This window comes from Bidens hawaiensis, unplaced genomic scaffold (assembly GCF_021521415.1).
Source record: "Bidens hawaiensis isolate Kalapana, Puna unplaced genomic scaffold, B.hawaiensis_p1.1 tig00026892_1, whole genome shotgun sequence".
Taxonomy (NCBI): domain Eukaryota; kingdom Viridiplantae; phylum Streptophyta; class Magnoliopsida; order Asterales; family Asteraceae; genus Bidens; species Bidens hawaiensis.
In genome coordinates, this window is record NW_027494339.1 from 77,342 (window position 1) to 149,430 (window position 72,089).

General features: G+C 38.0%; 3 protein-coding genes across 3 annotated transcripts; 1 reads left to right on the plus strand and 2 right to left on the minus strand.

Moving 5' to 3' along the window:
- Positions 1-13,430: 13,430 nt before the first annotated feature.
- LOC143574301 (uncharacterized) lies at positions 13,431-15,068 on the minus strand. Its single transcript, XM_077058955.1, has 3 exons — positions 14,872-15,068; positions 14,384-14,521; positions 13,431-14,305 (listed from the first exon to the last, which is right to left on the minus strand). The coding sequence occupies exons 1-3, from the start codon at positions 14,930-14,932 to the stop codon at positions 13,431-13,433; spliced, it is 1,074 nt and encodes a 357-aa protein (XP_076915070.1). The 5' UTR covers positions 14,933-15,068.
- A 3,097-nt stretch (positions 15,069-18,165) lies between these two features.
- LOC143574298 (remorin-like) lies at positions 18,166-19,061 on the plus strand. Its single transcript, XM_077058951.1, has 4 exons — positions 18,166-18,274; positions 18,349-18,378; positions 18,464-18,633; positions 18,726-19,061. Exons 1-4 carry the CDS (start codon positions 18,166-18,168, stop codon positions 18,927-18,929), a joined length of 513 nt encoding a protein of 170 aa, XP_076915066.1. The 3' UTR covers positions 18,930-19,061.
- Positions 19,062-19,121: 60 nt separating this feature from the next.
- Positions 19,122-21,672, minus strand: LOC143574299 (transcription factor MYB17-like). The gene is made up of 4 exons (XM_077058952.1): positions 21,594-21,672; positions 21,039-21,371; positions 19,816-19,945; positions 19,122-19,714 (listed from the first exon to the last, which is right to left on the minus strand). Exons 2-4 carry the CDS (start codon positions 21,199-21,201, stop codon positions 19,132-19,134), a joined length of 876 nt encoding a protein of 291 aa, XP_076915067.1. The 5' UTR covers positions 21,202-21,371; positions 21,594-21,672; the 3' UTR covers positions 19,122-19,131.
- Positions 21,673-72,089: the final 50,417 nt, after the last annotated feature.

Below are 72,089 nucleotides of genomic sequence, written 5' to 3' on the forward strand. Positions count from 1 at the left end.
CGAAAAAACTTTGGGTAAAAGGCGGAAAGGGGTATTTATAGCCGATAAGAAAGGGAGTTTCCGGAAAGCAGACCTAAACCTTGGAGTAAATATCGCATCTAATGCTGGATTCGTAGGGTCGGAAGACGGTTTCTGGAGGAAATAATGTATGAAAACTGTCAACCTCGGGATCCGTGAGCTTACAAATTTCAGAAGATGGGTTGGAAAGCAGACCTTGGGGTTCCATTTAGACTAGTTCAGAACCACCGGATGACTGTTCAGAAGGTTTAGAAGGGGCCGGAGAAGAAGAAGAAGCGGCGGACATGATTAAAGAAAATAAGATACAAAGGTTAGAAGAATACCTGATGCGTCGGATGAAGGTGTATATAATCCAAGATATAGGGCGGCATATATAGACGGTTATAATTAACCTTGGGGGCTAAATGGTAAATTTTTTGGCAAAACCGTCCCATCATTCAGTTTTCACAGTGATTTTGAATTTCAAAATGACAGTTGTGCTCCACTATCACCCTCCATTTTGGGGGCAATGTTAGGCCACGATTATTATACTGAGGATCCTTTATCCTTGACTGTCTTATGGATAGTTTATCCTTGAAATATACATCAGGATATAAAGGATCGACGATCCTCGGTATTGTTTGTTTACTAATGATTGTGTTTAGTATGGTGATGTGTTAGACAGGAATATCTACTTTAAGACGAACTTGCATCAATTATCCTCACGGGACATCCTGTAGCTGGAACGTGGATCTAGGATCCTAATTCAACATAGCTGATTATGGACGAACTCTCTAGAAGATTGACATTTAAATAACAACAACGGTATCTAGACCTGGTCTACCGTTTTATTCGCTAGTGAGTGGCTATCAGCACGTGGTCAAAGGGCACGTTGATGAAGAATGGAAGTTTATCGAATTTATAGGATGAAGTTGTTAAGTTTGTTAATTACTTTTTCCTTATATATTTGAGTATGATCGAGTAGGAATAGACACATGTACTTACACACACTAGAGCAGAACTAAACACTCTCTCTACACTAGCTTTCTTTGTAATCTCGATCATATACTCCAAAAACGTTTGTAATCACCTTTTGTTCATTAATAAACTCGACGGTGATAGTTTTCACCGTCCGGGGGTTTTTTTGCTGGAGACCAAGATAACCATATACTCTTCGACCAAAGGTTACCTTGTTGATCATTGACTAAAGTACTTCGACCAAAGATTATCCTATTAATCCTTGACCAGAGCTATTTTACCAATGATTTCCTTGATAAGTTTTGACCGAAGTAAGACTATTTTGGTTAAGGGCTTTTTCCCTCGTGATCAAATCATTGTGTTCACCAACATTACGTTTATACACTTGTCATCATCAAGTTAACACCTTACCTCACTTAACATATTTGGATACATTATCCTTAGCAAATTTTTGTCCAAAACAGGGATGTTCATTTTATAGCAGTACGTCGTGTTGTATGATGTTGACCGAGCTTCCACCATCGACTAGGATCATGCGCATATAATGGTTAGCAAATAACAAAGTTACAATCAAACCATCATGGTGAGGATCCTGGATGCTTGTCTTATCTTCTTCATCTAAGAAGATTCTTTTCAAAGTAGTGGATATGACCGATCGTTCCCCATTCTCTAACTTGGTTTCTTTGGCGTGTCTTTTTGCCGAGGAGAAAAAATTACCTCATATATCTGAGTCTACAGATATGAAGTTTATTACTTGTGAGTCTGGTGGGGCCGGAGTTGCTTTTTGTGGGACCTCTTCAGGATCCTGGATCCTATACTTCTTTCTTCCCAAGAGCTCCTTGTAATGACCCTTGCTTAGGAGGTATCCAATTTCCCTCTTTAAACAAATACAATCATCAGTCTGATGGCCGAAGTCCTCATGGAATGCACACCGTTTGGATTTGTCTTTAAACGATGTTGTTTTCTCGTTTCTCTGAGGCCACCTTGCCTTCTCACCTAGATCCTTCATGGCAAAAATTAACCATGAGTATCCACCGAGAAGCAATATTTGAAATGCTTGGGTAATATTCATTACCATCATCTCCTTCTTCGACAGCTCGGACATTTTGATTGTTGAATTTGGAGTAGGGCTTCGAGTTGCTGTTCTCGAACGAGGATCCTTGTTTCTTGCCGGGAGATTTTTGCTTCGTTTGAACCCCTAACCGTTCCTGTATCCTATTGTCATCCTCTAGCCGTATGAATCTGAGTGCCCTATTTCTAACTTCATCTAAAGTCCTGCATGGAGTCATCACAAGATCATCATAAAAGGGAGAGCCCCTTTGAAGTCCCATCTTGAATGCTACAACATCCATAGCCATATCAAGGTTAGGGATTTCTAGGGCTTCCCTGCCAAACCTTGTAACGAAATCCCTAAGGGATTCATCATAAGGCTGGACAACTCTATACAAATCACTAGTTAACTTTTCAAATTTCCTACCACAAGAGAACTAGCTGTTGAACAAGTTACCTAAATACGAAAAAGAAGTAATTGGGTAAAGAGGAAGACTTAGCAACCATTTAAGTGCAGATATGTTAGTGTGGATCTGAAACCCTTTCATAGACTAGCCTCCTTGAGTTTTTCAGGAATTGGATTAATCTACATCATCTCCCTGTATTGAGCCACATGCTCTTCGGGATCAGTTGTTCCAACATACACCTTAATGTTGGGGGTCTGAAATCGTGTTGGGATTTCAGCATCACAAATAGGTGGAGCAAATCTGGACAAATTGTAGCTCCCTTCTGGTATCCCAGGGATTGGTTGGACCATCCCTGGTACGTTGGATATCATATCCTTAAGCTTCTACAGTTCCTTAGCCATAGCTTGGTTGATAACTGCACCCTGCATAGAACCAAGATTAGCATATAAGGATATAGGATAATAGGTGTTACCTCTTTGTTGCGTGAACTTTGGCATCCCAGAAAAATAGCTGAGGTAGGAAGCATCTGCTACTGTATGGGGATGATATCACCTTCATGGACCTTGGAGGATCGTTGATTCTGAACTTCTAAGGATCCATGATTCTGGAAAAAGGATCCTTGAGGCAGGGAGTTGTAGGATCCTTGGTGATACAACCCAGAGGATCCTGGTTGAAGGCTTGATGATCCTTGCTGAAAGATCGGGGATCCTTGAGCCTGCTGACTCATTGACCCTGGATTAAGGATGGATGATCCTTGCTGAAAGACCGAGGATCCTTGAACCTGTTGACCCATGGACCCTGGATTAAGGATGGATGATCCTTGCTGAAAGATCGAGGATCCTTGAACCTGCTGACCCATGGACCCTGGATTAAGGGTGGCTGATCCTTTCTGAAAGACCGAGGATCCTTGATCCTGTTGACCCATCGACCCTGACTGAAGGATAGATGATCCTTGACTAAGTTGAGCCAAGGATCCTGGAGTGGTAAAATCCAGCATCCTAGGAATTAGTGGAGTTTGATCCTTCGTTGGCCTCTTAGTCCTCTTGAGGTCTTCTATCTCCCGAAGGATCCTCTGGTTAGTCTTGTTTTGCTATTCCATGTATGTTTTAACCTGCGAAAACATAGCAGAAACATCATTGTTAGAATTAACCACCGAAGTGGCAGCAGTGGTTTTCGAGCTCTGAAAGACTGGTAGTTGCGTCCTGTTTCCGGTAGTAGTAGCCCTTGGTGCTCCTGAATTGGAGGAGGCATTGGTAGTGAGGATCTCGGTGGGAGTGAAACTGAGGAAGGCATGGTTGATGAAGCAGAAGATTGTTGAGAAGCCATTGATGGTGATATCAGTATGAAAAGTTAAATATCGATAAGGTATTTTCTGGATTTTAGCACCAATTGACCCACGGTGGGCGCCAAATTGTTTTGGTCAAAAATCGGGTAAGGATAATGTAACCAACTTAGTTAGGTGAGGTCTAGTGCTAATTTTATGATAACAATAATGAATCGATTGTAAACACAAACACGAGGATTTGTTACGAGGAAAAACCCTTGATCTTGTGCCCTCACACATAATATCCATAAAAACATCAGCAAAAAAAACAAAGAAACATGAGCTCATGCCTTTTCTTTGCATCCTTCATCGCCCATTCCAGCACCTTCTTCCACCACCTCTGCTCCTTGCTTGTTCCAGCTCTGCTCCCTTCAGCCACCTCAGCTTCTTCATCATCTCCACCACTAAGAGACACCAAAGCTTGCCTCGACTTCTCCACATCCCAAGTTGACTTGTCAAAGGCAGAATCACCAGCTTCCATATCCATCTTGATCCTAGCCCACAGCACTGACTTGGCCGCCCACATCTTGGCCTCTACAATAGCATGCCTCATTTCCTCTCGATGCTGGGATTCTGTTGTGGATAGTAGATCCTCCAAGCGTTTCTTCTCCTTAGCAAGCTTGGCTTGTGCTTTGTCCTTCTCAGCAGCCGCGGTTCCCATTCTAGTAAGACTCTCCTCTAGTTGGCTCACGATTTTCTCATGATAACCTCTGGAGAGATTACGACTTGTACAAGACAATTGCACAAGGTTGTAAGGATACTTGATTCATAAATAAGGAATATCAGGATCAAGGATACTTACGGAAATGAGAATATCAAAAGGACTTTCTGATTCTGAAGATCTTTTCCTCTTGGATGCTCTTGATTTGGCATGGGTGGTCGCGGTTCTTGGTTCGGGAGTGGTAGTTGCCTTTAGAGCTTCTTTCTTGACGACTTGAGGAGTTATGAGACTATCGATATCCTCCAATGAGAACCTACTATCAGACTTGTTGGACTTCTGAGCGCCTATAAAGCACAAGGAACATATAAGTTTTCTATTAATTCACTTTATTATACAACTAAAATCTTACTTGACAGTTGACATATTGCCGGTGGATTCCGAAGAGACTTCACAAAAAGCTTCTATGTATTTGGCCTGGAAGGTGCGAACTTCAGAAATTTCTTTGCTTTTTCTCTTGTTCCAGGTAGGTTGGCCAACGAAGCAAAGTTATCCTCTGCAAGAAGAAAGAACATAATTAAATGATTAAAAGAATGATCGATTATCCTAAACAGCTTTTTCAAGAATCCAACATCCTACCCTTTTTAACCCATTTCAACGGTAAATCAACCTCAACAGGAATGGAGCTTCAATTAACAAAAAAGAATTGATTCCTCCAAAAGGAACCATTTTGGGTAACTTTGGAAATCGGAGATGGTTGTTGGGGTTTAGATTTTAGAATGAATCAGTTTAACCCGTGAGTGGTTAAGGTGTAAATGTGTGATAGCTCCTGGGCACTGAACTCAATGTTCTCCTCCTCTATTATCCTCTCAATGGTGCGCAAGGTGTAAAGGTTTTTGTGTCGACGATCCGACCAAGATCAAGGGCTCTTCCTTGCAACAAATCCTTGTGTTCTTGTTTGCAACTGTTTCATAATCGTTATTATCAACCTAGCACTAAACCTCACATTACAAATTTGGTTACATTATCCTTGTTTGATTTTTGACCAAAACACTTTCCGGGTCTAATTATCACATGTTTACAAATAGATAAAAAAAAAAAACCTCTAAATTCCTCCAAATATGTCAGACTTGTAGGATCTCTTTGCCAATACCATCTTCCACATATTACCCCACCAATCATGTATAGAAGACTTTTCAATTGAAAACAGATTCGGAAACCGGTTACACAACGGGTAGTCATCCACCCAAATATCCAGCCAAAACTAAGTGCTTTCCCCATTTTTAATATATGTTCTGAAAAGCTTGTTCAACACAACGCCATCCGAGTTTAAATCCGTAGAGATTTTACCAATTTTTTTCCATGGGCCAGCACATGACAATTTAGTTGGGATATAAGACAAAGGTCTAGCAGAATGATGAAAAGACCATATTACGTTCCACCATAGTTTTCCTTTCTCATTCTTAAACTGCCACCACCACTTAGTTAACAATGAAACATTTATATCCCTCAAAAAACCCACCCTGAGTCCACCATATTCCACCGGAGCCGACACATTCTCCCAAGCTACCCAAATTTAGTTTTTCTTTCCCCTCCGAACCTCCCCAAAAACATATCCTTCGTAGGCTATCTAACTTTTCAATTACCCCGGCCGGAGCCTTAAAAAGTGAGAAATAATACATGGGTAGAGAATTAAGGACTGATTTCAGAATCGTTATACGTCCTTTTTCTAAAGAATACCACCACCTGATCCCTCGAGTTAATTAGGTTCATGTTTTCTCCAATTTGTAAACCCAGGTGTTGAAAAAGAACCAACCCCACCTTGCATCTCAACAAGGCAGCCTTTCCCTCGTTTTCTGTGTCACTCACCTTGGCGCCAAAAACATCCACATTTTGACAAATTAATTTTTAAACCCGACACCAAATAAAAACATCTCAGGATCCTTTGAAGGCTCAACGCACTCTGACGGCTCCACTCACCAATAAAAACCATGTCATCCGCGTATAACAGATGTGACAACACCGGCCCCGCTGACTCACACCTTAAACCCCAGAAAAACCCTTTTTCTACCGCTGCTTTTACCATCCCTGTTAATCCTTCCATAGCAATAGTGAACAAAAATGGAGATATCGAATCTTCTTGTCTGAGGCCTCGAAAACACTGAAATTCCCGGGTAGGTGACCCGTTCACCAATACTGAAGCCCGGAAAACCCTTAGAATAGCCGAGATCCATCTTCGCCATCTCAAAGGAAACGCCATTTGTTCTAAAATCGAGTCTAAATAATTCCAATTTAGCGAGTCTTATGCCTTTTCCAAATCCACCTTAAAAAACATTCCCCTCTTTTTGTTCCTGTTTAGCCAAGAAAATACCTCGTTCATAATCAAAGGACCATCCAACATACTACGGTTGACAAGAAAAGCCGACTGCTCTTCAGAGATTAGCCCCCTAAGACCATCTTCAACCTCCTGACCAACACTTTAAATATAGCCTTATTAATACTTCCAATCAAACTAATCGGGCGGAAATCCCCTAAAGCCACCGGATATTTTACTTCAGGAATTAATGCATTTAAAATTAATAAAAATTAATTTGTTAAAATGTAGAGTTTTTGACACCAATGTGAATAAAGACATCGAATAATATTAATAACTTGATTATTAATAAAGTAAAACTTATTTTCTTATTTAAATAATATAATATTAACAATTTGGTTATTAATAATGTAAAACTATGAAAAATAAAACTTTCTAATTTGAATAATATAATATTAACAACTTGGTTATTAATAAAGTAAAACTCTGAGAAATTAAACTCTCTAATAAAATGAAACAAGAATTTAACTCGATTGTAATATAATATTAATAACTTAATTGTAATAATAATATTAATAACTTGATTATCAATAAAGTAAAACTATGAGATATAAATTCCTAATAAAATGAGATAGGAATTGAACTAAATATTGAAAGTCAAAGTTTCTTATATATAATATAACAATTACAAAGATTGTTTGCATTTCCAGTTTGTACCCTCTGCTGCCTTTGTTGTAAGTAAGAAATCCATATTAATCGGTTTTAATATTATTTTTTGGGTATTAGTGGGTTATTAGTGGATTACACCTTATACTTAGGGTTTTTTCATGTACTTACACGTTGTGTTTCTAGGGTTGTAGGTTAGCTTGGTGTCTCCCTTCTGTCTCTGCACGATGTCTTTATATTTTATATCTCTTCATATTTCCAATACATATTTCACATTGGATAATCATATTCCTTGCATAGGTATGCTTAGTTTTTTAGTTTTTTTATGTTCTTTATTTCTTTGTTAGGGATTTAATAATCGGTTATCAACAGATTTTTTGTTTTGATTTTGAATAATCAATGAACATTGTAAATTGATAAGTCTAGAGTTTATATAATCCAGTTAACCTATGCTCTTGATTTGTCCCTTTTAATTGCAATATGCAACCCTGTTTAGGCCTCAATTATGACTTTTACACAGTCAATGATACATTATTAAGTTCAAAACTCTTAGGGTTCGACTTAAATTTTGAGAAAGAACCGTATTATAAACTCACTATCACTCAAATATTATGAGCCCAGAAAAATAGATAAACCAAGTGTGCATGTTTTCATCCATTTTTCCCTGTTGTTTTTATTAATTTTTTTACTCTACAGGTGACATAAGATGGCATCTAGAAGTCTTTCCCTCATTAGGAACGAGGAAGGTGCAGAACCTGTAGACATTCGTCTTATAAGAAAATGGCAATCATACACTTTTAAGGATGAGTTTTGCTACTTATTTATGGATAAAGAGGTACGACAAGTAAACATTTTCCTCGTAAAAAAATACTAACACCATATAGATTCTATAGTGTATTGATCACAATTATCACAAAAGATATATTGGTGTTGTTATTGTTCTATGTTGTGTATATAAAGTTAAAAGGACAACATTTGGTTTATTTTATATTTCTAAAGAGGAGTTTTCAGACTGTTTATAATAAATTTCGTAACAGATACAAAATATTACAACCGCTTTGTATATCCCTGTTAATAGTTTGAGAACTTCTCTTAAAATAGGTGAAACCCGAATGGAACCGGTTAGAATTTTTTTGAACATGTACGACCATTTTTTTGTTTTTCGTTTTCCTTTTGAACCGGTTCCGACCGATTGGGTAAGGGACAACTTAAACACTGACACACCCTTAATCTTTATAGTTTCACTAATCATACTTCAATTTCTAATAAAATCTATAAATAAACATAATATACAGGGGTGTTTATAATAAATTTCGTAACAGATACAAAATATTACAACCGCTTTGTATATCCCTGTTAATAGTTTGAGAACTTCTCTTAAAATAGGTGAAACCCGAATGGAACCGGTTAGAATTTTTTTGAACATGTACGACCATTTTTTTGTTTTTCGTTTTCCTTTTGATCCGGTTCCGACCGATTGGGTAAGGGACAACTTAAACACTGACACACCCTTAATCTTTATAGTTTCACTAATCATACTTCAATTTCTAATAAAATCTATAAATAAACATAATATACAGGGGTACGCGATTGAGACGTGTGGAAACAACCGAGATAATTTCACTTTGAATACAATATGAAAATGCAAGGTTTCTACAGGGTGTCTAACTACGTGTCGCAAAAGCTGAGACGCACAAACAACGTTGTTCCTCAACAGGTGACTATAAAACTTGTCCGAGGAACCTCTTTCACTCCAATTGACCCATCGGACTTCCCATTACACTACTTCAACTTCGCACCGTACCACGTTCTCCGAAGCCGTCTAGATTCCCACTTTCTGTTAACAGGTATAAAAAAATTTAGCTTATTTATATTACCAAACACATTATATGTGCAAAAAAAATTAGCTTATTTATATTACCAGACACATTATATGTGCACTAACGAACATGTACATTACATATTTCATAGGGCGTTTTGACTCGATAACCGCCAACAGACCAACATCATCAGGAGGCAGATTGTTGAAATTTTTATTGGAAGATGCAGAGTAGACACTAGCACATACACCACAAGAGATACATTATTGATTGTACACAACTACAACGGTTAAACTAACCATCTTAACATATAATAATACAGTTTGAATGAAAAATTCATTGAAGTGGATCTCTAGGAAGAAATACTTGATATGGTTGGCATGGAAAGGCTCGCCAATGCCTACTTTTCCATGCATAGTATCTGTTACTTCAATGAGGGTAAAAAATATGACAATTTACAGCTTGACTAAACTGCTCCTACGCACGTCTACATCAACACATGTGACCCTGAAACCAATGACTTTATTGAACGGTAAGAATCAATCATACCCACATACACACTACTTTAAAAACCTACATAGCACACATAGTATAATTACAAACTATATTTTACACAGGTTTACAATGAGGTGCGCCAGCATACCAAACAACCAAAGAGGTCGTTTCACAATCTCACAGTTACTGCAGATGAATCCGACACAAAATATTGTAAGCTTTTGAATTTAGTGTTTTACAATATATTCAATTTGCGATGTTGACACTAAATCGTTAACACCAATAGGAACGAAGATTTTCTTGCATCGCCACCATCACAGATCTCATCTATGGATGAACATGGTTTTATCGAGGGTGCATCCAGTGTAATCGAAAACTACATCCGTGAGGCCTCGGATGGATGTGTGGTAACCATCTAAATGAATAACAACAAAAATTCATGTAAGACTATCAACTGTAACAACTTTTTTAAACACATGTATAAACATTCCATTGAAATACTAACAAAATAATCTAAATATAGGTACTGTGTCACTGTAACTATCGAAGACGATACAGGGACTACAACAGCTAACTGTTTGACGAGACAGTTTACTCATTGGCACAAATCGATGCAATGTCCATGGTGGTCGTGAAAGCCTTTGAAGATACCAATACACTACCAGATCCACTGCATATAATAATTGGCCAGAGAAAGAAGTTCCAACTCCAATTCAACAATCGCACCCAGAAAGTACCAACAAGATTTACATGTAGCAAAGTCCTAGAAGAAACTAACATACCGTATAAAATTCCACAAGAAATTCCACCAAGTCCCGAGCAACAACTAATTTCACAAGGTATCCATACTAAATATAGTGTACATGCTTTTAAGTTTTTAGGTAATGATATTCATCACAATTTAAAAGTTTAACAACCCACATGTTACTTTCAACAATGGAGTTCTAAAGCTATTAAACAATACCAAAATAAAAAAAACATTTAAAACAAATTTTGCGCATTCTGTTAATTGAACCACGGTCACTAGATGCACTTTGTTCATACATTGCAAGCTCATTTAAAATACACAACTAAAATATCCGATGATAATACCCAAAACATTTGGGACAGTTAATACCCGTCCCGTTAAGGTATGTGATGGGTCTAGGATTACTCTTGAAAGTTTTTATGGGTTTGGGATAGATATGGGATTTGTAATATGCCCGATTACCCGACCCATATACCTGATAATATAGACCCTCTTACTGGATTATATACCCAAATAACCAAACATAATTTTCTTTACTTATATAAGTACACCTTAAATTTTATTATGTTATGAAGATTTTGTTTATATATTTATTATCTTTTTAAAGCATGAATATAATTCTTCAATCATTCAATTTACTAACTACCAACACTGGTTATGGATAATGTATACTCATTTTTTAAGGAGTATGAACATTTTTCCTTTTATCTTATGTAATGTATATATTGTGTAACAAATATGGTTTCAAGAAGAATATGACAATGTGCTTTAATAGTTAGTACTCTATGCAATAATGTACTTGATACTTTACGAGTTTTGAGTTAAGCATACTCAACGGGTATTATTAATACACTAGCGGGATACCCGAAACCCGCTGATATACATGATACCGATAGGTAAATACCCGACAGATTTGGGACGGGTCTAGGATGGGCTTTAATAATCGGATATAGGTTTGGGAACACATAGACCTGTCCCAAACCCGACCCATTGTTATCCCTGCTTTTGTTTTAGAGACAAAGACTTAAAAGCGTTCATTATGCTTAAAAAATAACCAAAACTTATATTAATATTTTTTTATCACATGATATTTAACTGATAAATGAAATACATCTCTAAAAGTGTCCTCAATGTTTTAGTTTAATATGGGTTTAATTCATCTCACTAGCAAAATGTTATTATTACTTCCAGCTGGATTAACTTAACTTTTGTTATATCATTTGCAGAAAACACCAGCAATGACACCCATTACTAGGGGTGTTCAAAACTATCCGAATTTTCGGAAATTCGAAAACTCGGATTCGGATAGCAGTTTTCAAATTTTTCGGCGAATTATCCGAATTACCCGGTATTTTAATTTTAATATTTTTTTATTTGGTTTTATATGTTTGGTTGTTGTATGTTTTGTTTGTTGGATTTAAAATCTTGTTATTCGGTTGTCGTATGTTTGATTTGTTGAATTTGAAAACTTGAATTCTTAAAATGATGTATGGTTTTTATTATTAAAACAAGTTTTTTTTTTATTTTACTTCTTTTTCGGATATTCGGATATCCGAAGTTTCGGATTCGGATAGTGAGTTTCACTATCTGAAAGTTTCGGATATCCGGTTTCAGATATTTGAAATTTCGGATATCCGGTTTTGAACAGCCCTACCCATTACAGCTGAAAAAACACACACATCAGCTCCAACAGATCCAAAAAAGAGTGAGACATGTATAAAAAATATTAATTGGTCAATACAATAAGTCAACACACATATCTTCATTACACCATAACCAAAATGACGTTAAATGCAACAATGGTAAAAGACGCAATCCCGCCACCCAATACACCTGCACCTTCAACACTGCTGAAACAACATTCAATCATTGACACCCCAGGTAAATACTTTTAATGTAAAGTATCATACTGTAATATTATGCAAACTATAATTACCATCTCTGCAACACACTTTAGATGTTGCTGCCAAAGTCCCATCGAAACAACTACAATTTGCCATACCAGACAAAGAAGTATGTCATGCAAGCTCCTACTTTGGAAATGCAAACACATAAATAATGGTTGTAATATTAACTATCCAAAAAAAAATTAAAAAACTTTAATAATAGTATGTTAAACATTAGTCCTACTACATGCATACAAACATACTTATGTTAACCTACACCAAATCGCAGGTAAAATATATACAATTTCAGGAAAAATGGGCAAGTGCGAGAGAGTATGCCGTTAACCTTCATAAAACAAAAACACCCAACCCCGGGGCGGGTGAAGAAACTAGTTTTGAAACTAATCGGAAAGTAAATATAATATAATATATTTTTGAACCCAATTGAAGTAAATATAATATTGATAAGTTGAAAGCGTGTCGGCAACAATAAATATTAAATTTTAGACAATGATATCAATGGTGAGCCAACCAGGGGCACCGAACATAACAGAATCCCCAATATGTGATTATTCATATTTTCATCAAAATAAAAACAATATTGATCATTTCAAACTTATACATCGACAACATTTAGACAAAAGCAGACCCTCCCCCACGCACTAATTATTTTGTTGTACCTTACAAATATGTACTTATTTTTCTATCACACCAACAAAAAAAACAAACACTCAAACCCATGACATCTACACATGCAACTCAACTGCGACGTATATAATTGGCTTTTGTGATTCTGACTTGTCTCCCACCTACAAAATGACAGGACCCTTTTTAGTAATCTATTAGGTAACAAACTAAATGCTAAATGAGCCGAGTCGACATATATGTTACAACTTGTTAGCGGGTTTAAAAGTCTGTTTAAAATGAAAGCCTAAGTTCAATGGGCCAGAATATCTAGACATTTCAACTTGTTAAGATGAATACGATTATTTGATAAATATCATTTAATCTACATTTCAGCTCTTGTTTATCTTAACGAGCCGAACATTTCAGCTCGCAAACATATGAGCAAAACGAGCTGATTCACCTATAGCGGTTCATGTGCATGGGTGTGGCTCTTGATGGTACCTGTATCCGTGGAATCCTCCACCACTACTTGAGCTGATATCCCAGTAGGCACCGGATAACTATTTAAGTTTCCTTCATCCCCATAGGCATCATACCCTACCCGAGACTGATCATCGGTAGTTTCATAAACTGCGGTGCCTGGTGGTGGTGGTGCACCATATCCCCCCTCAATCCCAATGCCACCCCTCAGGTCTTCCCCCCTATTTAGCACTTGATCATATGTATCATAGTTGACATAAGACGGGTCAACCTGCTGACTGTCGTAACCCGCGGGAGGCGGCAGTGGTGCTCCATATCTCCCCATCTCTTCCACCCCAGTGGGATTTCCAAAACTACGACCCATCAACGGCTCCCTATTTTCGCCATAGCGGTCAGTAAGACTTTCATAACCTGTCGACGGTGTTGCATCACGTCTCTCTTCGTTCTTCAACCCATCAGGATTTCCAACACTACCCTTCAACTGCTCCCTATTCACATCTCCCCCATAGGTATGATGGTCACCATGAGGCATATCGGTATGCCGAGTTTCAAAGGCGGTGGACAGTGGTGGTGGTGGTGCATCATCTTTCTCCTCCTCCTGCTGCACGTGAGTGTGTTTCCCAATACTACCCTTCAACTGCTGCTCCTTATTTTCATCCCGGTCGGTGTGGCGAGTTTCGTAATTCGTTGACAGTGGCGGTGGCGAATCGCGTTTCTCCTGCTGCCACTGCGCAAACGACCTCACCGGTGGGTCTAGTATATCGGAATGAGTGGCGTAAAGATCCTCGGCTAGCACCGGTGTGCCCATTACAGTGGGTTCCACCAGACCACTCCTCACCACCGATGAGTTATTCACTGCCAAAGTTCATGCGTATTATGTTTTGATTGATTAATTAATATTATTAAACACAACTGAAAAAAGTTATATTTTACCAGTTTCTGCTTCATCTTTGAGCGCTGATCCACCATGATGGCGGTGCTTGATTGTAGACTTCAACTTGTCGACCTTCTCTTTCACCTTCTTCATAGTCGATTTCATCTCTCCGCTATGCTTCTCTTCGCCATGAACGTCTGCAACATTCGATATTTAATTAGAAAAGAAAATTATATGGAATAACAAAGATGGCTCGTGAGAGAGTGAAAACAAGTTAGGGCTTCAGTCTTCAAGTATAAAATACATGACATTAATATAGATATCTTAGAATGAAAATGGGTAAAGTAGTATATTAGTATAATGTTAGGCTTGGTTGTTATTAATTTATAAGCTATAAGATCAGATCTTGTAATAAACAATTTTTTTTTAAAAAATGTCAAATGCCATAAAATCTTGTTTAAATTTAGGCTTCATATATTTATTGATCCGGCCCTGAATGATGTATGTGTGTGTATGAACTATGAAAGTGTAATAGATATGGTGTTACCGGTGGAATGTTGAGGATCCTCATGGTCACGTTCGTGGGTGCGGTGCAATTGTGCTTCCATAACTACCAGAATATTGTTTTGTTTTGATTTTATGAGTTTGTGTGATGAGATGAGTGAGGAGAGTGTAAAAGGTGGTGCGTTTTAAGGAGAAAATAACAAAATGGATAAGGATACGATGTTGCCAGGTAGGATAAAGGCTAGAGAGGTGGGCATCTGACACGTATCATACAGTTAACAGGTGGCATGAGTCACCATTTTACTAGCTTCATCATCACCATATGAGATTGTCTTTACTTGAATGTAAAATTTGGACGGCTACTAGTACGTACCAAGGTATTAGATAAGATTTAAACATTTTCGCCAATGTTAATAATTTTCTTGACTACTAGAACTACAAGTATACCCAAAAAAGGGGTTTATATTACTAATTCCTTGACTGCTAAAACTATAGAAAATTAAAATAAATATAAGTGTATTTTGAAATTTAGACGGGTGTTGCGTCAGATATGAGACAATATTTTATAATCCAATACAAGATTGGGATTACTAGTACATGCCACAAACCAGTCCATGGTCATCCCTAGTATTACAATACCTAATCAACTTTGCAAGGCGCTTCGTTTGCGGATGATCAATGATGTCATCTCCTATCGACATTGACTTACGCGGCTACATCCACGAAATGTTTTTCATATCTTAAGGATGGAAGCTGAATATGATTATTTCTAAATTATGTTTATATTATAGATAATAGTTACACAAAATATTATGTTTACGACATGTCTTTGCGCAAATGCATAATCAAAAAGAGTAAAGATTCAAAACAATATATTAATATAAAATCAAATACCGAATATATAATTTCTCAACTTTGCTTTTATTCAAAAACTAGGATTTGAGCCCGCATTTCATGATGTTAATGTCGCATTTATAAGTTTTTCAACCCGCACCCCGTATTTATCTAATTTTTTTGTTTATAAGCATGTGTTCATGTAATTGAGATGACATAAACGTAGTCCTATTAAAGTTTTTTGGGAATTGGGTATAGTGAGATTACAATCATTATTTATGTACAACATGTGTTTTGCATTTACAAGCAAAAAGGTTGCATCACGTGTGTAGGGCACTTTTACAATTTGAAATGGTTGTATAGCATCCTGCCTACCTGACATCCGCTAGAAAAACATTATGGGGTGGATCTTCTAAGGTGAGGGTATGGGAGGGCGCTTGCCGCTTATCCTCCTTGGGTGTATTTATGTCTTTGCTTGGGATGTCGAATTGTAGTTGCTGTTTGGTGGGATTGAGGTAGCAACATTTGAAGTATTAGTGCAGAGATATTAAACATTATAAAAACATTGTGAAACACGGAATGTTTTAAAAGTTAGTGTGGACATGTTGGAGTCTCCTTAGCCTTATGTGTTGTTGTAAGTTTATTTTTTTTTTTTTTTTTTTTTTTTTTTTATGAACGTTTGTAATGAGCATCCATGATGTCAAATCTATACAATCTGTCACATTAACATCACATTAGATACCAATTTTTTTCTCAAAAGCTCACTTTTTTCTTATGTGTGTTTGTGTGCGAGAGAGAGAGAGAGAAAAAGAGAGAGGGATGGGGGGTATCTTTAAAATAAAACTTTTCTGTCATTTTTGTTTATGTTGTTGGTGAAATGTCTAAAAATTAATTTAGCAGGAAAACTTATACATTCATCCCGGGCGTAAAATCATGATGAACTCGCAAACAGTTTGAGACCGTTTCCTTAATTGCGAAAGCTAAGGACGAAAGCTAGAATTTAAAAAACCATATGAGCGATCCAAGAATTTACATATATAAAAATTATATAAGATAATTAATAAAAACAAATTTTGCTATAAAGTTGATAATTATTTCTTGAAATGTAGTGAGAATTGCTAATTACTAAGTGAGAATTGCTAATTATATATTAACATTTCAAGGTTGTATAAAAAAAGTTTGATTTTAAAATTCTTATATAATAATACGAAGTGGTATCATGTCCAATCTTTCAAAATGAAAGTTGTGAGGTTATATTATTGCAAAGGCAATGTTAGAATAGAAATAAATTTGCTTGTTAAAATATATATATAAAAAAAATTATATGATAATCAATTACCAATTTATGTCACATATGTTGTACTTTAAATGAGCTTAAAACATGGCCACGTTGGGGATTGGTTAGCTGTTGGATACGTTTAAGTGGGTAAAATGAGGAGGCCAACTACTCATTATCATTCATATTATAAATACATGTTATTTATAGTTTGTATGCGATTCACCAGAAATGAAGGGTGGAAATATAAGATTTATGAAAAAGAAAATGTTGACGAGCATAATTAACCTGAAATATTAAAAATACAACGATGACAATTACTTGATTAAAAGTTTTATATTATTCTTTTTCTTAATATATGTTCAGTAATGTCCTTATATGTTCATTTAGCTATAACTATATTACTAGAAAGCTACACTGTTGCGGCTAGGTACCACAAAAGCAACGCCGTGGCGACATCTAAATGCCGCTCGGTGATATAGACGACAACACAAGATACCCTGCATCTACTCGCTCCACTCTAAGAGAGATAAGTAGTTAATTAGTTAACTGATGATACTTTCTTATAGTCAGTCAACTTCCTTAAAGATTTCATCCTTTAAAGACAGATGGTATATTTCATCCTTTGAAGATATGAAAATATGCGGTTCAATTGTAGTCTTAACAAACGTAATTATATATTACAAGTGGTAACAAACCGTCTTCGCCTTGTACTATCATCACAAAATTTACAATTATAAATAAACGGAGATCCATTTAGTTAAATAAAGCCTAGTAAATAATCAAACATAAACGAAGTTCATGCCACCTTCCGATCCTCTATAGATTTCTTGTTACCCTTGTTAAAAGGATACATTCGTTTGCCAGTTTCCAAAACTTTTTATAAAAATTTGATATATGGCTGGCTATAAGAAGATAATAGCATCATATATATATTATATATGACCAAAACAATAAAACAATTGGCAAGATTGGTTGGCAAGTATCGATACAAAGAAGTTTTCTTATTCGAGTCAACAAGAAGCATTGTTGGATGAACGTATTGTGTTATATTATATGAAAAAAATCATTTAAGAGATACAAATCCTAAAAACCAATTAATAAACACGATGAACAGTCTGTTATATGGCAGATGTTACCAGCTCATTCTAAACCGTGCACACTATATATAACCATCACAAACCGCCAACACATCCTAAACCCTTCACAACTTTCATAACCTCAGAAATGGTAGCAGAAGAAACTAGCAAGGTGGAGGCTCAACCGAACTGCCCGGCGGAGGCGGACACCGAACCAGTTCCTGAACAAAAGCCCACAGATGATGTCGTCGTTGAAAGTAAGTTGTGTTATTTACTTATTTGATGCTAGGCCTATCAACCATGCCTTCTTAACTGTTTGATTATATTTCAGACTCAGAAAAACCAGGTTCTAAACACAGAGGTATGGTAGTTTGATTATTTGTATTCATGATTAAAGAATCCAAACATGTTTTGAGTTTAAAATCATTGACTGTTTGCTTGCTCAGACGAGGTTCTTGCTCGAGTAGCAACCGAGAAGAAAGATGCACTCATCAAAGCATGGGAAGAAAGTGAAATATCCAAAATTGATAACAGAGCTCAAAAGAAGCTAGCAGCCATTAGAGCATGGGAAAACAGCAAGAAAGCAGAACTAGAAGCTGAACTGAAGAAGATCAAGGTCACAATCTCACCGTTTTATTATACTCTTTAACAGACTTCAAGCACATAAGTCATTCATTTAGTAACCAATTTTCAAACATATATTAACAGGAGAAACTAGAAAAGAAGAAAGCTAAATACACAGAGAAAATGAAGAACAAAATAGCTCTTGTTCACAAAACTGCAGAAGAAAAGAGAGCAATTACAGAAGCTAAACGCGGAGAAGATGTTTTAAAAGCAGAGGAATTAGCTGCCAAGTGTCGGGCCACCGGATCGAGCCCAAAGAAACTCACTAGATGGTTTTCTTCAAGCTAAATGTTTCATGCATTTCATGTTTACATCATTTTGTGTGCACTTATAAGAAAAGCTTGTAACAGAAAGTAACATTTTATATAATCAAGTTTCGGATTACTGGTCTTAGTTCCTACTTCCTAATTTAGACATAAAATCCCATGGCCTCTAACATTTAACCTGGATTGATATTAAACATAATGAGGGCATTCTAGTAAATAACCTGTCAAGTTGAAGCTTGATTGTTATCGTCTGGGTCACCTTGAAGATACTCTAGAAATTCACCATCATTTGGAAAGTCAAGCAGCAGATCCAATGTTGCTTTATACGAATTTGGAGAATATGAACCACTGTTTGTTGCATCTTCAGTTTCAATTTTGCAAATTTGATCACTCGAGCTCACGTTAAATGGGGGCCCCTCTTGCATTGTCACCACATAATCCGACTCGACTTTTAACGTGGGTTCTGCTTGCATTGTTACCACATAATCTGACTCGACTTTTATCGCACGTGCCAGGTGGCTCGAACCCTTTGTGTTTTGAAATGATTCACCAGCTTCAGAATTCCATGCACAAAGAAAGTAGTCGCAATCGGGTAGTCCAGGAGATGGTGAGCTGTGAATGATTGTGTCCATTGACAGCCTAGCATCGGCCTCCACCTGTTCTGCAGTGTGGGTAGCTGATGTGGAAGCTGAGCTGGCTTGTAGGGTTGTGTTTATGTTGGGGATGCGTTTTCTCAAATGCGAATTCCAGTAGTTTTTTATCTCGTTATCTGTTCTTCCTGGAAGCCGTGATGCTATAGTTGCCCACCTGGATAATTTGGTTTTCGATTTGATCAACGAAAAAAATCCAAAATTCCAAGAAAAACGTTTAAAAAGTTTTAATAAAGAGTCAATGAAGTAGTTTATTACTTGTTACCGTGCAAGGTGTGCAGCTGGAAGATTGTTTGTTCTTCATCATAACTGAATGCACCTCGTTTAATATCGGGTCGAAGATAGTTTGTCCACCTAAGCCGACAACCTTTCCCACATCGTCGAAGACCTATCACATAAAGAAACTAACATTTTACCCTTCATTGTCAACCTGGTTCGGAGAGATTACCCTTTTACCCTTGTCAAACTAGTTTGGACAAAGAAATTACCCTTTTACCCTTTATTGTCAAACTAGTTCCCAATGCTAAAAGCCTAAAACTCACCAAATATGGACGATGACGTTCGAAAGAGCTAAAGAACATGAAGTGCAGACTTAAATGCTAGTTTTACCATTACCAGTAATGTAGGACCATGTAACAAGAAATCGTATGCATGAGTTAAATGTACCAATTAAATATAGAAAACAAGATTATCTTTTTGTTAATATGCTCTAATTATCAGTTTACAGTCAATAAAGGATCAATCTTTATCATATATCATGAATTTTCAGAACACATGATAACTCTGATCAGTGAGGACCAAAGTTTTAACATGAAACAGACTTTTCCACCTAGGGTTTTTGACTAGATAAATCGTCTTTCTGCATCATCATGATATGATATAACACAACAGGACATCTATAATGAGCCGAAACCAACGACTCTATGTGGTCCAAAGGATTCAAGATGGGCTGTCTCAATCGGGACCAATCTGGTATTTAATTGCGATATGGTACAAACAAACTTTACTTTCTAACTCTAATTGTTTTGGGGATTTTCCTCAACTTCTGTTGAGATGCTTAGTGCTTACAGGCATCTCATTAATCGGTCCATGAACATCAATAACGACAGTACTCCAAATCACAACTTCTTTTGGCAAAACAAACATTGGAATGATAAAAGTATACTCAACAATGCTGATTTGTTATCTTTCTTCTTCTATATGCCTAACAAAACGTTTGCGTGCATGCATAGGCGGATCTATAATGGAATCAATGGCATCCTGGGATACCCCTCAACTTTTTTGCCAAAGTGTAAAATTAGTGAAAAAATAACAATTTTTCTTCTGCGTTTTTCTTATTCGATACCTGAGCAAATATTAGGTGCAAATTTTATTTTATTTGGGATACCCTGAATATTTTATCTAGATCCGCCTATGGCCGCAGTACAAGTATACAGAATTTTGACGAACACGAGTTAATGGTATGGGGAGAAAGGATTAACCTGCGAGTTTCGGAAAGGAGTGCCAGGTGCCGTGACCGTTCTTGGTGATGTAATCGAGAAGAAGCTTATCTTCTTCGGCAGTCCAAGCACCTTTTTTGACCTCAGCTTTGTTGCAGCATGGTAATCTCCCCATACTTTTACCCTTTTTTCTTCTTCTTCTCATCCAAGACACACACTTACAACTGTTTGGATTGAATTAAAAATGTGTGTGTTGTAATTGTAATTTAGAGAGAGAAATGGCACAAAAGGATCAAACAACAGATGCGATGCAGTAGTGTAGAGTGACAGTAGGTCAGTAATGAGCCACCATTAATTTGCACGACTTCTTCATCACTGCAACAATTTCCAGCACGATTTATTAGAAACCCCCCTAATAATTGAATGTAATTATATATGGTTTTTAAAAGTAAACACGTCTTCGTCACACATTGAAACGACTACGTAACAATCGGTGCAATTATAGCAAAATTAAACGTATTAATTACGGTAGCCAGGTGTAACATTTGAAAATTGGTGCAAAAATAGGTGAATTAGAGGAAGGTGATGAATGCTGACCTGAAGAATTGAGAGAATGATTGAGGTGGAAAGAGGGAATTAGGGTTTTGTTTGTGAAGAAAGAAATATGTTGGTTCATGTGTGTATTGTATATGTATATGTATATGTATATGTATATGTATATGTATATGTATATGTATATGTATATGTATATGTATATGTATATGTATGTAAGAGAGGTGATGGAGAAAGATGACAAAAAGAGTGTGAGGTTTTAATACTGGTGTAATGTAATGTAATGGGTTTTGATAAACTCACTGCCTGTTTATTTGCATTTCCCGTGCACCTGAATCACGTGTTATGCTTAATTCTTTTTTTCCATCAAATTTATTTATTTTAAAACTATTAAATTTGTATACATGTAACTTGTATAATAAACTAGTAAATGTATCATCGTATTGTGGCGGAATTTTACAAATATAAACTAATACCGTTAGTGATTCTAAAAATACCAACACTAGTATCTATATTATAACTATTATAAGGTCATATGTAGTGGGCGACGGATTGGGGCGAGAAAAGGGCGACATGGGCTACAACACCGTCCCCGTGGGCGATTTTTGAGGTAATTTGGGGCGGGGACAGATTCTTCTTATCGCCTGGAGATGTATGTGTATGTATATGTGCTGTGTGTGTATTGTATGTATGTATATATATTTATATTATTATTATATATGTTTGTGTGTGTTTATATATGTATATGTATATGTATATATGTTGTGTGTGTGATATATATATATATGTATATGTATATATTTTGTGTGTGTGATATATATATATATATAGTATATATATGTGTGTTGTGTGTGTGTATATATATGTATATGCAACCTGAATCCTAGAAACAACCCGAACCAACCGAACAACCCATTCCCTCATTTCAGTCAACACCGTGGTTCGCAAAACCAACCGAACGTGAACTTATAATGAAACCCGATGAACCTAAAACAACCGAGCTATCCGTTTCAATTTCCCGACCCGAACCTAAACATGTACACCAACCGAGCTATATGTTTTTTTATATTTTTAGTTATGTATTTTTTTTAGTTATGTATTTTTTTTGTATTTCTTTTTAATTTTAATGCATTTTTATTTAATTATTTGAAAAAATTGGGTTTTATTTGATTAGTTGAATTACAAAAAGAAAATAATAAAAAAGATACTGTGGGCCCAACTTATAGCTCCTACACCATTACACTTCATAAACAAATTCGCCCCCTTTGTTGACTGGGCGCCACGTGTCACAATTCGCCCTCATTTGTAGTCCCTCCACTACACATAGCCTAAAGAATATCGATTTATATTTTACATCGATCGAAAACAATAAATAAATATATGTAGAGGTAGGGTATTAAACCCACCATTTAACCAAGTATAACACCCAAACTTAGCTTTACCAGAACGCTGGGCGGATCAGGCAGCGGACATAAATCCCATGCGCCATGCGTAGCACAAAGCACCAAAGTTATATCTCAATATAATATACATTCCCTGACACCTAGGGAATAGTGGCGCAAAAGTCTCATAAGCATGGGACAAAAAGATACAATTTACAAGGGATAAACACCCAACCAATGGAGATTGGACAACACACAAAGGACAGTACAAAATAGTACAACACGTCCTTGTCAAATGGCCATGATGCTCACCAACTTCCACGACCACACGAGTGGAGAATATTATTGGTGGAAAGACCTGACAAGGTAGTTGACCACTCTCTCTCTCCTCCGGCTATAAATACCAATGGATCTCCAAATGGTAAAGGATATACACTCTCACACTATCACTATCAATACTTTCTATTTCGTACTATCAAGTACTGATTCTCACGCCAGAGGGTGGTTACGAGAGAATCCCCCCACTCCTCGTAACGAGCTCACGGTGTTTTGTTTTGCAGGAGACACTCGCCTGCGCCAAGAAGGTTTTATAACCCATCGTGGGGAATACTTAACCATAACCCTCGGACTAACGTGTTAGTCCTTGAGGGGTGGATTTGTGTTTCTTCATTGGCGCCATCCGTGCATATAGCTAGAACAGTAACTCGAAAATCACTCTATTCTTGATTCAGATGAGTGGCAAAACCACACCGAAAGAGGTTGGCCAAAACCCAAAGGCCAACCAAGAAGGAAATATGGAAATCTTGGACGTCACTGGTACCTGTGAAGGTTTTGCTAACGCTCGACCCTTCACCCTACCATAACGGAGAAAGAAAAAACTAAAACACGTCCCAAAACAACCATGCCACCAGACATAATGGCATTGTTGGAAGCTAAACAACAAAAATAGAGGGACAAGGTCCAAGAAAAAATGGCGGCTATTGTTAAACCTAGAATACTGTTCGATACAGTATCTGGTAGCAACGACGAAGAAGAAGAGTACGAAGAAAACTCTACGCCGATTCGTAAAAAAGCACCAACCGCCAAAACACCACCTGCTCGACAAAATAGCAAAGCAGGAGAAAAGTCACATCGGTCGCTTCCCGAAGCCGACTCACGTCTAGACGATCCAGACTATGAAGATAGTTGGAAAGGTCTAGACAACACCAGGAAACTGGTGAAATATCATCCGGACGATACAGAAGATTTTTCGAAGCCATACCGGCCGATAACATCGGCGGAAAAATCAAAATTTGTAGCCAAAATCGCTGAGGCGGAGTTACCAGAAAATCCCAAAATACCGCCAACAGTGGGCCAGTATGATGGCATCTCAGATCCAGACGATCATTTGCAGACTTTCACAGCTACTAGGCTAGTGTCAGGGTGGACCATGCCGTTATGGTGCCACATTTTCACGCTGACTAGTCGGAGCCCCTAGAGCTTGGTTCGAAAGGCTGCCAGATGGGCAGATTACAAGTTGGGAGGACTTAACGAAAAAGTTCATCCAACAGTTTAGCCAGCAACAACGTCACATCAGTGACCCAGCAGATATCCGGAATGTGGTCAGGAAAGACAATGAAACGTTGGAAGATTTCATTACCAGGTTCAATCAGGAAGGCTTGAACATCGGCGGTGTAAGTGAAGAATTACTGCGCGCAGCCTTCCGCCAGAACGTAAAATGTGACGATCTCATCCGAAACCTTACGGACAGAGATGGCATGCCACAACGGTGGGATGACGTTAGACCGCGGCCAAGAGGTACGCGCGAATGGAGAAAAGTCTGGGGAAAGAACTGGCAAAGAACGATGCCAGAAATGATATCAACAGAGCCCGCCAAGGCAAAAGAATATCCTCCGTATGGTCAAGACTAAATAATGAAAATCAGCAAAAAGAGTCCGCGGCGTATGAGCCCTTCAAAGCCAGACAGAAGGTCCGGCGAATGCATCCAGATGGACTCCGCTGACCAAAAGTTCAGCCCAAATCATGTATACGGAGGGGATCCAACTGAAGAACCGGCACCAATCAGACAAGGGCCCAACACAGACATGAAGAGTTATTGTGACTATCATGAACAACATGGTCACACAACAAATCAGTGTTCTAACCTAAAGGACGCCATTGAAGAGTATGTTAAAAATGGAAAGTTGGACCACCTTGTCAAGAGTATCAAAGGGAGATACAGGCGCCCACCCCCAAGGGATGGCGGAAGGCCATAAAAGAAAATCAAGGACCTCCACGCCAACATGATCTCAGGCAGCATACAATCAAAGAAACGCAGGCAAACTGAACATGCAGTCTGGAAAGAAGATGCAAGTCATCTTCCCGAAAGTAAAGGGAGGGGCGAACAAGAAAGCGCCTCTAGTAATCACAGCTGTATTCGGTCACTACCGAATACCGCGTTTTTTCATCGACGCGGAGGCAACATCTGACATCATGTATTACCAGTGTTTCGACTTGCTGGAAGAAAAAGACAGGCAGCGATTGACACTACTCAATGCTCCGATCGTGGGTTTCAATCAAAGTGTGGAATGCCCGCTAGGGCAGTTGACATTCCCGGTCAAACTAAGTGACGAGGTTCATTCACGAACAGAAGACATGGACTTCGTGGTAATGGAAATCCCCCACCCACATTATGACATAATCCTGGGAAGAGAAGCAATCGGGGACTTCAACGCTAATCCCTCAACAGCTCATGGGATATTGGGAGTGCCAACTCCAACGGGGATAGCAATGATCCACGCCAACAAAGAGTGTAACATAGCAGAAAGAAAAACACCGCCACAAAAGGTGTCAAGGACCATCAAAGAAAGAGAAGTGGAAAAATGGGTACTCAATAAAGAATTCCTAGAACAGAGCATAACCATTGGACCAACTATATCTGAAGAAGCGCGTGCGGCGCTAAAAAGATTATTAATTAAGAGCAAAGATGTCTTCGCTTGGACCCCAGCGGACATGACAGAGGTCCCAAGAAGCAAAGCGGAGCATGAATTAAAGGTCAATTCGGCCTTCATCCCAGTAGTACAGAAACGAAGGAAGATGGGGCCAGATCAGGCAAAAGGCTGTGATGAACAAGTCCAGCAACTGGTTAATGCGGGCATAATCCGCGAGATCTAATACCAAACATGGATAGCTAATCCAATGATGGTGCCCAAAGCAAACGGCCAATGGCGCATGTGTATCGACTTCAAAGATCTCAACAAAGCATGCCCAAAAGATTGTTACCCGCTGCCATAAATCGACCTTAAGGTGGACGCGCTGGTACCCTTTCAGTACAAATGTTTTTTAGACGCATACAAAGGGTACCATCAAATCCACATGGCAGTAAAAGACTAAGAAAAAACGGCGTTCCGGACAAATAGCGGAACATATTGTTACAAGATGATGCCATTCAGCCAACGTCGGGTCTACATACCAGGGATTGATGTATAAAGAATTCAAGTCTCAAATTGGGAGGAATTTAGAAGTTTATATGGACGACCTGGTCATAAAGAGCAAGACGGAGTCAGCAAATTGAAGAGAATTTCAAAACGCTGAGGTCAATCAGCATGAAGCTTAACCCAGGAAAGTGTTCCTTCGGAATGGAAGAAGGGAAATTCTTAGGAGTGATTGTGACAAATGGCGGCTTCAAAGCCAACCCAGAAAAACTAGAGGCAGTGCTGAAAATGCCTTCACCAAAATCTGTCAAACAAGTGCAAACACTGAATGGCCGACTAGAATAGATTCTTGTCAAGTCATGCAGAAAGATCTTTCCCGTTTGTCTCAACTTTGAGAAATTGCCTCAAGAAATCTCAATTCCGATGGACAGAAGAAGCAAAAATGGCATTCCAAGGAATAAAGTCGCGCCTAGCGGAACTACCAACGCTAACGGCCCCAAAAGCTGGAGAGCCATTAGTAGTGGACCTAGCAGCTTCGGAAAGAACAATCAGTGCGATCCTAATGGTGGAAAGAAATGGTGTTCAAATGCCCATTTACTACGTAAGCCACACTTTAGCGGACGCGGAAAAAAGATACTCCACCTTGGAAAAGCTTATTCTATCTCTGGTACAGACAGCGCGGCGCCTGAGAAGATACTTTAAAGGCCATCCAATACACGTTCTCACCAACTACCGCCTACAAAATGTTTTGAGCAAGCTGGAACTGTTCGGAAGACTAGCAAATGGGCGATAGAATTGGGAGAACACGCCATTGAATATAAACCCAAGCCATCAATCAAGGGCCAGGTATTGGCCGACTTCATAGCAGAGATTCCTAAAGAAAAAGAAGAAGAATGCCGAAAAGAGATTGAACCCCCCGTCGATCAACAAAAAGATAAAGTTTGGAAGTTGTTCACGGATGGAGAATCTAATGATGAAGGTGCAGGCGCGGGGCTCAGAATAACCAACCCAGACAGACAACACTTCACATACGCAATACGCCTAGAATTCGAAAGCACGAACAATGAGGCAGGGTATGAAGCGTTGCTGGCAGGGTTACGAATTGCCAAAAAGTTGGAAGCCCAACACTTGGAAGCGCACGTAGATTCGACGCTAGTGGCGAACCAGATTGAAGGCTCATATGACGCAAAAGACGATAAAATGGCGTCTTACTTAGCGCAAGCCAAAGTGCTAATAGCAGCCTTCGCCACATGCAAGATAAAGCACATCAAGAAAAGTGAGAATAAACAAGCAGATGCCCTAAGCAAATTAGCGTCGGTCGGTTTCGAACATCTCGTGAATCGATGTTTTGACAAGGCCTTCGACAATGAACAAAGAAGTTTACGTGTGTTCAGTGGCAGACACAAATTGGATGACAGCAATTGTTACTTACTTCGCGAGAGGTATTTTGCCAGAAAAGAAAGCAGAGGCCAGGAAGATTCGCCACAAAGCATTGAACTACACAATTCAAGATGGCATCTTGTACAGGTGATCATACTTAGGGCCACTTCTCATATGCGTAGATTCGCAAGACGAAAACTATCTGCTGAGAGAAATTAACAAAGGAATATGCGGCGTGCATGTGGGACCAAGAATGGTGGTTGCCAAAATCATGAATACCGGATACTGCTGGCCAGACATGCATGTGGACGCTGAAAAAGAATTAAGGCGATGCAGTGCGTGTCAGCGCCATGTGCCAAATACCCTGCGCCCAAAAAATTCCATGATCCCGGTAACAGCCTCTTGGCCATTCCAGAAATGGGCAATCAATATAACAGGATCGTTTCCCGAGGCGCCAGGGAAGGTGAAGTTTCTTATTGTAGCAATCGATTACTTCACAAAGTGGGTTGAAGCAAAGCCAGTAGCAACAATAAACGCAGCCAGCGTCAAAAAGTTCATATGGGAATTCATCATATGTCGCTTCGGATTACCTATGAATTTGGTCAGCGACAACGGAACGCAGTTTGCCGATCAACACATCCAACGATGGCTAAAAGAGCTTAACATCTCCCAAACGTTCACTTCCGTTGCCCATCCATAAGGAAACGGAGAAGTGGAACGCGCCAATCGAACCATCATAGGCAGGATCAAGAAAAGACTGGCCAATTACAAGTCAAGATGGGTGAATCAATTGCCCCACGTCCTTTGGGCCATATGAACTCAAAGAAATACAAGTAACGCAGAAACACCGTTCAGTTTAATTTACGGTACTGAAGCAATGATCCCTGCCGAAGTTGGCGTCCCATCACCAAGGGTTACACTACAGAATGACAATGAAGCAGAAATGCGTCTAGATCTAATGCTCCTCGAAGAGATTGGCCGCAATAAGGGAGCAAAACTACAAGCGCCAACTAAAAAAGTACTATGATGCAAAAGTAAAAGTGTGTGAGTTCAATGCCGGAGATTACGTCCTTCGCAACAACGAGGCATCAAGAGCGCATGTGCAAGGCAAGCTAGCGCCATCTTGGGAAGGCCCTTATCAAATTAAAGAGAGATTGGGAAAAGGCGCCTATGTCCTGATGCAAATCGATGGCTCACCGATTCCAAGAACATGGAACGCGGCACAGCTGCGAAGGTCTTGCATGTAAATCGATTCCTAAATTGTAAAAACTAGCCAAGGTCTTCTAACAAATTTGAATGGAAACGATACTCCGCATTTCAGAATTTAAGAGAAAAGTTCATTGCATTTATATACAAGTAATTACAAGCGAGTACCGACACCCGCAGAGAAAAAAAAACAAACAAACAGATTACAACTATACAAATCAAAGAGATAGCCTAGTCGACGTCGTTTACACTCTTTCCCGACTGGTCAACAGTGGTTGCACTATCTCCTTGGCCGCCAACAGATGCGGTAGACGGACCAGCCTGAAGGCTCAAGCAGCTTCCTCAACAGCTGCACGCCATTTTCCTCCTTAACATACTGAGCAACTTGAGAAAGAATAGGAAACGTAAGAGAATCATATTCCGTCTCAGCGGCGGTATACCCCGCTTCCACATCAATAGCATGAAGAACATAGGCTTCAGGAGGAAGATTATCACGCAAATGCGTCACAACATCCTGAAAGCTGGTCTTGTGACCAAGTTGCTGGGAAGCAGTAACAAGGGCTCCAACACACTGCGTCAAGTCGTAGTCAGCGATGATGCGTTGGGCAACCTACACGACAAAGAAGTTAGTAAAACAGAAAAGGAATAATCATGTATTTGTGAAATACCTTGCAGATAGCGTGTTTCAACAGCCAATCGCGGTCAGCAGCGGCAGCGGCACATTCAACAGTTAAAGCTCTAATAGTCTCCTCATTAGAGACCAACGTGTCAGCCAGCTTGCCTGCGTCCGCCTTCCTCAACTCAGCTTCCGCCTCCAACTCTTCAATACGCTTGCAAAAAGCAACGTTTTCACTCTCGAGTTTGGCGGAAGCCTCCTTAGCAGAGAGAGCACGGTTGCGTGCATCCGAAAGATCGGCGTTAGACCTCTTGCAGGCAGCCTCGAACTCTTTATAGCGAGCGGCACGCTCTCGGACAGATTCCGCCAAATCTGCCTCAACCTTCGCCAATTTCTCTTCAACATTAATCAAAGCCTGGCGGTGCTCTGATGACTCTTTACCCGCCTTCCAGGCGGTAGCCTCAGTATCCTTCACCAACTGCTCCATCTCTCTCATCTTGGCACTTGCCTCGATCTTCTCCTCATGAAGAGCACAATTTTCACGCATTGATTCAGCGAAACTAGAGAGAGCCTGGACGTGGTGGAAGGAAGCGTCGGAATACAAACTATTCCGAGCCTGGATTTTGCGAGCAATACGCTCGCCGGGAGGAACAACTTGTTCCAAAAGTTCTGTACAAGTGGCTGGGTCTTCAAAATTGGCACCGCAAGTAACCTTCCATCGAGGACGAAAAATCTGATTCGCCTCCACGGGATCACGGGGATCCATATCTACATTCAAAACCCCGTCACTCAACCCGCCACTACTGCCACCGCGGAAATCAAAAAACTTACCATGTACCGTCGCGCCGATATTAAAAGGAGGCGGCGGCACAACCTCGTCACCTTCAAGAAGAAAAACCTTGTCCGGTGAGGACTGACGCGACTTCATGAAATCGGCAATAGAAATACCCGCCGACTCAAAGCTAACCTTAGACGATTCGTCCATAATCGCCTTCATTGGTTCAACAGATGCCGTCGCCTGAAAAAAAGGCTGGAACAGAAGATTTCGCCGACACACGCGCCGTCGTCACAATGGTTTCGGCCTCAGACGGGCCAACCACACCCGTCATCACTGGCAAACTCAGCATCTGTACAGTAGGCGTCGCCTCCAACAAGCTGCCATCACTTGTCATCATCAGCAAACTGGCAAAGGCAGCCGCCAGTGAAGATGCAACAGTAGAAACTGTGGCAGAACAGTCGATGAAGAAATCGCCAAGGTCCCTGGAACATGGACAAAAGGAGATTTAAAAAAGGTGGATCGCGTAAAAAAAATGTTTAATTAGTGACAAACATTATACCTGACTGCTCTTCACAAACCCACCAAGCCGAGGCTTCTTGAAGACGCGGGGTAACTCTTCATCTTCTTCATTAACCACAGGGGCGGACCCCGAATTGTGTGGAATAGTGAACGCCCCGCCCGCTGCGGAGGAAGAAGAAGGTGGGCTGGTATATACGAAATTCGTATCCACAACAATTTCAGAAGCTGTGGCTGCAGAAGACATAAGATCTGTCGCCACCAAAATTGGAGTAGCGACAACCAGACTTGTGTCCAAGAAAAACACAGCAGTCACAGGCTGCGATACTGAAGGGGAGGAGAAGCCAACAGAAACCTGTGCGGAGGTGGTTGGGGAAGATGCCGCGCCAGCATCGGAACCGAGTGCTTCATGCAATGTCGCTGACGAAGATACCGGAGCCCCAAACGAAACGGTGGATATGAGGACGACATCATCATCACCATCCACGGCGTTTCTCGCGGCGGTATCTATCGAAGACACAACAGCCTCCCCACCACTGTGTTGTGCGCCCCTACTACTGCACTTAGGAAAGCGCACAACGTTAGGTCGTCTACCTGAAAAACAAGTCAAAACGTTAGTAAAGAAGCTAACGAAGAGAATGACCAACAATAGAAAATGGTAAATAACTTACCCCCTGATGGTTAACAAAGCTAGGAGGTGGCAGCGGTCGCGGAGCAAGTGATTGCCCCATAGGAAGAGGAAACACAAAGTTTTGGGCAGTCCTCACAAAGATTGGCTCTTCACGAAGACCCAACTCCCTCTGCCTCAGCAACTTAGCTCCCTCAGGCGCGGGTTGCAGAAGGAGCATGGGATCGTCCACCTCTGAAAAAGGAAGTAGGGTTATTACTGTATACATATAGATAAAAGTAAGGGGTAAAATATGATACTAACCCTGACCGCCGTTATGAATTACCAGCACCATCGTCTCATCCTCCCAGATGCGACTCATGCCAAACAACACCAGCGCGCGCTCGGAGTAATGACGGAGTGGGGAAAGGCTGGCCTGCAAAGTGGTGAACCATTCCGAACTGGAATAAGGAGCCACTTTCGGCTCAGCAAGCTCCTTCACATCTGTAAAGTACATGGAATGAGGAACCATGTGCGCAGAAACGTAGAAGAACAAGCTCTTACACTCGTGCAAACTCTGCGGAGCATCCAAAGCAATGGCCTTGGCGTCAAGGTGGGTAAACAAATTATACCACCCCTGGGAGAAGCGCCACCGGTAAAAGGCCGATAACTTGTCAGCCGTTGATGTAATACCAAGGCAATGACAAGTATACTCGAAATGGCGAAGACGAGCCATCCCGAGTGGATGAATCTGGCTGAGGTGCAGCCCAAAAACATCCAAGACATTCAGCAAAAAGCGAGTTAGAGGCAATCAAAAATTGCCCAGGAAGAAGTACTCCCTATACACAGCAATCTTGCCGACAGGAGTCTCTCGAGCCGTCTTGCCCAAGGCAGACAACTCAGGCTCATACTCAGAGCCAAGGTTATAGACCATGACTATGTTATTGAAGTCCTCGGCAGCCATGCGACAACCAACGAACTCCATGGTGTTATTCTTCTTAGCCTTTGAGGATTGGGAAGATTCAGCCATAAAAGAGAAGGGATTCAGGGAAAAAAATGGGGAGGAAAATATGCAGACGAAAGTGAGAAATGATTTTCGAACGGTGCAACCCATCCTTTTATACTAATCGCAATTAATGAAGGAGGAGGGTACGAAAGGGATAGACGACACACGGTCCAATAAGCAAATGCCACGATAATTAAATGACTGTGAAAATGTGTTACATTTGAGCGCGTCACCAGGATTCTCGCCCACTCGCCTGACACAGGCGAAAAAGCTGCACTGCAGAGCAAACGTCGTCAAACTGTCACGTCTAACCATCGTTTCACTGACTTGCATTTAATTCACCCCTCCACGCAAATAACACGTCATCGGCACATGAGTAAAAGATGACAAGTATTGGCAAAAATTGGCCCCGCCATGGGATGATTATCATAAATCACCCGCCAAAAATAGGCTCCGCCATAGGATGATAGTCATAAATCACCCGTCAAAGTAGGCTCTGCCATAGGATGATTATCATAAATCACCCGCCACAAATAGGCTCCGCCATGGGATGATTGTCATAAATCACTCGCCAAAAATAGGCTCCGCAATGGGATGATTGTCATAAATCACCCGCCAAAGTAGGCTCCGCCATGGGATGATTATCATAAATCACCCGCCAAAAATAGGCTCCGTCATGGGATGATTGTCATAAATCACCCACCAAAGTAGGCTCCGCCATGGGATGATTATCATAAATCACCCGCCAAAAATAGGCTCCGCCATGGGATGATTGCCATAAATCACCCGCCAAAGTAGGCTCCGCCATGGGATGATTATAATAAATCACCCGCCAAAAATAGGCTCCGCCATGGAATGATTGTCATAAATCACCCGCCAAAGTAGGCTCCGCCATGTGATGATTATCATAAATCACCCGCCAAAAATAGGCTCCGCCATGGGATGATTATCATAAATCACCCGCCAAACTAGGCTCCGCCATGGGATGATTATCATAAATCACCCGTAAAACTAGGCTCCGCCATGGGATGATTATCTTAAATCACCCGCCAAAATAGGCTCCGCCAAGGGATGATTATTGTAAAGCATCCGCCAAAAATAGGTTTCGCCAAGGGATGATTATCATAAATCACCCGCCACAATATAAGGCAACGACATATTCCAACTATAGACTGATGCTTGTTAAATAACCAACTGTCAGGAAGAATGGTTTTCATTAACCAGACACCCAAATAGGCAATATTGGTAAAAGATGAGCGGAATACAAACGGATGAAAGATACAATAAAAGCAAAAGCCTATGATAAGTACATAGCCCCCCCCCCCCTTGGGAACGGGCAACTATGGACTAGGGGGACTTGTAGAGGTAGAGTATTAAACCCACCATTTAACCAAGTATAACACCCAAACTTAGCTTTACCAGAACGCTGGGCGGATCAGGCAGCGGACAAAATTCCCATGCGCCAGGCGTAGCACAAAGCGCCAAAGTTATATCTCAATATAATATACATTCCCTGACACCTAGGGAATAGTGGCACAAAAGTCTCATAAGCATGGGACAAAAAGATACAATTTACATGGGGATAAACACCCAACCAATGGGGATTAGACAACACACAAAGGACGGTACAAAATAGTACAACATGTCTTGTCAAATGGCCATGATGCCCACCAACTTCCACCAACCTCCACGACCACACGGGTGGAGAATATTAATGGTGGAAAAACCTGACAAGGTAGTTGACCACTCTCTCTCTCCTCCGGCTATAAATACCAATGGATCTCCAAATGGTAAAGGATATACACTCTCATACTATCACTATCAATACATTCTATTTCGTACTATCAAGTACTGATTCTCTCGCCGGATGGTGGTTACGAGAGAATCCCCCCCATTCCTCGTAACGAGCTCACAGTGTTCTGTTTTTTAGGAGACACTCGTCTGCGCCAAGAAGGTTTTATAACCCATCGTGAGGAATACTTACCCATAACCCTCAGACTAATGTGTTAGACCTTGAGGGGTGGATTTGTGTTTCTTCAATATCAATATTGGCCCCGTCAAAATTTCATGCCGAAATATTAACTTCTAAAAATTAAAGGACCAAAGTACAAATACCAAACATGAGAAGTTGGTGCAAGCATAAAATATGGTCGTTCCGAAATATAAAAGTAAAATATTTCGATTTATCTTGAGCAAGTTCATTATTTTGATATAGTGTTTAATGACCCTCGAAAATATTGTCAACTAAGAACCCAAAACCTCAAACACGTATGACAAGAACCGGCATAAAAATCTTGCATGACGCGTTCATGTCACATGGCATAGCTAGGGCTGACTCAGCAAGCCTATAAGGCGACTCGTGTAACATTTGTTAATTTTCAAACCCAATCCCTTTAAAATTTCGGATATTTGGTTATTAATATAGTTGAGTATTTATGCATGTTATGTTATGAAGTTCCATTCAAGTTTGGTTATTTATTGATTGTTGAGCTATTTTCGTTTTTATTTATTCCCAAGCACGAAACATACATACATATATCATTTATAGTACACAGTTGCATCATTGAATCTGTTTACTTTTGCTATCTCAATCTTGTGGTTTATAACCGATTTCCCATTAACGCAATCGTTTAGTAGAAACTGCGACTATGAACATGGTTGTGTATATAGTTATCTAATATAAATCGTACTCCTGCATTTGACTATCTATGATCGGTTACATCTGAACGGATTCATTTACTTAAAACTGGGATTATGTTTATAGCTATCTAATAGAAGTCACGTGTACATGTTAAGTTTATATGTACTTTACATGAATTGATTTGGTTATTTGTTTATTTTTTTTTCGCTCAATGTTTCATCTTGTTATTCTTGATCTCAATGTTTTATTAATTTGAGCCCAATACTTTACTTTGTTAATCTCAATCTCCAAGTTTTAGTGATTTACTTTATTCTTAATCTCAATGTTGTCTTTATTCATGTTAATATTTTATTTTCATTTGTTTAGTGTGTTATTATTGACTCCAAAAACTTAATCTATTTTGATATTTTAACATCAAAGTTTCGTCTATCTATTTTATTCTCGAACCCAACGTTTTTATCAACTTGCTTGGTTATATTTTTTTAACACAATGTTTATCTAATCACCTTGTTATTCTCAACCCCAATATATTGTTTATTTATTGCGATGTTCATGACCTTAACGTTTTCATTCTTATTCTTATTATTTTGTGTTACTTAAGAGTTTCGATCATTTCGATTTAACTTCAAAAACATCAGTTAATTCGCTTAAACTACAATAGTTTCATGTTAACTTAATATTTTCGCGTTAAGTTTGACCTCAAGTGTTCGTTTATATATTTTGTTAACTCTAATAATTCATTGTTCTTGATTTCAAAGTTTTCATATATTTATCATGATATATAAGAGTTTATTTTATTTATTGTTTATATCTTAAAACCCACAAAATGACGATAAAGGTAATTATGGGTTGACACCTATTTATCAAAGTTCTCGTAAATTTTGTCAACTAAGAACCCAAAACCTCAAACGCGTATGACAAGAACCGGCATAAAAATATTGCATGACACGTTCATGTCACATGGCGTAGCTAGGGCTGACTCGAAAAGCCTATAAGGCGGCTCATGTAACATTCGTTAATTTTCAAACCCGAAAACTTGACCCGTTATAATTTTTGGATATTTGTTTATTAATAAAGTTGAGTATTTATCGAGTATTTATGCATGTTATGTTTGGGATGTTATGTAATTATTTACAAGTTGAAATTCATGTATTTTGAATCATTATTGTATTTATTTAAATTAAAGCAGGATGACTAATACCGCTATTACGAGTTTTTGTTAAAACGAGCATTGAAGCCAATTAATGATCATTTTGATTATATTTTGTATATTTTAGTATTGTTATGATCAAAATAACTCTCTTTAATCATTACCACAATGTTACAAATCCAAATTGATGACTATTAGTCAAAAATTAAAAGCTTTTTAATAACCATTGTTATTTATTATTATTTTTACCAATTCAGTTGAGTTGAAACACCATTGGTCATGTTCATCTATAAAGAACTCATTTGCTTCTCACTTCACTTCGTCACATTCACAATCACGAAAATTCATTGGTTTGGAGCTCTCTTTGGTGTTTTGCATAACTTTGACTTCAAAAAGTCAAACCGACCCAAGTTCCAAATTTTACCTTTTTGTCTCACTCCTCGGGTTAGTAAGTTAATTTTTCTAAAATTTTAGTTTGGTTAGGGCGTTATGCTATTTTAAAGATATTTGTCAACGATATTCGTCCTATCGAAAACAAACTCAACTCGCTTATGTTTATTTTGGACAAAGTTTGTATTTTTTCTACATACCTTTTTAAAACATAAACTCTTAAGTCTTAAAACTAAGAACAACATTTTACCATGTTGGAGACGAACTGTCATAAAAACTGGATTCGGGCCCGATTAAAAACTAACTACTCGCTTAATATATTTCTTACTTTTTAGGCCCGTTTAACTTTGTTGAACATGACGAACTTATAAAACTTGACTAACAAATAGCAAAACCCCATTCTTGAATAAAAGTTACCAACACAAAGACTTTGCGGCAAAAGTATAACAATAACTATTTTTGGTGAAAATATATACTTCTTTCAAGACTTTAAAATTCCAAACTTTGAACAAATCTTATCGTCATCCTTGATAGTTTTAATTTCATGATAATCATTTTGAACCTAGAATGAATTTTACTAGGATTGCTCGCTAAACCGAGCTCGTCTAGTTCAGCTCACTTACATATTTAACTCAACTTTACTCGCGTAGTTCCATTAACTGAGTTTTCATAACCCCATTTAATTCTTTATTTTTTGGGTGTAGCATGTTCAAGTGTCTTTATCGATAGTTTTTGTGATTATTATTTCAAACCGATTCGCGTTAGTGTCGTGCATGTTAATATTATTCTTTCATATTGCTTATGGTTATTACTTGTATTATGTGCAATGCATGTATCGCTTTTATAGTTGGAACATCAAATATCAAAGAAGGAGGATTCGACGGGACGTACTTGCGCCGCCTATACTATGTCCCGGTTGGACTAAATGATGATTATCATTCCCCTAGGTTGCATTAAATTAGGTGTTTAACACCAGAAAGTTTGTAATTTGTAAACTTGTAAGGTGAGACATTTGAGTTTATGTACAACTCACATTATTGTGAGAGACACAGTTTTCCAACACTGTCATTGAGATTCTTAAACATGTGTAACTCATGAAATAGTATAATAGTCCAAATATTTTCAAATAGTTTTTATTACGTTACAATGATTAAGTCTTTGTAAACTTATGTGATGATTACTACTGATATGTGGGGTTATGTATACGATACTTAAGTATCGTTACTTATTGGACAAAGAGCGAGCCAATAAGTAATATAACCACAATCACAAATGTGGTTGAGTGACAAATACCCTTTCGTATTTTATTAACATGAAAGTGTAAAAACATCTTAATGTTGTACTGTAAAGTGTGTCATTTACAAATGAATGCACTCACCGGTAATTCTTGTTGATTTTTAACATATTTTAGGTGACTTGTTGTGAAGAAATATAAATAATGCTACAGGAATTCCAGATTAAATAAGTGGTTTGTGTTTAAATATATCTAACGATAAATGTGGCCTTCTAGATCATATTTATAATTAACCTAATGACATAAATAATCCCTAAATAATTGGTAATTATGTGATGGGTATAATTATATAATATGAAAGGATTTAGAAACTCTTTCCCTTTAATATCTTTCATAGGTATTATAAACACCACTTAAATAATTCCATACACTTAATCTCCATCAGTCTAAGACATCCTAAGGGAAGTAAGAAAAACTAGGATCATGGCTTCATCCTCTTCCAAAATAACTATTCCTACAAGTATGGTTAATAATTTGTTTATCTAATGTTCATAATTAAGTTTACATGTTAATGGTTCTCAATATTTCTCACGTCTAACCGATATAATCAATATGTGGTATCAGAGTGTATGTTGATTATATCGATTCAGTAAGAAGTTTGATTTTTTATCGATGGATGAAACGATTTATGAACTCATGATATTTTCTGGAATTTGGATTATTGGTTTTGTTGATAAAAACGTTAAAGAATCTCCTGATGACTTGATTCGAAATAATGAGTTAAATTATATGAGTCTTATAAATAATTTATTTTATCATGGATTATGCAATTATATCACCCAACTTGGAAGTTAAAACAGAGTTTTCTTGACTTTATGACTTCTTGATAATGATGAATTTTTGTTGGCTAATAGTTTCCATTGAATGCAATTTTATTCATGTAATTGTATGCAAAATTGTTTTACACCCAAATTGTGTATAATTTATTCATATTTTATTTTAGTTAATTTGGCATAGGTATTTAGGATTCACAGCCATTTCTTGTTAAGAAAATCAGTTGAGCATGCCATCATTATTTAGCAATTGTTCTTCTGCTATAATATTTGGAGGATGAATGGCCATATATTAATGATTTATTATTGACATAGAAGTGGTTTAATTTTACTTTGATTATTACTGTATGAAAGGTTTCATTTTTTATTTTATTTTTTGAGCATAAATTAATTTCGTGACTTACAATACTTTAATGGCCATATGATTATCCATAAAAGTGTTTTATAGTTATATTCATTTGCGTGAACCAAAACTCAATTAAGCAATTACTTTACGGACTCTAGAAAAAAAATAAAAAAAATTAACTGGCATGAACTTGTATAACATGTTACTGTGATATTTTATTGCTTGATTATCCCATGAATTAAAACTGGTTATCGTATGGTAGATTAGTTTAAAGTTGTTTGTTTTGTTTGCAACACTGATGACATAAGCTATTAGCTTTAATGATTTGAATGATCAAACCAACAAAAAGTCATTCATGTAAGTTAAACATAAAATTTATATAATGTGTATTGTCAAATAATGAACCCAATGGCTAGTTGTTTGATGATATATAGGCGAAACATGTATGAATATACACTTCTACCCAACGGTGATGTGTGTATTTATGTGTCGAATTTCTTGTTTTATGTATGTTCATAATACTTGAATGGTGGTCCAAGCCAACGCGAAGCCAACATTCAATTAGAACATTATTTTTCATTTATAATATTTGGATAACGGTCAAAGCCAACGCGAAGCCAATGTTCAAATAGAATTTTTAATTTTAACCTATTATGTTAGTATTATGGTGGGTTTTATCTTCAACGTATTAATTATGTCTGTTTTATTTTGATTACCCCATTATTTAGCTCACTTCAACTCTGCCACTTTTGCGTGTATTAATCTAGCATCCACTATCACTTCAAATTTTGGAGTTGAAGTTCTGACTGGGGCAAACTTTTCCTTATGGAGGGACTCGGTCAAACTTATTCTTGGCATGTTGGATCTTGATTATGCCACGAGGCATGATGCTCTCGCTACTCATACTGATAAAAGCACAGCACAACAGAAAGAAGAGTATGAAAGGTGGGAAAGATCTAACTGAATGTGTCTGATGGTAATCAAGAATTCCATCTCAGTGGCTATCAGAAGAGCAATGCCTGACTCTGAAAATGCTAAAATTTATCTAGACTCGGTATATGAACAGTTCAAAGGATCTTCAAAAGCGCATGCGAGCATCTTAATTCTGAAAATGATTACTTTAAAGTATAATGGGGTAAGTGGCGTGCATGAACACATAATGATGATGAATGACATGGCTAGTAAACTAAAGAACTTAGACATGGAAATCAGTGATGGTTTTATAGTACACTTCATTATTACCTCCCTTCCAGCACGTTTTGATGCTTTCAAAATTAACTATAACACTTAGAGAGATAAATGGTTAATGAGTGAGTTGATAGCAATCTGCGTGCAGGAGGAAGAACATTTGAAGTTAGAAAACCTGATGTTGTTCATGTCACCACTACCAAACCATTAAAGAGGAAGGGAAACTTAAAAGAGGAAAGCTCCAAATTCCATAAAGCTAGTACAAGTGCAGCTCCTAGCTCAAAAGCCACACCCGAAAAACTTAGTTGCAAATTATGCCGTAGCACAGGGCATAAAAAACAAGATTTCCCTAAATTCAATAGTTAAGAAGGGTAACCATCTATTTATGATATTTCTTTCCTTTAATATAATGTTCCAACTAACACATGGTGGGTTGATTTTGGTTCTATGGTTCATGTTACTAACTCTATACAAGGATTCCCTACAATCCGGAGGCTGGAAAAAAACCAAAGGACAATTAGAGTATGAGATGGTGACGAATTAAAAGTTGAATTTGTTGGTACCATGCAATTAATAATGAAAACTAGTCATTGTATTAAACTTTTTAATACTTTGTATGTACCGAGAATAACTCGGAATTTAGTATCGGTACCAAAGTTGGATTATGACGGTTATAATGTTTTGCATTGAAATGGCAAAGTTACTATTACAAACTCTCATGTCATCGGTTGTGGTTCTCTCTAAGAGAGTCTCTATAAGTTATAACTAGATGATCAATTTTCAAAATCATTGTTATCATATAATGTGAATGAAAACACTAATAAACGAAAACGAGATTTGGAAATATCATCCATGTTGTGGCATCAACGTTTAGGCCACATTTCACGAGATCGAATGTTACGAATCGTAAAGGATGAAGTATTACCAAATCTTGATTTCTCTGATTTTGAAAAATGTGTTAAATGTATTAAAGGCAAAAAGACGAAAAAGAATAAGAAAGGTGCCACCATGAGTTCAGGACTTTTAGAACTCATACACACTAATATTTGTGGTCCTTTCTCTCCTAACATAACTGGCCATACGTCTATCATAACTTTCATAGATGATTACTCTCGTTACATGTAATTGTATTTAATCAAAGAGAAATATGAAGCACTTGACATATTTAAGATCTTTAAGGCTGAGGTTGAAAATCAACTTAACCTTAAGATTAAGGTAGTTAGGTCATATAGAGGAGGCGAGTATTATGTTCGACATAGTGACATTGTTCAAGCTCCTGGTCCTTTCTTTGACTCTTGTAAAGAAAATGGGATCGTGAACCAATTTACCACGCTGGGCACTGCTCAACAAGAAATAGAACCCTTGAGGATATGGTAAGAAGTATGTTAGCAAACTTAGATCTTCCTAATATTTGATGGACTGAGGCTTTAAAGACGGCAACTCATATATTGAATAGGGTTCCTTCTAAGCATGTCCCTAAAACTCCTTACGAGATTTGGACAAGAAGGAAACTGAGCTTAAACTATCTGAAAGTATGGGTTCTCCTGCTGAAGCTAAGCTTTATAATCCTCATCAAAAGAAACTTGACATGAGAACCGCCTGTTGTTTCTTTATTGGATATCCCAAACATTCAAAGGGATTTATATTCTATTGCCCTTCCTAGGTTACTCGCATCGTAGAAACTGGTAATGCTGAATTTCTAGAGCACTCTAAAGTCAGTGAGAGCCGTATAAGTCGATTCTTTAATTTCCAAGAAGTGCAAGAGGATGGGGGATGGGCTTGATGAGTGATTGTTTAGTTGTTACTAATAGTTAATAATATTTCATTTTTGGTTTAAATATTTGTTGAAATGTTATAATATTGAGTTGCTTTTATACTTGATTGGGTTGAAGATAAAATTACCTAAAATGATTAACTTGTAAATTAATTTGTGAAATAAAGATTGTTTAATTATACCATTCTTATTTTAATAAACATAAGGTGAAAAAGAATTACATTGTTTGTTGGTTTTGCATGACAGGTGCTACGTGACAATTAATTGTCACCACATCATTAGGCCATAATATAAATTCAGTGTGTGGGTTGCATTACACAAACGGAATAACAATTTGGACTTGGTGGGCCATGACTACTCTCGTGAAAGCCTAGCCCATAACAATTAAGGGGAGAACATAAGATACATGGGTGGTACGAGATTAAGAGGCGGATATTATAATTGTTTGAGGGCGGAAGAAGGAGGTCACGGGAAACAAGAAAACTAATTCTCATATATAATCTAACTAATATTTATGGCCTACCCAACATCAAGTAAAGACCAAATCATCTCCATGAGTGGCTAGTCTCCTCGAGTCATACCCGGGATGTAGAGTTTGTATATTACAATTTTCTCATGTGTTTAAGAACGGATGATTTTGTAATTGTTTATGATTGATCTATGAATACTGATGTTCGTATTATTGTGCACTCAGTCGGTTTAGGTTTATTTCGATTAGAACGATTTGTTTGTCCGTTGCTATGATAATTGCTTATAGGATTGTTTTGACTAGTTTGAATATGATAAAGCATGCAATAGCCCTTAGTTGAGTCACACTAGCAGAGACTATTTGATAACCAGTGCCGTGTGTTAGTGATTGTTGATGCCTAAGGTTTGCCTTGTTAGTCAATCTAATTTGATCTTTGACAATTAATATGTTAAGTGAACATGAGATTACTGTATACTTGCATACTTAAAACCCGGGTGTGATTTGTCTTTATTAATTATTTGAAAGTTGTTATTTGCTTGATTAATATTAAATCCAAATTATTTGCTAGTGTGATCAGAACTTTTGACATTCACTTCATAATATTAGAAATTGGTTGCACGTTACACTGGCCACATAATCCTCGTGATTCGACACCCTATTTACCCTAGCTTGCTTAGGTGATTAGGAACTTAATTTAATTGTTTTTGACTAGATAGTGACAGTCTAGCCTCCTGGCTCTTCTGTGAATTTACCTCATATTACATCTCTTGTACATGACACTGCACCACTTAATACTCCACATATCCCTGCAAATGAAGGCATGTCAAACACACAAGAGCAAGTACCTTAGACAACTACTGAAACTTTTGAACCCGATAATCAGCTAAGGAGGTCATCACGGTCTAAACGGCCGACTAATTTTGACGATTATGTAACCTATCTTAATGAAGATGATATGGATATAAGAAAATGTAACGATACATCCTCCTATAAAGAAGCCATTAACAGCGATCATTCTTCTGAATGGAATAAAGCTACGATTGATGAGCTTGCTTCCATGAAACAGAATGACGTTTGGGAATTCGTTGAATATCCCAATGGTGTAAATCCCGTAGGTTATAAATTGGTTTACAAAACCAAATTAGACCCAAATGGAAACGTCGAATGCTATAAACCAAGATTGGTTGCTAAAGGCTATACCCAAAAGGAGGGAATTGATTATCAAGAAACCTTCTCACATGTATCACGAAAGGATTCCTTAAGGATTGTTATGGCATCAGTAGCTCATTTGACTTAGAGCTACATCAAATGGATGTCAAAACCGCTTTCTTGAATGGAGATTTACATGAGGATGTGTTCATGACTCAACCTGAAGGCTTTAAACCTAAAGGTAAAGAACACTTAGTCTGTAAGTTAAAGAAATCCATACATGGGTTAAAACAAGCATCACGTCAGTGGTACTTAAAATTTGATGAGGTCATGAAAAAACAAGGTTTCATAAAAAATCAAGTGGATCAATGCACCTACCTCAAAATGAGTGGGAGTAACTTTGATATACTTGTCCTTTATGTGGATGATATCTTTTTGGAAAGTAATAGTATAGATTTGTTGCATGAGTCAAAGCGATTACTTTCCCATAATTTTGACATGAAAGATCTCGGAGAAGCTTCTTACATAATAGGCATCGAAATAGATAGAGATCGAGCCAATGGGATATTAGGATTGTCTCAAAAGGCTTATATTGATCGTGTTCTTACACGATACGACATGCAACATTTCGCTCCATCAATAGCTCCAGTGGTTAAAGGAGATGTTTTTGGTTCTTTTCAATGTCCAAAAACGGAGGTTGAGAGGGAACAAATGAGATTGATACCTTATGATTCAGTAGTGGGAAGTTTAACGTATGCTCAAGTTTGTACTCGTCCAAATATTGCATGTATTGCTCGAATGCTAGTCCAATATCAATCTAATCTTGGCCAAGATCATTGGAAAGGAGCAAAGAAAGTATTGTGATATCTTTAAGAAACGAAAGACTGTAAGTTGACATACAAAAGAACTAATAACTTGGAAGTGGTGGGCTATTCTAATTCTGACTTTGCAAAATGCAAAGATGACAAGTAATCAACTTCGGGGTACATTTTTATGCTAGAAGGCGGGCCAATTTCATGGAGGAGTCATAAGCAACAGTTGACAAGAACCGGATGTTCCTAAAAAACCTCATTAATGGACTCAAAAGTTGTTAACTCCATATCGCGACAGTTGAAGATTTATTGTGACAACTCAGCTGCTGTGAGTTTCTCGAACAGTAACAGTTCGAGCGGAGCTGGTTTGTACCTTGATACAAAGTATTTATTCGTACGTGAACGTGTAGAGGGAAATAATCTTTGTATCGATTTAATTAGAACAAAAGATATGCTTGCGGTTCCGATGACTAAAGGTCTACCACCCATAATGTAAGGCCCCGGACCTGGTACCCTACGTTGGACGTTGGATTTACTCATAAACACAATTCTAAATATCAGAGTGAATTAAAATTTTTCGAGGGAATATAAGAACATCAAACACTCATTAGAAAATATTAAAATCATAACTTTTAACTTTCAAATTATCTTAACATGAATCATCATAACTTTTCTTCACTAGATGTCAGTCAGCTCAGTCCATACCATGTGTCCCCTCAAGCCAGCTCCTTCATCCTATTTGCATGCGTGCATACTAAAAGTTAGCTACGCTGAGTGAATTCTGGTTAATCAAAAAACATATATTACATATATATATATATATATATATATATATATATATATATATATATATATATATATATATATCTGTAGATACGTATTACATATTTAAGCTGCTTCTTTCATTCATACATACATATTTCTATACTTTCATACTTGCATTCTTTCATACTTTCATACTTACATTCTTTCATACTTTAATTCTTTCATACTTTTATTCTTTCATACTTTCATACGCTCATTCTTTCATACTTTCATACTTACGTATTTAGCTTACCTATACATACGTAATTATCTCTACGTTTTAAAAAGCCTTTCGCCCAGTAACCTTTGCAAACATTATTAGGGTTTGCAACCCTTTAACCTTCGCAGAATTTAGAATAGTCTACAACCACCCTATAACCTTCGCAAATATTATTAGGGTCTGCAACCCTCTAACCTTCACAGATATTATTAGGGTCTGCAACCCTTTATCCTTCGCAGATACTGGTAGGGTCTACAACCCTCTAACATTCGCATATATTATTAGGGTCTGCAACCTTTTAACCTTCGCAAATATTATTAGGGTCTGCAACCCTTTATCATTCACAGATATTATTAGGGTTTGCAATCCCTTAACTTTCGCATATATTATTCGTGTCTGCAACCCTTTAACCCTCGTAGATATTATTAGGGTCTGCAACCTTTTAAGCATACAACCATACAACCGTACATATCTTTCCATAAAATTATACATACCACACATACTTATATATATATATAAGGGAGGGTTATTTTGAGAACAATGGTGAGTTTTAAGAACTCAATTTTGAACCACACATTTAATTAAATGATATGAAACATGTGGCTGAGATAAATTTAATTAAAAAATGAAGCAGGAGAGAGAATAAGTATTTTTGATAATTACACACGTTTAAACGTTAGTTACACATGTGTAAAAAGTCGATTCGGTGTATAAAAAAATACCGTAATTTTTTATACATCACTTACACTTACGTATTACACATGTGTAAAAAAATTCGAAAAAAAATTGTTACGTTAAGTTCTTAAAACTCAAAGTGGTTCTCAAAAGAAATCAATCATATATATATATATATATATACTATTAAGTACCCGCGCGATGCGGCGGCAACAACAATATACTACGTATTACTCATTTTCAGTTAGTTTGTTAATCCTTTCATGATATATTGTGTTGTACTGGGTTCTATGTAACAAGTCTAATAGATCTTAGTTGGATAATAACAAACACATCTTAATACATTGCATATATTGGTGAGTTGTGATGAGTGAGTATAAAAACAAGGTTAATTTACACTTTCTACAATATATACATTTTAAAAGTATTTATAACAATAATTCTTATATAAACGACAAGTACGTACAAACAAGATAAATGTACAACTTCTAAAATAAGATCTAAAGTATCTTGGTTGTCAAACAAATTTATATAACTCATACATTATGTGTACATTTGCATTTAATTGAATCCCAAGTGCTAACCGAAACTCGCTCCGAGGAAAACAACGCGGACCTTGTATTCGTAGCTATGTAACTGAAAAATTAAATCCCTACTTAAACTGAACTTGCGTGTTTAACAAAATTAAATAAAAATAGTAAATTAAAATTATACCAGTTAAGTTTTGACTTCAGTGGTATTCCGGCTGCTGGGAATGTTTAGCTGAAGCATGCAGCTCTTGTTAGTCACCCATACACTAATTAGATAGTAATTTACAAGCATACTTGATGCAGATTATTAACCAAGGCCAAATAATAAATAAATATGAATATTAAACCAAATAAACAGTTAACAGAAGTGAATATAAACATATAGAAGTAGACACTGCTTATAAGCGTTATCATTTTTTGTCCAGTCGAATCTTTTCTTCACAACAAACAAGAACAACCCCTAGGAGTGCAAACGAGCATAGCCGAGCTGCTCCAGAGTTGCTTGAGTTCGGACCAGTAAAAAACTCGAAAGCAGCCGCTCTTTTTCAAGCTCGAATCGAGCCCGAGCCTCAAATTAAGCTCATTTAGTTATCAAGCTCGAGCCTTGTGTATTTTTTAATTTTTACCTGTTTTTGACTTCTATTTTCTAATATTACACTGCACCTATTCAGGCTCGAGCTAAGCTTTCGCTCGTTTAAGGTGCTACACGTGCTCAAGCTAAGCTTAAACTCGTTTAAGGTTTTTCTCAATTTATATAAAAATAAATCAAACTTGAGTAAATTAATTAAAAATATATAAAACTCATTTAACTCTTTGGTTCTATTCATTTTCTAAACATATAAACACAATAATAGCTTTGCTACAAGATTTTTAATACTAAAACAGAACTTAGAGTTAGTTATTATTTGACCAACCTGGATTTCATCGTATTTGTTTTTTGATTTAATTTTTTAGAAACCGTTTTGAGCCAAATGAAATTCATTCAATTTAAATAACTCGCTTTGTTCCTAATTCATTTTGCTTCAAACCCATATTAACCGCACCGTATTTTGACCTTAAGGAAGTTGGTCTTTTTAAAAAAGAAAACAAATCAATTTACCTGAATCAAACATAGACATTTTCGTTTTGACCCGAACTCTGAGAAGAGTTAGAATAATAACAAGCGTAGGCTTGTAAACAGGGGCACATTCATTTTTGTAACAAACAAACACAAACACGTTAACTTTCTTAACGAAAGAAGAAGTTTCTTTTCTTAACGAACAAACACACACATAATTATTTTTTAGCAAACGAACACGTTTATTTTACTTACGAATGAACACGAACAAAAAAAATCCATTATCCATTCGTTTAAGTCTCCATGTTTGTTCATGTGTTCGGTTAAATTTCAACAAACGAACACGCTCCATTTTTTAACGAACGCACAAGAACAAACAATCTGTACGTTTAACATTTCATGCATGCTCATTTGTTCGTTAAGTGTTCATGTCTGTGTGTTCGGTTAAAGTTCAACAAAAAATTTGGTATTTTATAATAAACTAAGAAAACTAAAAATTAGAATGTGTAGCTTACACTGTATGATGGTTGGTGAGGGCAACATGGTAACTACAACATCACTAATTTCTGCAACCTCCATTGGAGTCCATTTACTTTGATCACCTTGGTAAGTACAACATCAAAATAAACTCCCTCATGACCAATGTTACCGACTCCTAAAATTAGAAAATAAGATTATAAAGTATATACAATAAAAAAAATAATAATATGAACCATACCTTTGGAGTATCAAGAATCCAATCCCACATATGATTAATCATACACCGCACTTGCTTCAGAAGGCGCGCAAGCCAACCTTAGAGTTTTAACTATAGTTTGACCTCTCGTTTGTACATTTGAGATGAAATTTGTGTTCAACCTGATTCATTGACCCAAACTTTTCTTTAATATGGAATTCAAATTAGATCCTACAGTTTAACCACTGGGGGAGAGTGGGTTGGATGGAGATATAAAACTTTGAATCTTTTAGGTTACAGAATATATTCAAGAGCAACAATGATTATAATAAATAAGTTCTTTCACGGATTTATATGCAACACCAGGTCAACCCGAACACGACTTGTTTAGCTAAACTAGTTAACAGGTTCGGCCAAAATCTTGTTAATTAGTAGTTAACTGATTATCATACATATAGGCTAAATTATTTGAGTTACACTATTTATTAGCTTTTTTATATATTACATCAAATTCAAAGTTCAAAATGAAAACAAAAGACACAAAATAACAAACTCAAACGTAGAAAAGCTTGGTAGAAGTTCATTTATAATCGTTGGAAAGACTTTGTAAATTGTTCATGAACTATTCGGCGAAAAGTTCATTTATTAAAATAATGAACAAACATGAACAAAAATTTTTGTTCATTTAAACTAACAAATGAACATTTCGTTCATTTACATTCACGAACGTTCGTTCATATATGTTCAACCATTTACATCAGTTTAACCCATTTAACTATGTAATTTTATATTTTCTAAAATAATTAACCATGTTAGTAACCCACCCCTAACCATAGCCACATCTTCATTCTTTGGACTTTCTAATCAACCTCTTGTCTCTTTGCCTCTCTCGTTCCATATAAGTTAATCAAATATCGGTTCATTTACAATTGTTCTGTTATGTTCGTTTTGTTTGTGTTCATGAATTATTCGTTTAGAATATTAACGAACGAACATAAACACACACAAATATGATTATCTTCTTGACACATGAACGTAAAAAGGAAAATTCGTTCGTTTAATTATTTGTCTTCGATAAAGTTAAACGAATGAACACCAACATGCACTTGTTAGTGTTAGTTCGCTTCATTTACATGCCTAAATCTAATAATATTTGAATACATTAAAGAGTCAGATAAAAATAAACATAGAAAAAATTCAACTTTATATGCAAATTACCAATTCACCAGGTTTCCTTTTGCTTATTCATTCTACATCTACTCGACAAACACTTGACAAAAGATGTACTCCAGCATCCTGCACAAGTAAAGGATATATTAACATCTCAATCATAACTTTAAATAGCATAGCAAAATGAAGAAGGAATTATAAACCAATTGCATACATGATACATCTTCAATATAATTCATGATGTTATATTGTTCGTAAATCTCAATTAATAACTTACTGTTCAACTCGAGAAGAAAATTGAGATAGCCTGACAAGTGATGCACTCTAAATGAACCACAACATAACAAAGTCAATGATAGATCGAATAATAAATTGTATTAAGCTTGAAGTAATGCAGTAGTGATAATAAATGTTAAATACTGAATTACCTAAAGTACACCTACAACGGTCCAACAACGTAAAAATCGAGTTCAAAAATCAAAGTTTAATTATACATAGACCCTTAAATTGAACAAACCAAAACGAAATCAAAACATCCAAATGCATATTACCTCAAGAAATCGAATAATCTCCTCGATGCAGCTGAGATGCACCGTCAACACCAACACAAAACCCATCTCGCCCCTAAACCTAGATAGGCCAGAAAACTAACACAAAGTTTCGAATTAGGTGTTAACAGATATTTATTTACTGAGAAAAATGAATCTTGGTATAGGTTTTTACCTGATTCGTTGAACCATAACGATTACTGTCAGAGCACTACCGTCACCGTTCGTCTCTGTCATCTAGTCTTCTTACACTTCTCAACAAAACTGGAAGAAAGAGATGCATCAGATAGACTGTGTGTTTGAAATGAAATGAGGTGAGAGCGGTCGGCATCGAAGAAGCAGAGAGAAGATAGACTACGTGTTTGAATTTTGAAATGAGGTGTTAGGGTTTCAAGCTGGTGTTTGATGGGGTGGGATTCTAGTGCTTTATGGGTTGTACATCTTGCTATAAAAGCTGTAAATCTCTTAGTTTTAAGAGTTTTTGATAAAATGACGTTTTTGCCCATGCTATATGTATTATAATATAGTGTATATATATATATATATTCATATACTTACATACATACTCTTAACCCTTTCTATATCATTCATAACATTCATGTAGCATACACTTACCAGTTAAGATAAGTGTATTAACTAAACACATATGCATATGCACACAGCCCTGAAAAACATAAAAGAGAAAAGGGGCTAGAAACTCACATGTGTCATGTTCTTCTCCAAATTAACAGTAATACCATTCCTTAGCTGTGTATGGCTGACTGTGTAATAATTATAGGCATCAATTAACTGTCTAGAACTATCTTCTAATTGAATCACAATTCTAATCGAATCGCAATTCTAATTGAATCACAATTCAAATCGTATGACAGTTCTAATCGAATAACCATTCTAATCGAATGACAGTTCTAATCGCATGGCAGTTCTAATCGAATGACCACTCTAATCGAATGGCCATTCTAATCGAATCATAGTTCTAATCGCATGACAGTTCTAATCGCATGACCATTCCAATCGAATGACTGTTCTAATCGAATGATATATTCTAATCGAATGGTAGATCCTAATCGAATAGAATTCGATTCGATTACTTTGTCCATTCGGTTCGATTACTTTGCCCATTCGATTTGATTACTTTGCCCATTTGATTCGATTAGCTACTCTAGGTTGGGGGTAGGTCCTGGTGGGGAAGTTTTAACCATTCAGCCATGGATGCTTAGCGGATACAAGTTATTTACTACTCCAAACTCTTACCATACTATCAAGAGGATTAACCGCCAAAGGTATCTATCCAGCGATCCGAACGAATCATCCTTTCCACGGAGGCAGCTCCTGTTACAGTTGCGACTGCTGTCTTTGCCCACTCGATTCGATTACTTTGTGGGTTTTCTCAAAAATGGGAATTTTGGTAAGGAAGGAATAAGTGTTATTAGAATTCGATTCGTTATTTTTTCCATTCGAATCGTCGTATCTTTGTGGGTTGCTTTCTCAAAATTGGGAATTTTGGTAAGGAAGGAATAAGTGTCATTAGAATTCGATTCGATTACTTTGTCCATTCGAATCGTCGTGTTTTTGTGGGTTGTTTTCTCAAAAACAGGAATTTTGGGATGGAAGAAATTGTGAGGCTAGAATGGTTATAATGAGATGGTGACTACATTTATAGGGAGGGGGTAGGGTTTCATGTTTAAATTTTCATCTAATGACATTTATTCCCCTCTTACTTTAGATGATTACATTTATTTTCTATAATTTAATTAAACCCACTTTCTTTAAATACCGACGAAACTTGGGATGCTTCACAAAACTTTCTAAGAACTAGTAACAAGGATGTGTTTTAGTAAAGACTTTATTGCAATTGCATATCAAGTGTGCATTAATTATCAAGGTAATTTCCTTGAATGTTTATTTTGTCTATAATAAAGTATGTGTGAACTTAATAATCTATAGGCAAAAAAATGTACAAATTAAGTATTATACATTAAGGGTTTTGTTTCAGTGATTTAGGTCTTATGATTAACTGTTTTACATTGACACTTTAGTATGAATGTTGGGGTCTTGAATTAACTGAAATTCAAATGACTGTAACTATCTACTTCAATTTCAATATGAGACTTGATGAGTGTTTTAACTTGGCCAAAATTAATGAATACTCATCACAAATAATTAATCGGCCAAGTGGGAGAATGTTGGAATATATCTAATGATAAAAGTGGCCTTTAGATCATTTTTATAATTAACCTAATGACATAAATAGTCCATAATTAAATTGGTAATCATGTGATGGATATAATTACATAATATGAAAAGACTTAGAAACTCTTGCCCTTTGATGCCTCTCATGAGTGTATTTATAAACACCACTTGAATAATCACATACACTTGATCTTCATCAATCTAAGGCATCCTAAGGGAAGTAAGAAAGATTAGGAACATGGCTTCATCCTCTTCCAAAATAACTATTCCTACAAGTAAGTATGGTTAATAACTTGAATAATCACATACACTTGATCTTCATCAATCTAAGGCATCCTAAGGGAAGTAAGAAAGACTAGGATCATGGCTTCATCCTCTTCCAAAATAACCATTCCTACAAGTAAGTATGGTTAATAATATGTTTATCTAATGTTCATAATTGAGTTTACAAGTTAATGGCTCTCAATATTTCTCATGTCTAACCGATATTATCAACAGCATGTACCAGAATAAAGAAATTTGTTCTTTTTGTAAATTATGGTTTATACCTATATGCAACATCCCAAATTTTTAAAGAATAATATTTAAATATATTTATTTGTGGCGTAATAGTTACTCGGATTACTGGAGAAATAATAAAAGAATAGAATTATAAAGAAGGAAAGATAAGTAGGCTATTAGATGGATTAATCATGGACCAAAAAGGAAAGATAGGCTTTAGGTCCATGGGCTTAAGGGAGTATAAATACCCTCTTAAACCCTAATCCTTTCCATTTCCATCCATATTTTCCATCTTATTCTCTCCATACCTTAAAACACACACATATACTCTTCCTCTTACGGCCGCAAGCAAGGGAAGGAGATCCGAGACCAAAACAAGCTAGAATCTTGAACAATCAAGCAAGATACAAGATCATAGTTCATAAACAAGCTAATCCGTAGCCTAGAAACGTTCAAAGGTATGTTCTTTATGATTCAAGGTTATGTTTTTATGAATGGTTTGCAATGAAACTTAACCCTAGAATAGATCGGGTCTAAATGCTTCATAAAAATGCAAACTTGATGATTAGTATGAACTTAAGAGACCTATGACAATATACGGCTCATAGATAAACCCTAGATCTAGCTTATAACGTTTTAACCCTATAAATGTTTAAGCTTTATGTCTAAAACGGGTTAGATATTGTAGCCATGGTGATAATGGGTGTATAACGGCTGAAATGGTGGAGAAAAGTGGTTAAGTTCACGACATAAACCATAAAAATGGTTAACTGAGCTAAGGAAAGAAACGATAAGAGAAAAAATGAGCTGAAACATCTGACCTGAGAGTTTTCGGTCAAACCTGAGGGTTTTCGTCATAGGTGAGTTCTTGGTGAGTTCTCGGTCACGAGTTCTCGGTGAGTTCTCGATTAAAATTGGGTTCTCGGCCACACATCTGTTGGGCCTTGGGCCTGAGTCCAGTTGGGCCCAGATAGTGGTCAGTTGGGCCTGAGCAGTAGGCCTGATCTGACTGATTGGCCCATATGTAAGAGTTAAGACAATAAGCCCAGCTTAACCCCAGCTAGGGGCTCTGCCCCTTGGACCCGGCTAGGGGCTGCCGCCCCTAGAACCCTGCTGCCAGGGGCGCTGCCCCCGGACCCCCGTTCGTTGTGGGTTATATAAAGATAGAAATACAATATGAGTAGTAGTAGTTAATTAATACATGTAAATATTATACACTTAGCCGTGCACAGCTCAAGAAGGGAATGACGATTAACGGAGACCGTAACAGAATTCAGGTGAGTTTCTAGCCCCATTTCCTTGTTATGTTTTCGGGGCTGTGTGCATACTCGATGTGAAGTGTGAATACACTTACCTTAAGTGGTAAGTGTATGCTATAGATGTTATACGAGGTAGCTATTATATAATACTTGTCGGTGCGTGAACGATCTTCGGATATTGCACGCATCGTCAAGGATAGTGATGGTTAAGTGGTTATTAGTGTGTATGAATGCTATGATGTAACTTTGTTATTATGTAAATGATGTGATGTTATGCAGTGTGTTGTAGACAAGTAGAGGTATAGAGTGTTAGAAGTGGCAAGAGTCTAGTAAGAGTGTTAGTTACATGACGATAGTACGTGGTAGGGTAAGCCTATACGTGACTTCGTTATTAAAATGGAAAAGTGGCAAAGTGGCATAACGTTATACGTTATTAAAGTGGCATAACGTCATTCGTTATTAAAGTGGCTAAGTGGTAGGGGTAAATAAGAGGTTAAGTGGTAAGGTGAGCAGGTCAGATAGTGGGCTACGTGCCTTCGGATACGTATATGATGCATGTAGTGGTTGTATGATAAGTTGCTTGATTAACTAGAACTCACTCAGCGTAGCTGACTTTTAGTATGCACACAGGTGAGCTGTTTGTAGAGTTACATGAGGATGACACATAGCATGGATTGAACGGCTGGCATCTGAAGAAAGAAGAAAAGATGTTTTAAATATAATGTTTTGTGTTATGGTATCAAAGAAAAGATTTAATGTTTTGTAGTAAACGGTTAAAGTTTTATATTCCGCAAAAGTTTTGATTAACTCTGATTTTAGAACTGCGTTTATGAGTAAATCCGACGCTAAAGTAGGGCTACCGGGAACGGGGCCTTACACTATAAAACTTTTGCTTGTATAAATTTGGGCTATATCGCCAATTAATGAAATAAGAATAACAGTAATTTGAACTCTGGTAAATATTCCTAACTACGTTCCTGATGATCTTTTCCGCTGCCAGATATTTTAATAAACATCGGTACCACTGTTCGTGCTTGTGGATCTCCTCAGGGTAAGGGGTCGGGGGCTATAACATAGTGAACATATTTTGAAGAGTTATATATTTAAGAATTTGGTTTGTTTGATGAATAATGTCATCTCTTCCTCATTTCCTTTGAAGAGTGAGGCAATTGTATTGGTGACCTCACTATTAAGGGAGACTACTAGTGAAGAAAACTATCGATTGAGATATTGGGGAGAGAACGTAGAATGAATTAGTTAACATTCACTTTTCTACACTCCATTACCTTCTCCTGATGCTTAATTCACAAAATGCGAGTACCAAAATCAGATAAGGTACCCTCTTAGAGTACACCACCCCCATGCTATTAGTGTATAGTGGGTTAGGGTAGTGGTGTGAGAATTGTAGACACCGATTTAGGTATAAGAGAGAATATGCAAGTGGATCTTCAATCTTTACATGTCCAATCATCCACCATTTTAGTAAGTGTTTTTTTAAGGAAAAAAGGAAAATGGTTTTTAAGGTATTTGACAAGAGTGCTACCAATGATTAATGGACTTAGAGTAGTTTATATAATGTCATGATAATATATGATTGGTGGAACATAATATAGTATAGCACCCTTACAACCCTAGTTGAGAAATAAGTTGTTTGTGATTCCTGATGAATATGTATCATTGACTCTTTGAAATACTATAGGCATGCTATAAGGGAAAATTCCCAAAATGTCGTACTTATGGAGACAATCCATTTTCGTCACCTAAACAGTAGGATTCAAAAAATGTCGCCTCCAAATACGTCTTTGACACTGCATTTGGAGACCAAACTTGTCTTTGCCGGTGTGTTTGTAAAACATGTTGACGTGTTTGGCCTCCCAAGGTGTAGTCAACAGCGTGTTTGGACGTCAAACGCGTAGTCAAAGACATGTTTAATGTAACAATTCCGGCAAATTCAGGTATACCCTAGCTGGAATATACTATTTACGTGTTATTTAATATTGAATATATGAATTATAATGTGATTATACGAGTATATAAGATTCTCAGTACGAATTATACTCAAATGTACAACTAGTCGTATCGGAATTACGATTAATCGATGAACGGTTATTGAAACCCGAACGAATCGGGAATTACATTATAGACGAAATATATAATGTTTAGTGATGTTTACGAAGTATTAAAGCTTCGGGATAAGTGAATTATAGCACAGAAAAAGGATTTCGATTTATTAGTACGTCGGTACGATAAACGAAACCTTTAACATCGAACCACGCAAGAGACGATCGATCAAGCCGAAAAAGATGCACAATTACCGACAATATGATATGTTAAGTCAATAAATCTCATGGTTTAAGTTTTTAAAGTTTTTAAATCGGTTTTATATAAATTTAAATTTTAAGCCGAAAAACGACCGTTTTGGCCTCGTTTTAAGCCGAATTAAACGTTTAACCGAAAAACGAACTGAACCAGATTATCCACAACATTATCCGGATTACACAATCCAAGTTTGTGGCCAAGAATGAAGATGTGGGTCCCACCCCACACCCTAACTTGGACCGATCGGTCCTATGAACACACATACACATTTCATTTTTCTTTTTTCTAACTCTCCAACTCCAAAACCCTTTCAACCCTTTACACATTCATCCAAAACCCTTGATTTCTAACAAGAATTGTAAGGTAAAAACACGGTTATAATGTTTGATTCATAGTTTTGATTCCATAATCTTGAGAAAATGAGGTTTCAAATGAAAAATGGGTGAAAACCCGAGATGAAACCGATTCTTGGAGGATCAAGTGATGTATACAAGTTATACAAAGGATCTTGGTCCAAGAAAGTAGTTAAAAGAGTCAAAAACGAATTTTTACGGTCAAAATCTTTGTTTTGATGTTTTAATCGAAACCATGAAAGAAATGGCTTGATTGTGGTATAACTTGCTTGGTGTGGTGTTGTTGTGCTTGTAGGTGTTGTATCTAGTGGCTAGCAAAGGCTAGAAACCAAGATCTTTGCGATCTAACGCTAGAAAACACAAGGTAGTTCGGTTTTCGTATGATTTGATAATTTGGACAGATTGTGATAGACCTAGAGTTGGGTCACGAAATTTCACAGAGATGATCTGCACATGAAAATATGAGATCTGTGAATTTTTTGTAATTTTTGGATAAAGGATGAATATTTGGTGAATTTAATGCTCGGTTTTGGCCAAAAATGGTGAAAAATAGCTAAACATCATGAAAAATTCTGGAAAATTTAAGATAAGCTTTTAATAAAATATAAAAGTCACACACAAAATTTCAGGTTCATTAGAGAAGTCTAAGTAGGCTTTTCGGTAAAACGAGTTCTAGGGATTTCTAGCTCGGTTTTGGTAAAAATGGCATGAAAAATGAGTTTTTAGTTCTGGAAAAATTACAGGGAACTATGTGGGTGACAGGGGTCATCCCAGAAAACTTTGGGATTTTTCTAAGGTCGTTTGGTATTTTCGACATATTTGGTGTTTAAATGACGTTTAAAAATGGTTAAATAAATTTTAGATATGAAAATTAATTCTGGGAAAAATTTTATAAAATTCCTTACTGTCAAAATATGGTTTGTACAAAATTTCAAGGTCCGAGACTAAACGGATATTTATTTGTGCTAAATGGAACTTAAAAACAAACTTTTAAAGCTTAAAACGAGTAAACCGGCGAAGTTCGCCTAAGCGAGCTGACTGGTGTTTGAAAACCTTAAAAATGGATTATTTTTATGAAACTAAGTTAATCAAGTAAAAATAAATCATCCGAAAATAATTCGGATGATTTGGGTAATTTTACCCGACTTAACCGTTTCCGGTGTATTAAAGGCGGAAACGGGCCCCGCGGCCAAACGGGGTGTCTAACCGAGCTCTAATTTCACCACTTTAATGAAAATATCAATAACAACTATTTTCAGGACGTGTGTGGTCAAACTCATTTTTTGAAAACATAAAGACGGATAACCGTGCTAGGTACGCAAAACGAGAAAACAAACTAACGGTAGTTTTGACTAAAGAACTCTAAGTGATATCACAATCTAAGTCCTGAAAAGTATTTCGGGGTTAACATTGTCCCCGAATCGTGTACGGTACTGGGTTAACAGTGTCCCCAGACGTACCGGTTAACACGAATTTAAGTTATATTGATAGAAATTGTGTAGTAACGATTTGGGGGATCGTATTACAGATCTATACCAGTAGCCGTGCACCGTAGTACATCTTGCTCACAAGAAGGTGAGTTTTCACGAGCCCCTTTTTATTGAACTGTTTTAAATATTTTCCCGGGGCGGAAAGCATGTTTTTATCAAAGTGTTTAAGTACATGCCGATCGCATGGAAATCAATGTATTTATATAATGTTTATTGTACGGGAATCGTACGGTAATGTATTAAGATGGTAATTGTCTGAGTTGCTAATATTGTAAGGCCCGAAACAGTGTTCTGGGTTAACAGTGTTCCCAGAGGTTATTAAATGTATTTCTGGGTTAACTGTGTCCCCAGAGGCTATTAAATGTATTTCTGGGTTAACGGTGTCCCCAGAGGTTATTAAATGTATTTCTGGGTTAACAGTGTCCCCAGAGGTTATTAAATGTGTTTCTGGGTTAACAGAGTTTTCACTTGTAGGCTCAGCATAATTACATCATTAATTTATGATTATTAAAATGATTTGTCATGGTTTACTTAAATTAGTGAAACTCACCAACTATTCGTAGTTGACCCGTTTTCTTTACATGCTTTCTAGGTACACCAAAATTGGAATGAATGATACGTGCTTGCTGATGTGTGCTATTTTGTGGAAGCTTAAGAGTCTATATTTTGTTTTAAATATGTTAATGTACTATCGGTAAAACTTATGTGATAACACCTAGATGGTAACGAAACTCGGAACAATGTAATTCGTTTAAATTAATGTAGTGGTGTTTTCTTTATAAGCAATGCTGTTGATATCAGATGTGTCTGTTGCATCCCGTGTACGTTTCCGCTGCAGTTACGGGGTGTTACAGAACTTGGTATCAGAGCCATTGGTTATAAAGAATTAGGATGTCTTTAAAAGATACCTAAAATATAACCAGTAGCTCAAGTATTATAGGATCTGAATATCAACTAATAATTTATTGTGACGAGATCGGGATGAACTTGGATGGACAAGTGGGTTATTATGGTCCGGAACATAATAACAGACTTGTCTGCATGAGGGAATTCAGGGAAAGTCACGGGGGACTTTAATAGGTAAAATTGGCAACATACGTGCAAATATGTGATAATATTGTTATGTGGTCAAGTTGTATAAGTAAGTGTATATTAATTTGGTTATGATTTACACTATGGAAAGAACTATATGTTTGTTAACTTGTGTGCAGGTAAAATGTCAAGAACTCCTAGTTTGTCGATTGAGGAGGACCCGGAGGAGGTCAGCTCCGGGGACTCTGGGAGCCCACTCGTAGCATCTAGCACAGAGCCTAGCGAGGCTAGCCTTAGGAGTTCCGGCCAGTCCTCCCCAGCTAGGATTGCCAGAGCCCCTACCCCACCCGCACCACAGGCCGCCCCTGCACCCCCCGGATTCGGACCCCGCCTCACGGCGCGGATCAGTATCCCACATGTCCGACCTACCTCGCCCCCACCCAGACCTGCTACCCGTAGGGGCGAGTCCTCCCGCTCTCAGCCCGAGCCTGCGACTCCACCTGTGTGGGGTCTTCCTAGACAGGAACGGGACGCGGCGGCCTGGCTCCGAGTGCTCACCGAACAGGTGAATGAGCACTCCGCCGCCCTGACGGTGGGAGTCCAGAGGAGGATGTACTTGGGGGATTGCATACTGGACCATCAGTATGCGATTGCCCAGCTGAAGAGGGAGTGCACATACTCCCAATGGATGCTCGGCCGGATGGAGATGCGGGTCCGGGTTATGATGGCTGTGTTGGTGGTGTTGGTGGCGATATTGGTGGGGTTGGTTTACCACCGTGTTTAGTTGTGTTGGGATGGGAATAGACAGGGACCGCTTTTTGATACTCTGTGTAAGCAGTTAGTGGTGATGCTAACATGGAGTGAATCTTGTTTAGTTATAATACAACCACTGGCCCTTAGGGGGGGGTCTCTTTTGGGGCATATCAGTATAGATACTTTTGGGTATCATTCAAGCACTGACCCATTGCGGGTTATGTCGAGATGATGCCGACATAGGCCCTATGTAGGAAATCTTAACTAATGTAATAGTGACAGGAAAGTAATATGAACGGATGTTTGTGTAACATGTACTAACGTTTATTAATGAATGGAATGTTTGTTGTGTTATATGATTGGAACTTGTATTGATTATATATATTTTCTTGATGTTGTGTAGAATGGCACCAAAACGTTCAGCCCAATTGTCGGAAGTGGACGTGAGCCGTCTGATTGCTCGCCAGTTGGAGGCGGCGATACCGGATATAGTATCGCGCATCGCCGCCAGTATTAACAATTCGACCAATCCAACCCCTCCGAGCAATCAAACGACCACCAATAATAACGGGGAACAAAATACTAATCCTCCGCAGAATGATAACACGATTCCGAGTAATGACGCACCTCCTAGGGTGGTCGTTACAGACAGTAATGGCCCTATACCTACGGTAGAGACGAACCGTACTGAACCGATTCCTGCATCCAGGGGATGTTCGATCAAAAACTTTATGTTGTGCAAACCTCTAGAGTTTAGCGGGTCTAAAGGACCAAATGGGTTAGTTAAATGGATCGAGAAAATAGAATCCGTTGTGAACATCAGCAACTGCCCCAAGGATTGTGTCGTTAAGTACGCCACCTGCACACTCACGGACCATGCCTTGACATGGTGGAACACCATAGTGCAGACTCGTGGTCAGGCGACGACAAACCGCATGACCTGGACAGAGCTCAAGGCTCTTGTATTGGAACATTTCTGCCCGAGAAACGAATTGCAGAAATTAGAAAATGAATTGTGGAATCTGGAGATGCAGGGGGCGGACCACTTGGGTTATACGAACCGGTTTAATGAGTTGGCGCGATTGGTACCATGGATGGTCACCCCAGAGTCGAAGAGGGTGGAGCGTTATATTTGGGGACTAACTCCAGTGGTAAGGAGTATAGTCAATTCTGGGGGACACCAGACGTATGAGGGTGCGGTGACACAAGCTGGTATCGTCACGTATGATTTCGTAAGAAGCGGGTCACTGAAGGTGACGGGAGAATCCGCTGGGGGAAAGCGGAGTACGCATGACCATAGGAGCCGGGAAAAACAGCAAAGTAAACGTGCTAGGCCCACTGCCCAGAACTACGCCATGACTAGTTCGGGCGGAAGGCAGGAACCGCAGACAAGGATGTTTTCCAGGTGTGGGAAATGCGGTTACCAACATGGTGGCGAGTGCAGGGTGGTAGTGTGCCATCGGTGTGGCAGGGAAGGGCACTACGCACCGAGATGTAGGACAAACCTGAACACTCTGAACCGACAACCGCAACCTATCCGTGCGCAGCCAAGTAGGAACCAACCAACCCAACAGCAAAACCCGCAAGGAAGTCAAATGGTGACCACTAGCCGTGCTTGCTTTGAGTGCGGCGGCACAGATCACTTCAAGAAAAACTGTCCGAAGCTGAACCAGGGGGGAATGGGAGGTAAACTGTGGGCCAGGCATCGTCGTCCAATCCGGCGCGAGGCCGAGCATTCGTGATGGGGGCGAACGAAGCACGCCAGGACCCCAGCGTAGTGACAGGTACATTCCTCATCTCTGATCATTACGCTTCTGTATTATTTGATACAGGCGCCGATAGAAGTTTTGTCTCCGTTAGATTCCTGTCGATAGCAAACCTTCCTATTGGTGAAACCATAGAACCTTACACCGTAGAAGTCGCTAACGGTAAAACCATGATAGTTAATCAGATAGTTCGGAATTGCCCTTTTATTCTGAACGAACAATCCTTTCTGATTGACTTATTACCGGTAGAATTGGGTAGTTTTGACGTGATAGTGGGAATGGATTGGTTAGCACGTAACAAAGTAGAAATAAACTGTGAAAAGAAATTCGTCAAGATCCGGGTGTCGGATGACGAGGAGGTATTAGTGCAAGGAGAAAAATCCGGCACCATGATACCATTTATATCCCACCTCAAGGTGTTAAAATATATACGTCAGGGATGTGTGGCGTATCTAGCGAGCCTGACGGCCACTGATTCTGAGGAAAAACGGGTGGACGATATTCCCGTGGTACGCGAATTTCCACAAGTTTTCCCAGAGGAACTTCCTGGATTACCGCCAACCCGACAGGTCGAATTCAGAATCGATCTGTTACCTCAAGCTGGCCCTGTTGCTAAGGCACCTTACCGACTTGCACCATCTGAGATGCAAGAATTATCCAACCAGTTGCAAGAATTGTTGGATAAAGGATTTATTCGTCCTAGTTATTCCCCGTGGGGTGCACCGGTACTATTCGTGAAAAAGAAGGACGGGAGCCTTAGAATGTGCATTGATTACAGGGAGTTGAACAAGTTGACAATCAAAAATAGGTATCCTCTCCCCCGAATCGATGATCTGTTCGACCAACTACAAGGTGCGAGCTACTTCTCAAAAATAGATCTTAGATCGGGATACCATCAGGTTAGAATTCAGGAGGAGGATATCCCAAAAACCGCATTCCGGACTCGCTACGGCCATTACGAATTCTTAGTTATGCCTTTTGGACTAACAAATGCACCAGCAGTATTCATGGATCTCATGAATCGAGTCTGTAAACTCTACCTCGATAAATTCGTCATCGTGTTTATTGACGATATTTTGATATACTCGAAGAGTAAAGAAGACCACGAGCAATACTTAAGATTAATTTTAGAGCTTCTAAATCAGGAGAAGTTGTATGCAAAATTCTCCAAGTGTAACTTCTGGTTACAAGAAGTGCAATTCCTTGGTCACGTTATAAATCACCAAGGAATACACGTTGATCCAAGTAAGGTTGAAGCAGTTAAGAATTGGCAAGCGCCTAAATCGCCAAAGGAAATCCGCCAATTCTTAGGCTTAGCTGGATACTATCGTCGATTTATAGAGAACTTTTCCAGCATCGCCCAACCTTTAACCCTCCTGACTCAAAAAGATCGAAAGTATGATTGGGGAGAAGAACAGGAAACGGCGTTTCAAACGCTAAAACAAAAATTGTGCCAAGCGCCGATCTTAAGTCTCCCCGACGGAGACGATGGTTTTGTCGTGTATTGTGACGCATCCCGTAGAGGGTTGGGATATGTGTTGATGCAGAATAATAAAGTCATAGCCTATGCTTCCCGACAGTTAAAAGTACACGAGAAAAATTACACTACTCATGACTTAGAACTGGGAGCAGTTATCTTTGCACTTAAAATCTGGAGACATTATCTCTACGGTACAAAGTGCACCATCTTCACCGATCATAAAAGTTTGCAACACATATTCGATCAGAAAGAACTGAATATGAGGCAACGAAGATGGGTCGAATTATTAAGCGACTATGACTGTGACATCCGTTATCACCCCGGCAAGGCTAACGTCGTAGCCGATGCCTTGAGTAGGAAGGATCGAGTTAAGCCATTGCGAGTGCGAGCGCTGGGGATGATAGTCCAGTCGAACCTTTCGGATTTGATTCGAGTCGCTCAACGCGAGGCGTTGGAAGAGGAACAATTGGAAAAAGAGGGACTTTTCGGTAACGAGAAGAATTTCGAACAGCGCAAGGACGAAATTCTCTACTTCAAAAATCGGATTCGGATCCCGACCCTCCAAAATCTTCATGAATTTATCATGAACGAAGCGCATAAATCAAAATATTCCATACATCCGGGATCGGATAAGATGTACAAGGATGTGAAGGAGTTCTATTGGTGGCCGGGTATGAAAAAGGATATAGCCACATATGTCGGCAAGTGTACGACATGTGCGAGGGTTAAGGCGGAGCACCAGAAACCTTCGGGAATGTTACAACAACCGGAAATTCCTGAATGGAAGTGGGAGCAGATCACGATGGATTTTGTGACACATCTCCCCAAGACGTCCCGAGGACATGATGCAATTTGGGTAGTCGTGGATCGATTAACCAAATCGGCACATTTTATTCCGATTAGAAATAATTATAACACAGAGAGACTTGCGCAGATTTATATAAATGAAATTGTGTCTCGTCATGGTATACCCATCTCGATCATCTCCGATCGGGATAGCCATTTCACCTCCAAACTTTGGCAAGCTGTGCAAGAAGCGCTGGGAACGTGTATTGATCTAAGCACAGCTTACCACCCTCAGACCGACGGTCAGTCTGAGAGGACCATTCAAACCCTGGAGGATTTGCTTCGTGCATGCGTACTGGATTTTAAGGGAAATTGGGATCAACATCTCCCGCTCGTTGAATTTTCCTATAATAACAGTTACCATAGCAGTATAAAAGCAGCACCGTATGAAGCATTGTATGGTCGGAAATGCCGATCGCCACTCTGCTGGACTGAAGTGGGCGACACACAGGTTATTAGATCAGATCTGGTCCAGGAAACGACCAGCAAAATTCTTGAAATTAAGAACAATCTGAAGGCCGCACGAGATCGGCAGAAGAGTTATGCCGATACCTGTAGAAAACCATTATCATTTGAGAAAGGTGATAAAGTGTATTTGAAAGTATCACCTTGGAAAGGAGTAGTCAGATTTGGAAAGGCGGGGAAGTTAGCCCCTAGATACATTGGACCATTCGACATTATTGCAAAAATCGGTCCTGTAGCATACCGATTAGAACTGCCTGATGAACTGAGTGCAGTTCACAACGTGTTTCACGTGTCGAACTTGAAAAGGTGTCTGTCGGATGAGACATCGGTGTTACCTTTAGAGGGTGTCCAAATAAATGATGAGCTCAACATTGTTGAGGAGCCCATAGAAATAGTAGACGGGAAAATCAAACAACTTAGACACAATAAGATCTCGTTGGTCAAAGTTAGATGGAACTCGCAACGAGGCCCAGAATATACATGGGAACGAAAGGACGAATTTCGGAAGAAATACCCCCACCTATTTCCGCAAAAGGAAATAATTGATGCGTAAAATTTCGAGGACGAAATTTTTGTAACGGGGGGAGAATGTAACAATTCCGGCAAATTCAGGTATACCCTAGCCGGAATATATACTATTTACGTGTTATTTAATATTGAATATATGAATTATAATGTGATTATACGAGTATATAAGATTCTCAGTACGAATTATACTCAAATGTACAACTAGTCGTATCGGAATTACGATTAATCGATGAACGGTTATTGAAACCCGAACGAATCGGGAATTACATTATAGACGAAATATATAATGTTTAGTGATGTTTACGAAGTATTAAAGCTTCGGGATAAGTGAATTATAGCACAGAAAAAGGATTTCGATTTATTAGTACGTCGGTACGATAAACGAAACCTTTAACATCGAACCAAGCAAGAGACGATCGATCAAGCCGAAAAAGATGCACAATTACCGACAATATGATATGTTAAGTCAATAAATCTCATGGTTTAAGTATTTAAAGTTTTTAAATCGGTTTTATATAAATTTAAATTTTAAGCCGAAAAACGACCGTTTTGGCCTCGTTTTAAGCCGAATTAAACGTTTAACCGAAAAACGAACTGAACCAGATTATCCACAACATTATCCGGATTACACAATCCAAGTTTGTGGCCAAGAATGAAGATGTGGGTCCCACCCCACACCCTAACTTGGACCGATCGGTCCTATGCACACACATACACATTTCATTTTTCTTTTTTCTAACTCTCCAACTCCAAAACCCTTTCAACCCTTTACACATTCATCCAAAACCCTTGATTTCTAACAAGAATTATAAGGTAAAAACACGGTTATAATGTTTGATTCATAGTTTTGATTCCATAATCTTGAGAAAATGAGGTTTCAAATGAAAAATGGGTGAAAACCCGAGATGAAACCGATTCTTGGAGGATCAAGTGATGTATACAAGTTATACAAAGGATCTTGGTCCAAGAAAGTAGTTAAAAGAGTCAAAAACGAATTTTTACGGTCAAAATCTTTGTTTTGATGTTTTAATCGAAACCATGAAAGAAATGGCTTGATTGTGGGTATAACTTGCTTGGTGTGGTGTTGTTGTGCTTGTAGGTGTTGTATCTAGTGGCTAGCAAAGACTATAAACCAAGATCTTTGCGATCTAACGCTAGAAAACACAAGGTAGTTCGGTTTTCGTATGATTTGATAATTTGGACAGATTGTGATAGACCTAGAGTTGGGTCACGAAATTTCACAGAGATGATCTGCACATGAAAATATGAGATCTGTGAATTTTTTGTAATTTTTGGATAAAGGATGAATATTTGGTGAATTTAATGCTCGGTTTTGGCTAAAAATGGTGAAAAATAGCTAAACATCATGAAAAATTCTGGAAAATTTAAGATAAGCTTTTTATAACATATAAAAGTCACACACAGAATTTCAGGTTCATTAGAGAAGTCTAAGTAGGCTTTTCGGTAAAACGAGTTCTAGGGATTTCTAGCTCGGTTTTGGTAAAAATGGCATGAAAAATGAGTTTTTAGTTCTGGAAAAATTACAGGGAACTATGTGGGTGACAGGGGTCATCCCAGAAAAATTTGGGATTTTTCTAAGGTCGTTTGGTATTTTCGACATATTTGGTGTTTAAATGACGTTTAAAAATGGTTAAATAAATTTTAGATATGAAAATTAATTCTGGGAAAATTTTTATAAAATTCCTTACTGTCAAAATATGGTTTGTACAAAATTTCAAGGTCCGAGACTAAACGGATATTTATTTGTGCTAAATGGAACTTAAAAACAAACTTTTAAAGCTTAAAACGAGTAAACTAGCGAAGTTCGCCTAAGCGAGCTGACTGGTGTTTGAAAACCTTAAAAATGGATTATTTTTATGAAACTAAGTTAATCAAGTAAAAATAAATCATCCGAAAATAATTCGGATGATTTGGGTAATTTTACCCGACTTAACCGTTTCCGGTGTATTAAAGGCGGAAACGGGCCCCGCGGCCAAACGGGGTGTCTAACCGAGCTCTAATTTCACCACTTTAATGAAAATATCAATAACAACTATTTTCAGGACGTGTGTGGTCAAACTCATTTTTTGAAAACATAAAGACGGATAACCGTGCTAGGCACGCAAAACGAGAAAACAAACTAACGGTAGTTTTGACTAAAGAACTCTAAGTGATATCACAATCTAAGTCCTGAAAAGTATTTCGGGGTTAACATTGTCCCCGGATCGTGTACGGTACTGGGTTAACAGTGTCCCCAGACGTACCGGTTAACACGAATTTAAGTTATATTGATAGAAATTGTGTAGTAACGATTTGGGGGATCGTATTACAGATCTATACCAGTAGCCGTGCACCGTAGTACATCTTGCTCACAAGAAGGTGAGTTTTCACGAGCCCCTTTTTATTGAACTGTTTTAAATATTTTCCCGGGGCGGAAAGCATGTTTTTATCAAAGTGTTTAAGTACATGCCGATCGCATGGAAATCAATGTATTTATATAATGTTTATTGTACGGGAATCGTACGGTAATGTATTAAGATGGTAATTGTCTGAGTTGCTAATATTGTAAGGCCCGAAACAGTGTTCTGGGTTAACAGTGTTCCCAGAGGTTATTAAATGTATTTCTGGGTTAACTGTGTCCCCAGAGGCTATTAAATGTATTTCTGGGTTAACGGTGTCCCCAGAGGTTATTAAATGTATTTCTGGGTTAACAGTGTCCCCAGAGGTTATTAAATGTGTTTCTGGGTTAACAGAGTTTTCACTTGTAGGCTCAGCATAATTACATCATTAATTTATGATTATTAAAATGATTTGTCATGGTTTACTTAAATTAGTGAAACTCACCAACTATTCGTAGTTGACCCGTTTTCTTTACATGCTTTCTAGGTACACCAAAATTGGAATGAATGATACGTGCTTGCTGATGTGTGCTATTTTGTGGAAGCTTAAGAGTCTATATTTTGTTTTAAATATGTTAATGTACTATCGGTAAAACTTATGTGATAACACCTAGATGGTAACGAAACTCGGAACAATGTAATTCGTTTAAATTAATGTAGTGGTGTTTTCTTTATAAGCAATGCTGTTGATATCAGATGTGTCTGTTGCATCCCGTGTACGTTTCCGCTGCGGTTACGGGGTGTTACATTTAACCTCTTGTTTGTTTTTTAATATTATTTATTATAACTAATATTACGCATATTTTGGTTTTTCCTTTATAACTTTTAGTGTATAAAATTGACTTAACTACATGGTTGGTCATTGTGGTTTACACGTATTGCATGCTTGATCCTTAAATCTAACTAATTTCAAATTTGATCCTTAAGCTAATAAAATTTTTGCTGAAGTGGTCTAAACGTATGAATTTTGTAACTATGGTGGTTCTACCACTTAACATCATTAAAATTTTTCAGTTAACTCCGTGTAATATCACCAAATTAGCCTCAATACTCCAATAATAATATATTACAAAAAAAAGAAAAAAAAAACTAAATAAACACTCTCTCACTTTCTTGAGCAGCTCAACACCACGGTGGACAAAACCAACTCCGTCACAACTCCATCGCCACAGTCGCCTTCGGGCTCCGACCACCCACCACCTCCCTCCACCTCACCACAACCAGTCCAATGACGTCGTAGTCCAATCCAGCCACCACACTACCGCTCATCCAAAACCTCCATGGGGCGGCTAGGGTCCTATTTTAGCCGACGCCGACCTTCGATTAGGGGCGGTTATGATGAAGGGTAGTGATGGAGAAAGTGAGGAGGTTGAAACTGCGGTTTGAGCGGCGCGTGGGTTCTAATAGCCGGCGCATGTGTTGTCTGGACTGGAAACCTCAAATTGATCTCGGTCAAGCCCTATATATATGTTCATGTATGTTTGATTTAGATGGATCACAGGTTTAGGGATGGTCAGACCTGTCGAGAGAAGATGAAGGATGGTTGAGAATGGATAGTTATACGAAGAGATTGGGTCGTCCCAAGCATACAATCGGAAACCTAAATCGGAGATGAATGGATCAACAATGGTGGTGTGGTGGCTGGAAAATCTTGGGTTGATTTGGGGAAGATGAACAAAGATGGTGATGATGGGGATGCAGATGTTGTGGAAAATGATTTTTACACATTTCCTCTTATTAAATACTATAAATTACATATTTCACCAATAAAATAAACGAACTACTTATATTCCCTTTTCATATCAAATTTACCAACTCACTCTTATTAAATAAAAAACAAAAACCAAAATGAATATAAATTTAAATTAACCTCATCAGATCATCTTCTCCAGAATTCCAACCTACATCAACAAGATCGATTCTCCAGAGAGTTTTTGGCCACTTCATCACTACCGGCAAACCCTAACTCCATCTCCTACCTCCTCCATGGCCTCACTCTGAATTTCACTGTCTCCCTCCATGTAATCCCATTGGCTCCGATTCTCCTAATTCCTTATGCTTCACCTCCAACCAGAAAAAACAATTTGTAGATCCAAATAGTTGCTTGAATCTTGAGGTTAGTTGTTTATGGGAGGTTTCCTTCAAGTATGAAAACATGGCTATGGTGGTGGTCGCAGGAGATGGGATCAAGCAAATTGGTAAAACGAGATGGTGGTGGTGGGCTATGTGTGCTGGTGAACAAATCGATACTCATCTTAGTTATACATAAAAAGTTGCAAATTTTTTGAACTTGTAGTTCATGATTAGTAATTTGTTTGTTGTAAATCTGAGATAAATTCATGTTTTAGGGGTTTGAGAATTGTGAGGTTCAAGAAAAGATATGTTAAACAAAATGGGGAAGAAGATACAGGCATATAACATCGATGGTCCACAAAAATTCTAATATAATTTTCATATTCTTATTATGTTTATTTAAAGGGCAAAATAGTCAATTAAGTTGTTAGTTTTAATGAAATGGATATATATGTAATATATGTGGTTGAGGAAGGGGAAATATGTAATTGTTTTTTAAGGGTTGGGTAAATATGTAATAAGTGAACGTAGGAAGAAGATATATATAAATGCTTCGAAATAGGATTTTAACAGTGAATGCCCCTTGTGGAAATGGTGTGAAGGAGGTCAAGCCATAGGGTGTGGGGGCCCACTTTTTTTCTCACTATTTTGTATTTAAGAATTAAGAGGGCTAAAGTAGATATCATACACACACTTAACGAAAATATTTAACGACTGTTAGATGCAAGGAACATTATAGTTATAAAGTTCATACATATGGACTATTGGGCTAGTATTAATGTGGGTTGTACTTGTATTGGGCTTATATTGTAAACCGAGATCACATGGTTCTCGGTGGACTTTTGGGTAGTATTGGGCTTGTATGTAGTCTCTATATAAACCATGTAACTAGTTTTAGTATAGAGTTGGCCGTATGAGACGAGAGAGAGAGAAGTAAAGTATTGATTGTATTGTAACTCGTTGTGCTTAACCACCAGACGTTTAATATACATGAGTTTTGAAGCATATTCATAGTGTTCTCGTTGTGTTTGTTTACATAATATTGAATCATCTCGTGTTAGTTTCTGCATAATCATGAGATTGTGTGATATCACATTGAAAGATCCGCTTACAGGACTTACAATTGGTATTAGAGCCTATTGACCTATTCTAGGCTCGGTGGTGATATCACAGATTCTTGGAGTGTTTTGTTAATTGGTTTGGTGGCCGCGGTACTTGTTTTTTCTTGTGATCTACTCGTCGGAAAAGGAAAGGGGTTCTTTTTGGCTTGAATATTGACTTAAATTTGGTTAAAATTCAAATCCCCTTGATTTCGGGATTTAGTTTGTTACCATAGTTATCTGGTCAAAGATTCCTTGGGTTTCTTGGGAGTTCTCGGGCAATTTACATCGTTTTCGGCCATCACTTGGTCGTTTTCGGTGAAATCTGTTGGTTTTCGGCCAAATATGTTTGTTCTCGGCTAAATCCAAGTGTTCTCGGTGGATTTTGAGTGTTTTCGGTCAATTACTGGTGTTCTCCGTTGACTTTTGGCAGTTCTCGGTCAACTAAGAGTGTTCTATGTTGACTTTCCAAGTTCTCAGCTACTATAGTGATTGTGTGATTGTTCTCGGTTAATTTTGAGCTTCTCGGTTGACTTTCGGGGTTCTCGGTCAAAGTTGGTTCTCAGCTGTGATTGTACAGTTGGGCATGTTCTTATTGGGCCTTAGGAAAACTGATATATTATTTGAACTTTTCAACTAGACCAAACCATTAACTGTTTATCCAATATGGACCAAGTAACTAATAGTTCATTAAATGTTGCAGTGCATCAAGAAATGGACTCCATAATGGGAACTGCTACTCGTGTACCCCGTTTGCTGCCTCATGAGGGGTTTGCCGAGTGGAAGTTTAGATTTGAAAAGTATGTGAAGATGAAAGACGCCAAGTTTTGGAGAAGCATTGTTCGAGGTCCTCAAGATATCACTTATCAACGTGAAAACTCTGAAGAAGTGGCTGTGAAGCCCGTTGAGCTGTATGAAGATGCAGACTTTGAAAAGGTTGAAGAGGAAGAAAAGGCTCTTGCTACTTTAACCATGGCACTTTCACCCAAAGTTGATATAGGATTTAGAGAATTACAGTCCACAAAGGCATTGTGGGAAGCCCTGATTGAGGTTTATGAGGGTAACGAGGACATAAGGAGAAGCCGACAAGATCTCTTACGACATAAGTTCAATATGTTCAATCATGTTCTGGGAGAGTCTTTGGAAACACAACTGCAGGGATTCATATCCCTAGTGACTGAGATGAGATATGCAAACATGAACTTGACCGTTGTTGAGATAAATAATAAACTGGTCAATTCCCTGCCACAGAGCTAGGAGATGAATGTTGTAGTGATTAAGAAGACGAAGGATCTCAACAGGTTAACTCTGTCAGAAGTCGTTGGCAATCAATAAAGCTTGTGACATGGATGACAAGCAGCGTGCAATAAATCATGCAAAATCCTACAATGCAGCCGGCTACAGTGTTGCTTCT

Bases quoted from the DNA above. Each gene is read 5' to 3' on its own strand.
- LOC143574301 (XM_077058955.1), bottom strand. From the start codon at position 14,932: ATGGAAGCACAATTGCACCGCACCCACGAACGTGACCATGAGGATCCT. The intron at 14,522-14,871 runs GTAACACCATAT...CGAATGTTGCAG, and splicing joins GGATCCTCAACATTCCACCG to ACGTTCATGGCGAAGAGAAG. The intron at 14,306-14,383 runs GTAAAATATAAC...GAACTTTGGCAG, and splicing joins CAAAGATGAAGCAGAAACTG to TGAATAACTCATCGGTGGTG.
- LOC143574299 (XM_077058952.1), bottom strand. From the start codon at position 21,201: ATGAGAAGAAGAAGAAAAAAGGGTAAAAGTATGGGGAGATTACCATGC. The intron at 19,946-21,038 runs GTTAATCCTTTC...TTTATGTGATAG, and splicing joins CTCCTTTCCGAAACTCGCAG to GTCTTCGACGATGTGGGAAA. The intron at 19,715-19,815 runs GTAATAAACTAC...CAAATTATCCAG, and splicing joins CACACCTTGCACGGTAACAA to GTGGGCAACTATAGCATCAC.
- LOC143574298 (XM_077058951.1), top strand. From the start codon at position 18,166: ATGGTAGCAGAAGAAACTAGCAAGGTGGAGGCTCAACCGAACTGCCCG. The intron at 18,379-18,463 runs GTATGGTAGTTT...TTGCTTGCTCAG, and splicing joins ACCAGGTTCTAAACACAGAG to ACGAGGTTCTTGCTCGAGTA. The intron at 18,634-18,725 runs GTCACAATCTCA...ATATATTAACAG, and splicing joins CTGAACTGAAGAAGATCAAG to GAGAAACTAGAAAAGAAGAA.